The sequence below is a fragment of the Balaenoptera borealis genome (genome assembly GCF_965194805.1).
Source record: "Balaenoptera borealis genome assembly, chromosome: 16".
Lineage (NCBI taxonomy): Eukaryota > Metazoa > Chordata > Mammalia > Artiodactyla > Balaenopteridae > Balaenoptera > Balaenoptera borealis.
The window spans coordinates 39,245,194-39,317,282 of record NC_138872.1 but is presented as its reverse complement, the minus strand read 5'-3'; the positions used below and the strand labels follow the sequence as shown (position 1 = coordinate 39,317,282).

At 41.0% G+C, this 72,089-nt stretch overlaps 1 protein-coding gene across 3 annotated transcripts; it reads right to left on the bottom strand.

Annotated features, from left to right (window-relative positions):
* Nucleotides 1–22,654: 22,654 nt before the first annotated feature.
* Nucleotides 22,655–62,028, bottom strand: BTBD3 (BTB domain containing 3). 3 transcript variants are annotated; one of them, XM_082359742.1, is made up of 5 exons: nucleotides 61,869–62,028; nucleotides 30,935–31,214; nucleotides 30,362–30,452; nucleotides 29,672–29,790; nucleotides 22,655–26,651 (listed from the first exon to the last, which is right to left on the bottom strand). In XM_082359742.1, exons 2-5 carry the CDS (start codon nucleotides 31,075–31,077, stop codon nucleotides 25,619–25,621), a joined length of 1,386 nt encoding a protein of 461 aa, XP_082215868.1. In that variant the 5' UTR covers nucleotides 31,078–31,214; nucleotides 61,869–62,028; the 3' UTR covers nucleotides 22,655–25,618. The 3 variants fall into 3 exon arrangements, with proteins under 3 accessions (XP_082215868.1, XP_082215867.1, XP_082215866.1); XM_082359741.1 differs by having other exon boundaries at nucleotides 30,935–31,866; nucleotides 61,869–61,979; XM_082359740.1 differs by lacking the exon at nucleotides 61,869–62,028 and adding an exon at nucleotides 45,920–46,005.
* Nucleotides 62,029–72,089: the final 10,061 nt, after the last annotated feature.

The window sequence follows — 72,089 nt, the reverse complement described above, 5'->3', positions numbered from 1 at the left end:
TTAGTTTGTCAAAGTCCATCAGGCTGGTTTCTGCCTTCACGGATCTTATACACTTGCTTAAACATAAGCACAGGCTACTAATGTTTGTTTGCCTTCTATGTGGCAGCCTGTGGATAAGTTACTTTACAGAAATTAGAACATGTGGTCATCATACTCATTCTACAAGATAGGTGCCATAGTCCCTAATTTATAAATGAGGGACTCGAGGCTTAACAGAGTCTGGGAAACAGAACTTTGATGTCAGTTGTGTTTTCCCCAATACATTATACTGCTTCCTGGATGGGAAGTAAGATGAAACACAAGAACGGTCAGGTGAGTTACTGAGGGTTAAATGAGAAAGTAGTGTTGAAATGCTGGCGATGTTCAGAGATCACTGACTGTTTCGATATTCACACTTTCCCCAGCTTACCCTACCCACTGATTCAGCTACTTCTGTCTTTGCTCTGGCTGTGCCCCATCCTGGACTTCTCTGATGGTGATACTTTGGGGGCCAGAAAGGTCCAGAAAGGTTCTGTAGCCACCAAAGTGGCAAAAAAGCATCGTGTGTAAGGACTCAGTAAATCAGTTAACTGTTGCACCCCTGTTGGACTGTGTGACTGCTCTCGGCGTTGTTTTTTAAACTCCCTTTTTCCCTCTATGAAATTTTCTTGGTACAGCCTGGCTGGATGAGACTACATTTGAAATAAATGAAACCACGGAAAGTATAGAGCGATCTTATAAATTATTCTTATTCACTCATTCAACAAATCATAACTCAATAGCTCCTCTATTGCTGGTGCTATGCCCAACTTTTCTCTGTATCTTAATTAATTTCAGGCACATTCTACTCAGGAATATTCTCAGCATCCTAACTTGGCTATAAAATCGGAGGCTTTGCATTGCCTTAGTTATAAATACCAGGAGGAACAAACCACATGCAGTTAACAGCATGCAGAATCTTCAGATCTGACACCCTTCCCCGTGATTGGATTGGAGTCTTATGGAAATGGACAACCCATAGACTTCAAGGCTTCTCGTTTTAGTTAAAAGAGATACAAATTGCTTCCCCAGTGCCTCTTCTCGGCGGAGCTGCCCAGGATAAAATGCTGAGGTTGCATGAATCCATCTCCAAGCAGAAACCTGAGGCAGATGTCATTATTTTTTCAGGTTGTTTTAATGGGCTTGCTTTGAAAAAACAGTGGTGTGTTTGTCCTGGGGTCCTTGGTATTTTACATTGGCTTCAGTAATGACTCTTTATGATGGCAGAGCAAGACCAGTTGAGAACCAGATGTTACTTAGACATTGATCAAGGGTTCCCTTTCACATAGGTACTTAGCTTTCTCTGCTGATATGAGCCTTTGCTATTTGCTCAGCTCAGAACACTCTCTGTTTCCTCCATTCAAGAGTTAACACACAATTACTGGCACCTGTCATGTGCCAGCTCTGAGTGGGGTCTGGGGATAAGGTGGTATGTGGATGGCAGTCACTGCCCTTGCCTTTGAGGCTGTGTTCTGCTAAAGATGCTTCTCCATCCTTCATGTCCCTCTTGAGGACTGCCCTGGAGGGCAGTCCTAGTCTTCTCTACCTCTGTGTCTCTAGTGCCTGGCTTTTGGGGTAAGGGCAACTGCTCAGCCCATATCATTGAATGAATAACTGAATGTTCCATGGGATAGTTTGCCTGGATATTATAAAAGGAACAGTCTATTTTATATTTCATAGAAAAAGCCTCAGTTTTGCTGCCCAGGGCCTAGAGAGGAAGAATAAAAAGATTGAAATACTCTCCCAGAAGCTCTTATTTCTCTTCTGCAGGGAAAAGATGTTCCTCTGTGCATTCATTCAACAAATATTTATTGACTGCCTGCCAGGGCCCAATGGTGTTCTAGGTCTAAGACGGACATGCCCCTGCACTATCAGAGCTAAGCTACATGTGAGGAGGGGTGACAGGCATCAGTAAATAAACCAATAAATAAACAATGTAATTTGTGACAGTGATAAGTAGTACTACAAAAAAAAAAAAAAAACCCAGGACATCCCAGGTACTATTATGTCATAACAAACCATTCCAAAAGCTAATGGCATTAAACAGACCATTTAATTATGCTCAGAGATTGGGTAGTTTGGAAATTTGGCAGGGCACAGTGGAGATACAGTCTCTGTCATGATATCTAGGGCTTCATCTGGGAAGCTTCTAAGACTGGGGTGCTGGACCACTGCAGGCTGAAGGTGTCTCATGTGCATATCTGGTGGCTGATGCTGGTTGTCACCTGGGACTTGGGTTCTGAGCACCCACTGGAGCACCTGCTCTGTGGCTTTGGCTTCGGCCAGCATGGTGGCCTCAGGGTAGCCAGCCTTCATCCATGTAGGCTCAGGGCTCCAAAAGCAAGTGTCCCAGCAGGCAAGGCAGAAACTCTATTGCCTTTATTTAACAAGTTGACTTCAGAAATTATGTGAGTTATGCAGGGTCATTTCTGCTGCATTCTATTAGTTTGAACAGAGTCTTCAAGGTTGGCCCAGATTCAAGGGGTAGGAACTTAAGTCCCATCTCAGGATGAGAGGAGTGTCAAAGAATTTGTAGGCTTGGTCTAAAACTGCCACACAGGTAATGTGAGAGTGACCAGGAAGTCAGAGAAGGCCATGCTCAGAAGGTCACTTTTGAGCTCAGATGCAAGTGACAAGAAAGCCATCCATGGGAATTCCCTCATGGTGCAGTGGTTAGGACTCTGCGAGTTCATTGCTGGGGACCCAGGTTCAATCCCTGGTTGGAGAACTAAGATCCTGCAAGCTGCTCAGTGTGGCAATAAATAAATAAATAAATAAATAAATAAATAAATAAATGAATGAATGAATAAATGAAAATTAATTTAAAAAAAGAAAGCCATCCATATAACAATATGGAGGAAATGCTTTCCAGACACAGGAAACGCTGCCTACAAGAAGCAAGCATTTGTTCAGTCCCTTGAGTAGGGCACCTACCCAGCACATCCAATCACATCTAGGTGATTAAGCCTGTCTAAGGTTGAGGCTCAGTATACAGAAACCCACTTTCCCACAGATATAAGCCACATTCTCCAATATCAGCTTTATTTAAAAAATCCACCTCCATCTGCCATTTTTAAAATCTTACTTCTCAGCTAGTTCAGAACTTGGGTGGAGGAGGGATAATCCTTATTGGTATCCCCCTGAAAACTTACAGCAAGTGGAGAATTGGTCCAGGAACCTGGAGGAACATCAAGGGATGTAGTTGGTGGGTCACAGTAGCACATGGAGAAGCTTAGGATGGGGGCTGGTGGACACAGCAAATGACAGATGCCTGTGTTGGCCCTGGGGCTTGGTTGTATCATTCTGCAGTTGGGGCCTCAGTGCTATGATCCAGGCAGGTAACCTTAAGCCTCAGGTGCCAATTTCACAGGGCCTTCACCCGGATGGAGGCTTTGTCCATCGGTGAGTAGATTTATTCGTGGAAGCAAGGCTGTGAGCAAAAGTGAGTGCCTCAGCGAAGATGCTGACCGATTGCTCCAAGGCACAACCTTACCGTATGCCAGGTAGACAGCAAGCATCAGCCAAAGTCCGGGCCTGAGAAGCAAATACTACCCTGGCCTCAGCAAGAAGCAGCCTCATTAAAGGCAAGGTCTGCATGGGGTGGTCTCAGGTGAATGCTAAAGATTATATACATTTGTTCTTAGAAAACATCCATACATCCAAGGGACACTTGGGGAAGATACTTAAATGCCTAAAGTCCAGTAACAACCCATGGACACTGTATCAGTTTTCTATTGCTTTATAACCAACCTGAAAAACCTATGGATTAAAATAGATATTTGTTCTTTTTCATGGGTTTCTGGGTGGTTCTGTTGACCTGGGCTGGGCTGGGCTAAAATCTCAGCAAGGCTTGTTTGTGTATCCACTTTCCACTAACTGGTCAGCTGGGGGTTAGTTGCTAAAGAATGGCTTTGGCTGGGATGACTTGCCATTGCTCCATGTGTATCTTAGATGCCTCTGCAGGGTAGCTGGGCTTGTTCTCTCAGCAGCAGTGGGTGTTGCAGAGAGGCGTGGAAACGTCCATGTGCTGTTCAAGTTCCTGCTGTGTCCCATTTGCTACTGTCCTACCAGCAAAAGCAGATCACATGGCCAAGTTCAGAGCCAGTGTGGGCACTCAGAATAACCCAGCCATCGCCACTGACCTGCCTCTAAGGCACTAGGACCTGTTAGCTGTGGGGCTTTGTTGAGTTAGGAGGCGGGAGTGGGAGTGGTTACAGCGAAGAACTTGAGACAACTGAGGAGAGACTGAGAATCGTCATCAGCAGCCTCTCACTCCATCCCCCAACAGACTCTCTTCTAAATCAGCGTTGACCCCATATTTAAAGAATACTGCGTTGAAGGAAAGACACTGTGAGCGCACCCCAGTGCCCACGTGTCTTGGTCCAGAGCTGCTTCTCCTCTCTGCCCCTGGCCAAGACCATCATGAAATCCCCAGTGACACAAAACACAGGTCTGGGGAGGACATACCCTGGATCCTGTGCCAGTTCTGACCTAACCAACTTAGTGTCTTCAAGTTCATTTTTAAAAGGAGACAGGGAAAGCACAGCACTGGGCACAGAGTCAATCACAGCCTTTACCCTTATGGTTATTATCTGGGAGGACAAGGTAAGTGGAAGAGTGGAAGGAATGAAAAGAGAGTGGGGCAAAGAGATCCATTAGCAGTGACAGGAATTAGTGGAGCTGATTTATTGATAGTAGGAAAGGGCTTGATGAATATTTAAGCAAACAGTTTACTGGGGTGAAGAAACACCTCTCTCAGGAAGGAGAGGAATTGCATGCATTTAGTGGATACTAGCCATGAAAGAAAGAGCTGACTGGTAGATGTGAGATGAAAGCTGCCCCTCCCCTTTTCCAGACCTCTCTGGTCATGTCCCCTGGGAGAGGCTTGAGGACAAGAGACCTCAGGGCTTGGGTCCTTAGGCTTGGGGCAACTAAGGGGTAATGATATCCCAGGTCCATTTTTTTCCTTAATAGGGAAAAGCTTACGCTGGAAGACTGAACAGCCAAGGCAAGTAGATACATAGCTTCTGACATTGGACAGGACTGTGCCAACCCAACTAACAAATGACACAAGGGACTTGAGTGCAGGGATGCCATACATAGGTGTGTATAGTGTGCTTGAGGGAGCCACTCACATCACGGACTATGTAAACATTGCTCTCTGATGTTGTGCAGTATACAAACTGCACAGCTGTACATGGCTGCCCTGCTTACGTGGAAACTTGTAAATTATTAAGCTAATGTGGAAATTCTCTGAGTTCCTTCGGTATTAGTCCTTTGAAACACTGACAACCTTCTCTAGATGAGGCCTAATACAAACTTGATGCAAAATTTGGAATGGTTTTTCTATCAAACAATTTTTCCTCCTGAGAATTCAGGCAGATCTGAGATTATATATGATTTCCCAGGCTCTTTTAGAGTGTTTCCATTCCATGGTTGACTTCCCATCACAGTGGAGTGAAAATGACACCCTGTGTATTCCCAGCTGTATCACTGCTACCGCTGATGTGAATGTTGTATTCTAAATGTCTTGCCTCTTGAGTTCAAGTCAATCAAAAGTGCTTCTTCCTATTCTTCACTTGAACTGCTGAAGTCTGTAAGTAAATGAAGGTGAGGGATGATTCAATCAACAAGGGAACTGTCCCAGGGAGTCCTGATATGACTCACCTAAGGCTTCACAGCCCTTCAGCAACACAACTGGGTTTAGAAGCTTTATGCCTGGCCTTCCTCCCAGGGTTCTTTCCATTGGAACTTGAAACTATTAATACATTATTTAGGCAATGATGGCTACACTAAGCTTTATATATCCATTTGTTGTTTAAATGGATGGTAAATAGAGTTGACACTGCGGAAAAATATGTCCCAAGGTCCTTTGTGAATCTACAAATGTTCAAATACTATTAAAGCTATAATTCTCAAACTAGGTGAGGGAGGTGTGAGACCAATGCCCCCTAGACATTTTTGTTGGAATCATGAAGAATTGTGTATAGTTTAAGAAAAGAATAGTCAACATATCAATAGTGTTTTTAATATAAGTCATAGAATGCAAAGGTCAACAAAATCTTGACGGGTGGGAATAGAGAGAAAATAAACTGAGAGCACCTTTCAAAGGACATAATTAAAAAAAAAAAAAAACAGCTTGAGTAACCGTCTACTGAAACATGCAATTTTTTCTGTATGAGACAGTAAATTGTAACTGAAAATTTTAAGTGACCCGTGCAGACTCTTGAATATTCCATAAATATAGGATTCAAGTCACAGATGTGAACTTCTGTCGAGTAAGATATTTCACTCTTTAATTTATAGGAGACTTTGACTTTCCAGCTAAGAACAGTTTCCCACATATCTTTCTTTGCATTCTCTTCATTTCCATACATGCACCAGCAGTTGAATTTCTTGGGAGAAGGGAAATTTTAAGGGAGAAGCTATTATTTGGTTGAGTTGCAGTATCACTTAGGTGTCTTTTTGTTTCAAAGAGAAAACTCCAATCACACAGGCTGGAATGATATCAGAATTTACTGGCGTAAGTATCTGTAAAGTCCAGGGGGAGAGTTGGCTTGATTCAGATATCCACACCATCATGAGGGCTATGGCACTTTCCTTCTGCAACTCTAGTGGTTCTGTCCTTGTCTTCAGGCTGGCTTCTCTCTTGACAGCAAGAAGGCTTCAAGCAGCTCTGAGGGCTTCCATCTACTTCCTTGTTGACAACCAGAAGTGAGACAGAGAGAGGTAGACAGTCAATCCTGATCTTGACATTTCACTCTGACTCCAGTAGACTGATTGTAAAAAGGGCCCCGATTCTCCATCTCTCCCTGAAACCATGCCCTTTGCAATGGGAGTTTGTAGGTCCTCCCATGATGGGAGTCTGTTTCTCCACCCCTAGAATTTGGGCCACCCTCATGACTTGCTCTAGACAACACAATACGGTAGAAGTAACAAGGGGCTAGTTCGGAGCATGAGCGTCATGAGAATCAAACATTTTCACTCCCACGTGGAATCCTGTCTCCACCATAAGAACAAGCTGTGGTTACCCTGATGGGCAATGAGAGACCACATGGAGCAGAGATAAGCCATCTCCGTTGAGACCAACCTCAACCAAGCTACAGCCAACCAACTCCCACACATATGAGAGTCCGGCCAGGAGCAGCAGAACCACTTCCGGATCCACAGCTGACCACAGACACATAGGTAAGCCCGGCTGAGGTCAGAAGAACCACACGGTTGACTTGCAGAGTTATAACAAACACTCATCGCTTAAAGCAACTGAGTTTGGGGGCAGTTCATTACATAGCAGTAGCTAAATGATACACAGATCCTCTAAGTTTGCCTTGATTGCATTGTTTTAAGTCACTTGGTCGCCCCAACACCAATCACTGTGGTTGAATCTAATCCAATCAAGGCCCTCCTTGAGCTGTGATGGGGAAGTAGAAGTGGAAACCAGAAAGAACATCACAGATTATTAGGAAGGGGATAGGAGACAGCTGGGGAGTGGGGATGGCTAGGCTGTGACAACAACCTAGCTACCACCATGGCTTCAAAAGAGCTCCCAGGTGGGTGAGGATGGAACGAGATGAGGATGATGAGGTGGCCCCCCCGGGTTGAGTGACTCTTACCCAAAAGCCAGCCTCGCAGCATATTCAGATTAAATGTCCTGCCTCAACAAAATTACAAGTTACTAACAGCCCTGAAATTTCTGGTTGCTTGAAAATTCTTGAAATGAACATGTCAAATCCACCAATGTCAGCGTTTTAAGTACTAATGGTTTCTCACATGCCATATAAAAAATTATTAAGAGGACAAATTCCATGTCTTTTAAGCTCAGAAAGCCTTCAAAGAAGAGAGCTGATCGCACTAAGTAGGGCACATTTTCCCACGAGTGTCCAACGCAGACTTTCAAGGCCCATAACTCACACATCATTTTCTTCAGGAGCTTTGTGCAGTCAGGGATTCCTCCCTCAATACGTATCAGTTTTATGTCATGAAACCGCCTTGTAACAACTCATTTTGGAGTTAAGTTAAAACACCATCAGATTTTGCTGAAATTTGCTTTTTAAATTTTCTGTTCTAGGCTTTTTTGAAATGCAACTGGAAAAAGGTTAAAATCATGCTTAACATTAAAAAAAAAAAAAGGAAAAGAAAGCATATGCAATATAAGCATGCTAACCTGACAGGTATAAATGTTGCAAAAGAATCACCCAGGACAAAATCAGCAATGGCAGTCGGACTTTAAAGGGCAAAGAGCCACCACTAAGGGAAGAGGAATACTATTTCTTTCCAGCTGGGGGAAGAGATAATCATGGGGTTTCTGCACGTCCACATCCCATGCACTGCATTTTCTCTTTTGAATCTCCCTTCTGCTTTTGGAAGAAAAAGAGCTAAGGCATGTGTGTACCGGGAGAAGTGAGCTGCAGTCCTAAGAAAACAATTTAAAGGCATTTTAAAAAGAGTATTTGTAAGCAGTTAGGCTTTTATTACTAGACAGCATACCATAGCTCAGGGAAAGCCTCTGGCAACCAATGAAAGAAGGTAATTCCGAGGAATTTTGGTGTGAAAACTGGCCAAATAGATTGGAGTGGATTTAACATTAAAATTCTGTGGACACTTAAGGACTCATTAAAACTTAAGGAAAATTGGATTAGATTAAACAGCTGTGGAAAACAGGGACGTGTGAATAAGGGGTTTGTCATCTTGAAAATGTTCCTATAACTTGACATATTTAAAGCGACCTTAGTAGATTGTTGTGGTACATTAACCATATCAATAGCCCCAATTCATCACAGTTGCCTATATCCAGGCCCTTAAGTGTTACCCTCCTGAGATTCTGTGCTTAGACATGTGATGCTCTTTGGCCAGTGGGGCAGTAGCAAACCTGACACACATAGAGGCTTTGAAAAGTGCTTGTGTGTTTTCTCTCTCTCTCGGATCCCTGTCACCCTCATGTTTACAAGCCCAAGCTCGCCTGCTGGAGTCACATGAAGCCCACAAAGTCATCTCAGGTTTGAACCCATGAGAATATTGCATCCAGAGAATCTGTGAGAAGATACAGTCTTAAAATCTTTAAAGGATCTTTTGTCTGACCTTGCCTCTGCTACTAAAACCTGTATTAGTTATTGCTTGGGACATAACAAATTACCCTATAGTGTAGGTAATTAAAAAACAATAAACATTTATTATCCCATGCAGTTGCTGTGGGTCAGAAATCTGGGTGCAGCTTAAAGGGGTGGGTATGGTTTGGGGTCTCTAATAAGGTTGAAGTCAAGATGGGTGCAGGCAGCTGAAAGCTTGACTAGGGCTGGAGAACCTGCTTCTGAGACGGCTAACTGGCAAGACACGTGTCAGGACACCTCAATTCTGCACCACTTGGATCTCTCCATAGAACAGCTTGAGCGTCCTCACAACATGGCCACTGGCCTCCCAAGAGTGAATGATCCAAAAAAGCAGCTCAGAAGTTATGGTGTCTTGTATGACCTAGCTGTTAAAATCACATGCCATTATTTGTGCAATATTCTATTGGTTTCATAGATCAGCCCATTCAATGTGTGTGGAATCTCACAGTGATTTGAATACAAGGACATCTGGGAGGCTGATTGACACATGTGATTTTGCAGATTTAGATCTACAAGTCAGTGCTCAAAGAACTGTGTGTCCTTCCAGATCAGGCTCCTGTATTACTTGAATGTTCTCTCACCTTACCAGCTTGCAGGCCCCAGGGAATGAGGCTTCAACAGTTTGTCCTAAAGTCTGTAGGCTCACTGGCTACCACAGCCAAATGGCAAGATCTCAGTCCATACATTTTCTTATATTTCTCTAGTGGTCACCAGTGTTGGCAGTGGGTAGTCTTATTTGTTTCATGTTTAATTCTTTCTAACCTCTGCTTCTGCAACTGCAGTTGCCTCTCATACCCTACTGGTCCACGTGGCTGTTTCTGCATGGATGTGTCTTGGGCACCTGTTCTCTCTGATGCTACTGCTGCTGCTGCCCCTGCTACCCGAATCTCCATCCCCAGATGCTCTGATATTGAAGAGGTTTTCAGTGGGTCATGTTCTCAGAGCCACTCCCTGAGTTCTGGTGCTCACCTCTCTGGCTGAATGGAAGGAACCCTATTTCACTTCATGTGAGTGCATGCATGCGTGCGTGTGTGCGTCTGTAGGTGTGCAGAAGTGCATGGTCCCTTAGTGAAATGTATTTCCCCATTTTAGTCTACACCTCCCTCCTTACTATGATGCAGAGGAACCCCCACCAGTTGTAGCTTTCACACTAAACCTAACATTTCTTCTCCCCTCTCCCAGCTGAAACACTGAGAATGACCAATAACTTTCCTTACTAATGGAAATTTTCTTTTCCCCTCTTGACCCCAATGCCACTTCCTGCAATCTGCCTTCAACTGTTTCATCCTTCAAGTCTATCTGCTGTGTCTCTACATGTCTGAACCTTGATTGTAATTCATAAATTCTTATTCCCTTTCTAGTGCAAATAGATATATCTATTTGATAGATAAATCTTAATAATATCGAAAGTCTTTGTTGTAATATCTTATAAAATTGTTTAAAGCAACTGAATTTTGGGATGATTTGTTACACAGCAATAGCTAACTGATACACAGATCTTCATAGAGTGAATTTACATTCTGATTTTTTATTTTATTGCCTGTCCTAGCATTAGATTATTTCATGTGTACGGAACTTTTAGTTTATAGACTTATTTTAAATGAGAACTCCTCCCCCAAGACACACACCTTCCTTTTATGTGTATCCCTCCCTGTCTGATGTTTTACAGTTGCCTCCACCTGGACCTCTACTCCCACAATTCAGAACTAGATATGAGATGGTGATGCAGAGTCAGTGGGGGCTCAGCTCCTGGTCTCAAGGCTGTGTCTGTGCCATCCACCTACCCATTCCTACACTTGCCAGCAGGACAAAGCAAGGCAAAGCTCTTCCCCACGGATCCCCTTAACCCTTGCAAATCAACCAAGGGGACATGCCTACCTAGAACCCTTGCTTCAATCTCTGTATCATGTAGTATCTGGTTTTCTGGAATTCTCTGTCTTCATGGCCTCAAGTTCACTTCCTCATGAGGACAGCCCAGGCCAGGAGTTGTGCACCTCTAGGCCCCAGGGTTGGCCAAAGGGTAGTTTTTGGTGTTGGACTGGGATGGACAGAGTTAAGTGTGTGGGCTAAGGAGATGACACATGAACAAGGAGACTCCTTGTGCTACAAGATAAACACAGGGTTCTAGGAGAAAAGGTGTGGGCTGTGGGCAGGAGCCCAGGAGCTGGGGACCACCTCTCCTCCACCACCACATTCCCTGGTGCAGAACTCTGAGGGGTTAAGGATTCAAAATTTGAACCTGGCCTTGCAGATTGCTACAAAGTCGTTATCTGTCAAGGTAGAATGCTAGAACATATTTTATTTAGCCGTTACTAGATTTATAACTGTTAATATTTAGACACATAATATGCAGGTAGCCATTTGTACAATTGCCCTGGGCCGTATAACTCTTTGGGTTGGGCATGGCTAAATGGAGGGTCTGAGGTGGAGGGGCTGGTGGTGCTACTTCCAGAAGCCAGAATATCTCAGACTCAACTCCAGTCCACATAAACTCTCGTTGCACTTGTAATTAAAATTTGTTAAAATTAGATTATGTTGCCACCAGGGGAACTGTAAGAATGCCCTAATGAAATCATGATCTAAACGTCCAGGCTTCTCCCAGATATGATTAACAAAGATCAAGAATGTAGAATGCTTTTCCCATTTAATTAAGTATTTTATGAAGTAGGAGTCTTCACTTAAGCAACTAAGCATAAATGTCAATCCCTGCATTTAAGTGGATGCATAATTTTTTTAAAATTCAAAAGTCCCTGCATTTAGGAAAAACTTTGTCTGAGTTATATGATGCCAGAGGTGGGCTGATCACAGAGAACCCTTTGTCCACGTGTAACTAAAAAAGCCAGGTTTACTTTCAAACATGCTTTCAGCTGTAAGTTATTGGAGTGGGTCTTGCCAGCCTTGCTAATTAAATTTAGGGGTAAAATGGTCTGTGCCTAGGTATTACCATGCCACGTATGAGCCCTTTGATCCAATTCCTACCACAATTTAACTTAATTTTTATTATGCAAATTTTCAAACATACACAAATACAGATTGTACAATGAAATACATGTGTCCCAGTTCAAAGATTATCAACATTCTCTTCAATTTTCTGTTTGGTGGTAATTCTACAGTTCCACAGTTTTCAAACTGAATCCTCTTGTTGACTGAAGGCAATGGGTTTCTTCTTGGTTTGGGATTGTTTTGACTTTATTTCTTTATTTTTCTTTATTTATTGTGCCACCTGTGTGATTCATCTTTCTTTGTGCCATCAGAAGGATGAGGACTGGGGCCAGCACATAAATAAATGATTTCATCCCAGTTAGGGGTTTTCACAGAACTCTTGTTTGGACACTCTTCCCCCCCCATTATTGTGCAAATGTCTCCATTGTTAACCAGAAAGGAAAATGCTTCTGGGAAGAAATTGGAAAGATGACATCAATTTAACACTCCCTTTGGGGGTTAGCTCAAAATGACAGGGCAGCAGGAAGCAGTAGAAAAAGCTTCCCGCACAGGAGAAACTAAATGATCCTGAGAGCTGCTCCCAATCAGGCGTGGTACTGACTAGGTCCTGATAATGACCTATGAAAGACTGCTTTCTGGTGGCACTTGGTAATTCGTTTTTCTAACCAGGGCGTCTTAGTGGGAGTTTGGGAAGACTGCATAGTTACTATGTAAATGGCAGGCATGTGGCAAAGCCCGAGAACCAGCTCCTTTTATTTATTTAGGCTGTAAGAAGCCACGTGTCCTGTCTTTCCTTGTCCACGGGCCGGTCGGGGATCAGGGGTCTGGCTCCAGTGGCCTCTGTCCCCACCTGCCCTCATCACTATGACAGGGAGTCTGCGGCCTCTTCCACGGCTCTCCCCTCCCTGTTCTCCCACCCACGGTGAAGTGCTCTTGTACTGTGAGGCGAACGCTGTTCTGCAAGAGAAAACTCCCTCACCTCCACATCTGTGCTGATGAAGGTGGGGATGGGGGTGGGGCGGGAATGGGCTGGATTGCCCAGGTTCAAGGGTGAGAGCTGGGAGCCAGTGAGCACACACCTGTGCTGATGAAGGTGGGGATGGGGGTGGGATGACGACACCACTGAGGAAAGAAGGACAGCAAAGGGAGGGAGGTGTGCAAGCCGAGAGGGCCTCTGGCCCCACCGTGGGAGGCCGACTTCACCCGGCCTGAGGGGTGGGCCGTCTCAGAGCAGGAAGGAAAACTCGACGCCGTCCTCTGATGCTGCCACGAGCCGGACTTGGTTCTTTCTGGTGAAGGACACAGAGTCCACACATCTTTTCAGCTGCTCCAAGGCCTGAGGGCAACGCTTCACAAAAAAAGGAGCCAAGGATGGCGTGGTTTCCCGCCTCAACCTCTGAATGGCTGCTGGGTCTGGCCTGCACTCTGGGCCCTGTTTGGAGGTCCAGAAACTGAAGAGCCCTTGAGAAACAGCCCTGAGAAGGCCATTCATGGGACTCTAGCGAAAGGCTTGGCAAGCCGACAAAGGCTCCTTACAGAGAGTAGGAGGTGGGCCAGGGAGGTCTAAGGCAGCCGTGTCCCCAACCCCCTCGGCTTGTCCACTACTCAGTGTCACTCCCTCCACCCAAGGAAGTTCACTGCTTTCCTTTACCCTCCTTCCAAAGACTTTGCCTCTCAGAGGAAACGGTAGGTCAGTCTCTGTCTCCTCGCCCCACGGCCCTTTTCCTTCCCTGACTTATTTTGCCTGCACCATCCTGATTCTAGTCACATCCGTGCTCATTTCCGAAGCTGTCATGAGTTGGAGGCCAAGGTGACCTGTGTATGTGGAAGATTTGGTTTTCTCAATCTAATAACTGTTTACCTGGAAAGGTGGAAGTTTCTCTGCAGTTACAGGGAAGAGCTTAGTTCATTTCTTTCCTGACTTCTGAACTCGGTCTGAATAAATGAAACACTAGAGAACGGCAGTAAAACCCACCACAAACATCCAAAATCCACCCCAAATAAGAGTTTTCTTGCACATTTGGTCAGTCAGGACATGGGAATCTTACTGGAAATGGCTGCAGTCTTCGCTCTGCTTGATTAAGCTTTCTCGGGAGCTGTCTGTATAGGGACGCGCCTTTCTCCTGAGTGGAGTGGAAGGGGGCAGGGAAGGGGGATGAGAACCTTAAACATTGTGTAGCTGGGAAGAGGTTTGGCCTGGGAGATGCTCAAATTCAGCCCAGGTTTCTGATTGGGTGGATGACAGCCAATCTCTGGGAAGCCACCGGGTCCCGAGGCTCCCATTCACACTGGATGTTATCTCCAACCCCACTGTACCTACAGTCATGGGACTTTTCTAAGGGGAAGCCTGATTTTTCTAAGGCATGAGCTGCTTCTCTCTTGATTTCTGATAAACCCATGCGGCAGATAAATCTGACATTTGAGGAAGGAATGCAGTTCTTCCCCAAATTTAGCAACTCTTTCAGCAATAGAGGCTCTGGCTGGTTACTAATAGTAACCAAGTACAGTTCGTCCGTGGGGAATGCAGGATCTGGGATACTTCACCAGTTAAAACTTTCTGTACTGCGGGAGGGGAACAGAGAGAAAGCAGGGGCTCTGACAAGGGAGGGGTTCCTCAGAGAAGAAAGGGACGGAAGCAGAATCAAGGGCATTGCCACATTTCCCCAAAGACCGGGGAGTAAAGAGCTGACTGACAAATGCACGTGTGAGGTGACAAAGCAGTGTTACAAAGGCCACACGGGACACTTGTTCGGTGATACGGTCACAAAAGACAGAGCCGATTAAGCAAGTGCTCGCCAAACAAACCGTAGGAGTTCAGGTGATGTGCCCAGGCCACCAGCGGGTGGGCTCTCCCTAAAGTTTTCCACCTGCTGAGCGTCTCCTGGGTGGGTTCCAGGTCAGGGATTCCTGAGGAGATGAGAAAATGAGAAGCTCCTAGTAGAGAAGCTGTGTGAGATTTCCTGCTCACCTGAGACCCCATCCTTTCTCCCTGCTCCAGCCAACCCTCTATATCTATCCCCCAAGGGTTGGCTGCGCTGTTATATCCACATCCAACTCCCTCTTCCCTTCCTGACCCTCTGAGGGCCAACACTCCCCATCCTCCTGTACCTGGAAGAAGCTCTTGGACCATCTTAGGTCTTCTGGGGTGTTGCTGCTAATGATGATGAAGACACACAGAGGGAAAGGCTCCTTACCATCCACCTCCACAACCTTTACTTGTTTTACTAGGGCCTGGCTTCTGAGTACAACCGTACAGCAGTGCTAAGGGGGATGTAAACAGAGCGGAAGTGATGCTGTAAGTGACAAGACAATCTTGCACTGAGGTGTGTACTAACTCCAGGTGAAGGCTCCAGTTTGAGGAGCGGGAGATGATAGGGGGGCAAGATGTGGTCTGAGGAGAAGCTACAGCTGTGCGTGGAGGATACGGGACAAGAAACACCTTCTTGTTAGCAGAACCAACTAGTTACCTGGGGAGGAGACCTGCTAAGTGAATGTTTGGGCAGTTTATGCTGTGAGTACGAGAAAGGGATTCCTTCTCCTCTCCCCTATAAAACAGTCATGTTCACTACTGCTTTTTGCTCAAGTGGATTCTCCGTGGGCAACTTCAGCAGGAATTGAGTCTGGGGTCCAAGTTCGAAGGAGCACAGTGTGTTCACGTGGGCCCCTCCAACATTCAGGTGAAATGCTGTGGCCGCCTGATGGCATAAATGACCCAATCAGCCACCCCCTCCTTATCCACAGCCTTCACCACATGACTTTGCTGCCCTTTTCAGTAAAGAGGTAGAGTCTAATTCCCCACCCCTTGCATCTGGGTGGCCTTCTGACTTGTTCTGGCCGACAGAACACAGCATAAGTGATGACGTGCAAGTTCGGAGACCAAGCCTCAAGAGGCCTTGCACGTTTCCTCCTGATGCAGGTGACTTTCCTGTGCCTCGGCCGTCGCCACGAGACCACGCCTGGGCTAGCCTTCTGGAGGATGAGTGGCAATCGGAGAAAAGCCACCCCAGCCAACCCTCACACGTGAGGCCAAGTCAGCAGAGCTGCCAAGACAGCCCGCAGCTGTTCCGAACATGGGAGCATAAATGTATTGCAGTGCTACACTGAGCTTGTGTGTGTCTGCTATGCATTATTTGTATTTGTATTATTTGCATTATATGTATTATTTGTATTTTGCATTTGTACTTTAACAAATGTAGTTTACGTATGTCATTCTGGGGGTCAGGTTGGAGGTAAGAAGAAGAGAACAGGGAGTGGGGGCTACAGAACAGGCGGGGCAGGGGCTCTACCAGGACCAGGGGGCGGGAATATCAGCCTGGGTTTGGAGGCTGGGAGAGGAGGTCCCGCAGGCCGAGTGGCCAGCACGTACTTGAAGCAAGCGGAATGTTAGAGAGACAGGGCTCAGAACTGGAGTCCCCAACATGGGCAGGCACTGAGACCAGTTAATGGTGATCAGAACTGAAGCAGGTGGCAATGGTCCAGTGGGCCAGCGTTGGGACCAGACACTGATGAAAGGGCTGGGGCTATGAACTCAGGGGTGCAGGTGGAGGGCTGGGGGGTACAGAGAGATTGACAAAGAGTGAGCTCAACAAACAGAGCTCAGGGTCAAGAAGTCAGGGAGTCAGAGGCTGGGCCTTCCGAAACCCCTAGTTTATTTCATCCACTAACGCAGACTGGGGTTGTTTGGGGTGAGCTTCAGGGTTCATGGGTTCGGAACATAAGCATCAGACTGATTTCAGGGTGTGCGTGTGGTGCCAGAGCCCCCAGCAGGGAACAGGGTGCTGAAGCTAAATGTCCATGTGGGTGTATTTTTTTCAGCACATTTTCTACACCAGGGGTTCTCAACCTTTCATGGGCATCAGAGTCCCTCATACCTGCTCTCAGCTTCACATAAACGCGACTGGCCCCTGAATGAGAATCTCTGGGGGGTAAGGCTCCTGAGGGCTTATTTTGCAAAGCAGAGAACCCAGAACAAGGGACCAGAAACTAACTTCCAGGAAACCAAGGCCCAGCACTGGCTCAGGACTAGGTAAGCCTACAGATGGAGGACATCGTGGGGAAGGCAGGTGGAGAGCCACCCACAGTGGGGGACACGGACTCGGAGATGCCGGGGCTTCTGACACACCTGTGTTTACCTGAATAAAAACAATTCGCCCTTCAAATATTCCCTGTAATATTCACATCACTCATAATGAAGGTCAAACCTGCTTTCAACACACAGCAAATAATGTCAAAGCTAAAACTGATTTTAATCCCCAAATACTTGGAGAAGGGGTTATATCCAAAATTGTCTAAGACTGTAAGCCAAGAAAAAAGAGCTTATTTTGACTCCAGCAGAACTAGCAAAGGCGACATTCTTTCACCTGCAAAATGACTCCTCCTGGAAGATGTCTTCAAAACATCTTTCGAAAACCCGCTGTGTACTCTTTTACAGAGTAATTTTCTGAATCCTAATTTCCTAGCTTTGAAGGCATCTGACATGCTAGAATCCACCTACCTCAGTTGTCTCTCATTAACATGACAGAATTTAAATACTTACTAGACATACAGCTAAAATATGAGAATTCTTCAACAATATAGCTCTTTGTAACTTTATATACTCCCTATTGGCCATAGTTTATTTAAAAGAACAGCAACAAAATGACTCTTTTTAATTGTCTGCATTGACAACTTTTTAAAAGTGTGTGTAAACTAAAACTGGTTCGCATAAAGGCACATATGAGGGAAATGCATGGGTTTAATTTGTGGCCTTTTATATTTTGTTTCACTTAACACTTTTATGATACTTCCTGTTTGCCAGGTACTGTCACAAGTGCTTTAGAAATATTAATCATCATAATAACCTTATTAGGAAGCACTATTATTACTGCCGTCTTTCTTGAGGAAACTGAGGCTTAAGTAAAGGAAGAGAGGTTAAGTAACTTGCCTGAATTCACATGCAGCTAGAGCTTCAAATCCAGGCAGTCTGCCTGCAGTCTAAGTTATAAGCCAGCACCCTAAGTTGACTCTCTTTGTTTTTCCTTCTTCCTAAAAGAATCTTAGAATCAAGGGTGGGTACCTATAAACCATCTACAGAGGATGGTAGAGTAAAAACTGTTTTCTTTCCCTTTCCATAAGGTTAAATATAAAGCAAGAGGCTTCATTCCAACTTCACAAGCCCCCTTTTGACTGGATGTCACAGCCACGGCAGCCTGGTTGTCTCTCCTCAATGTTTCTAGAATCTTCATCCTTCTCTTCATTTCCCGGCCCCCTTTGATCTTTGCTTGCATTACTCACAGCCCTACCCTCTCCTCCTGCCTCCAGTCTAATCCAGTCTACCCTTCCCTAAGTTCAGAAAGACGTTTTTAAAACACGAAACTGCTGTCTCATCTCAAACCTCTTCAATGTCACTGCTTTTTCCCGTGGATAAAAGCCAAATAATTCAGCCCAATATGTGAAGTGCTCCACGTTCCTGCCCGGTTCATCATCCAGCTCCAAGGCTGGCACACAGCAGACGGCCTCGTTCTCCCACGGGTACCCTTTACTTGAGCCATATCCAGCTGTTCCCAATCCTATCCCCCTGCTGTTTCTCTCCTGGAATTCCCTTCATCCCTATCCCTTCCCTCTAATTTGTGTCATCAGTCTACACTAGATAATTCTGCACTAGATAATTCTAATGCATCCTTCAAAACCCAGCTCAAGCATCACTTTTTCTTCCACCCAAGGCTGATTGGTCCACCCAAGGCTTTCCATTGGTCCCATAGTAGCCAAGCCATTTCTCTACTGCCCCTTAACCCTACAGGTTTATTTCTGTACCAGCCCCTCCCTGACACATCACTCACTTAGATGGGTGCTACTCAAAGTATGATCTGCGGACAACAGTGTCGGTCAGCATCATGTGGACGCTCATTGAGAGGCAATTTCTCAGGCCCCACCCAAGACCAACCCAATCAGAAGGCAGAGGTCAGCAATGCACAATCCTCTGTGCTAACAGCACAGCAGCACTGCACTGGACCAGAAGCTTCTGAAAGCACTCACCTTGTCTCCTAGCACCTCTTACTGCCTGGGATGAAACAAAGAATCCACGAATGATCAATCAATGAATGAACGTTGAATTAATCCTCTGAATGATTCATTAAACCTGATGTGTCTTTCCTGGGGAGCTACATTATCCAAGAAACAGTAAATACTAAAAACTCTTTAGTCCACTTATGCCTCCAAATATTCTTAGAATTGAAATTTTTCTTGAACTTTGAATTGGATAAGGCTCAGGTGTTCTGAGGGTTTGTTTCAGCACTATTGGAAGAGATGCTGAAATAACTTTTAAGTTTAGGGCTGGTTAAGGCATGCACAAAAGTGAAAATTCCATAAGATGCACAGAATGTCTCTCAAAAAGTACATTTTTATGTATTCTACTATATAGCAGAAGGTAGTACCCTCCATTTCAAGCTTTGAAAGATTGTTTGAAGCTTCCTTAAATAGTCATTATCTTCCCTTTGATTATATTTTGAACATAATAGTTTAGGAATGAAAATGCAAATTGTACAGCCACAGTAAAGACTGCTATATATCATAATATTTCACAGACTTTTCCAGTTTCTCACAACAGTCTTTATGCTGTATGCTATTGCAGCACTTATTAAAATTAACAAGGCCTACAATGAGGTAACACCTCACACCAGTCAGAATCGCCATCATCCAAAAGTCTAAAAGTAACAAATGCTGGAGAGAGTGTAGAGAAAAGGGGACTCTCCTACACTTCTGGTGGGAATGTAAATAGATGCAGCCACTATGGAAAACAGTATGGAGGTTCCTCAAAAAACTAAAAATAAGAGTTGCCATATGATCCAGCAATCCCACTCCTGGGCATATACCTGGACAAAACTTTAATTGGAAAAGATACATGCACCCCTATGTTCATAGCAGCACTATTTACAATAGCAAAGACATGGAAGCAACCTAAATGTCCATCAACAGATGAGTGGATAAAGATGTGGTATATATACAATGGAATAGTACTCAGCCATAAGAAAGGATGAAATAATGCCATTTGCAGCAATGTGGATGGACCTAGAGATTACCATATTAAATCAAGTAAGTCTGAAACAGAATACCATATGGTATCACTTATATGTGGAATCTAAAATATGACATAAATGAACTTATCCAAGAAACAGAAACAGACTCACAGACAGAGACAGACTTGTGGTTGCCAAGGGGGAGGGGGTGGGGGAGTGATGGATTGGGAGTTTGAGATTAGCAGATGCAAACTATATGGATATACAACATAGTATATATAGTATATATATATATATACTATATGGATACTATATGGATAAACAACAAGGTCCTACTGTATAGCACAGGGAACTATATCCAATATTTTATAATAAACCATAATGGAAAAGAATATGAAAGAGAATATATATATGTATAACTGAGTCACTTTGCTGTACAGCAGAAACTAACGCAACATTGTAAATCAATTATAATTCAATAAAATAAATTTTTAAAAAATTAAATTAAATTAACAAGGCCACTAGGATGACTTATTTTTAAAATTTTCCAGGTACAATTTCATTCCTCTAAAACAAATTGATGTAAAAGAGATAGTCTATTAAATATAAACTGTTCACCTAACTCATAAAAACAAAAAATACACCTTAATTTTGAAATAATTTTCTGTACTGCTGTTGCATTAAGTGAAAAATTCATCCTTAAATTCTAAAGCACAGCCTCTCTTCACAGCACTTAGCTTCGTTACTACCAAGAACAGCTTAAAGAGGAATCAGTAGGAGCAAACTAACATTTCAGTGGTAGTAGTCTAATGGGCAACTTTAATTATGTCCTGTACACAGACAAAGTACATATTTGACAAAGTAAAGGGTGGGTGTTTTGTTTAACTATGTATCTTGAAGTGAGGAACTTGTTAGAAGATCAAGTATAAAATAGTAGCATCTGCTGGCAAAACTGCTGTCCAATGGACATTTAAGTAAACAGGCAAATAGAAAACTACCATTATAAGGACATTTAAGATCTGCATAAATAGGAATTGCACCTTCCCCACCACCCTCACTCAAAAAAGGCTCAGAAGAAGAAACAGAGGGCAGATGCCCAGTTGGGAAAAGGTACCCAGTGATTCTTCAGTGACTGATCTACAGATGCTAGTGTCTTACACTGCTTGGTGTGTGACAAGGTGAACCACTGTCTTCCTCTCTTCCTCAAAAGTATTTTCTTCTCACCTACCTGACCCTATCTTGGTTGAGAAACTTTTCTCACCAGTGCTTAGGTTGGTTATGGAAATAAACTAAGAGGTTCTATTGTTGAAATTTTCCCCTGGTTTTAGTTTTGTTAGATGATCTATTCTAAAAAGTGGAGGATAACATGAAGTTTTGAGCAAAGGAAGTAGTTGGTCAATAAATGTAAATGGCTCAGAAAAAAATGCTGAAATCTATTAATTATTGATAGAAATCAAAAGCGTAGTCATCTACTGCAGCATCTCAAAGGCACGTGCAGCCCTCTCTAACAAACACTTAAGGTACCCCCGGTTTTCAGGGCCACTTGCTTGTTTCGGCCTCTAAGTTTCATGCTATTTAGTTCCTCAGGAATGCTTTTCTCCTTCCTGTTTTTTTCCCAAGTTTAAGTCCATGGCTTTTGTAGGCAAGCCGAAGAGTCAACTGGGAAGAAAGTGTAATTTCAATGACATTTTGATCCTGAGTGCCAACAGAAGAGGAGGATCATTTCCAATTGTCTTGGGATATTGAAAACAAACACATGTGGATTAAGTTTAAAGAGCACCAGAAGAGATAATGACTAAGACTTTCCTGGATTAAAGATCTTTGCAATCCAGGTTGTATCTGTAATTACGCTGATGAGAATGGGTATTTCCAGTTCTCTTACTCTTTGGAATAATTCCAAAAATCCTTTGAGTAGGTATGCTATAGAAACTGAACTATGAGTAGATGAAGTAGTTAAGCAAATACACAGGGTTTCATAATAAACTCTAGTATAAAAGTAACAGAAAGCTGTGGTAAAAAAAAAAAAAAATGTACGTGTGTGTATAATTATATATGAGTATGTGTGTGTATATATGTACTTGATATAGGGAAATATAATGGAAAACTAGTTGAGGACATAAAAATTATATTCACAATTGTATTATGACATTTATCTTTTTTATTCCTAGATGTAAGCAATTATAACAAAGCAGGAATAAGCAGCAGCACTGGTCACATCTAAAGCTAGATGTGATCTGGTGTCAACAGCCCAGAGTACAGGGAGATCTACAAGACATTTGAGCAACTCTACCCAGAATGCCAGCCAACCACAAACTCCATTCCTGGAATATAAATGTATCCATTCACTCCCTCTCATCAACTTAACAGTCAGGCTTTCCACAATGCAACTGATTAACATATTCATTGTTCTTGTATGCTTTTGCCTCACATTTTTACTTCTTTAGGGATCAAGGATATGTGAATAACTTAGCAAACAAATGCTCCTGAAAAAACCATCTTTGTAAAATATAAGTGGCACCAAAAGTGCCAGAATGAGTTTTTTTTTTTTTTTTACTATTTCAAGGGACCTACAAAAATGCTAAGGAAAACAAATCTATGAACCAGTTTTATTTTATTTTCATTTAACATGATTATATACATTCATGTGTCTAACAAGATCTGCACTGTTACATTAAAAATACAGTACAATAACATTCAACATGAGGTACTTCATATTTATATATTTTTCCTTCATAAATAATGCTGTAAGCTACTGAATTCAAGCACACTGATGCACAAGTGGCTAGTGTCTTGAATTAGCGAGCTTATTTAAACACCTTAAAAAAAAAGACAGTTCAGTGCAACAGTTATGTAGAAATTAGACCATTTACTTAAATACTATATTAAGATATGCTTAAAGAATGTTACATTAGAACTGCTAGCCTAGTTCCCCTTATCCCCAGGATATAAACAATGACAACGACTGCCAGATACATTGGGAAAAGCATCTATAGGGCATTGTTTAATAAAGTTGCGTTTATACACTACAGTTGCCCGCCTTGTCAGAACAATGGTTTCTAGTTTTAAAAGCTACAAAATTTGAGATTACCAAAGAAAATAAAGCAAGCACATTAGCCTTAATTCCATGTCATTGAAAATGCAGAAGGGAGAATAGGATTTAAAAGATAAAGTTTTCTTGTTTTAAATACAACTTTCAAATTTAACCCACAGATCTTGGCACCAGCCAATCAGATGATGGATGGGTTTTGTTTTTTTTTTCTTTTTCAGGTGACAGTAATTAATATAAAATTAAGTTCTTCCACACCTAGTGTACAGGATCTCACGTGGCTCTCACCCAGCGGTTCCCCAGCCTCTGGAGGGCAGCTACTAACAGGAGCACTGACCATGGGTGTTACTGAATGAACAATCTTCACTCTAAGGTTATCACATCCACCGCCAACAATCTGATATGATGAAATTAGTGCTAAATAAAGTTTCTTCTCCTCTGGCTTAAAAATGAGTGCCTTCCAATTGGGTATATAGTCTACCAATTTGCAAAGTAACTATGAGTTACCGAAATGTTTAACCATAATTTATAAATAATACCCTTTGTAGAAGCATTTTTTAAATTGAAAACATACCTTTATTTCATAGTTTGCCAAAACTACTGTCATCTTGCTAATAAGAAATAATTGTTAGATAATTTTGGAAAGTTGTCCTGGGAATACTCATCTATAATCACCATGATAGCTTTTGATCATCTGCGCTAACACACATAGGTAATGGTAAAGGTGATTAAAACGTTTCCCGTAATCCAGTGTTCTCCTCCATCAGGGAAGCTGGCCGAAGCAACAAGCCCACGTCTACAGGGGGACAAGTGGCCCAGAAGCACAGGCAGTCACTCACTGGGGCCCAGCTGGGGCCAGCAGGGGGACCATTTCTGTCCCAGCCCTCACTGGCCAGGCAGGGAGGAGACAATTCCTGAGCTGGCACGCACCTGAACGTGCACGGGCACCCACGCACACACCCACCCCAGGACTAACCCCTGCTCCAGAGCCAGCTTCGGGCTCACAGAGCAGGAGAAGGAGGCGGCCAGCGACCACACTCTGGGTGGCGGGGAAGCCATCTCAGGATCACGCTGGGCAGAAAAGCTGCCCAGAAACACATGGATACTTCAACTGGGAGTGAACACAGTGGACACCACCAGGGTCACGGGCACTAAGCCAGCACAAGCCTTCGCTGAAGGAGAATGTTTTGATGAGCTTTTCCCTCCTTTGTTTACATTATCCGTGGACAAATAAAGAGAGCTGGATGTGATGCTGAGGCAGTGACTATTAGGTATCATCAAGTGTATCGCTCTAGACCATTTTCTAAAAACCCTGCAGGCATATATTGGCACTTTAAGATGGCCAGAGGCCAGATTCTAGCAGTCCAGGAACAGGACAGAATTATAATTAACTAAGAAGATACAATGTGGTCAAAGTAGATCCGGTGAAGTACATTTCAGATTAAAAAAAAAAAAAATCAATTAATAAAATATCTTATTACATTAACGTGGTGCTACAAAACTAATTGTTATTCTATTCATCTAAAGAATTGTTTGGTCCTCTTTTTCATGGGAAAAAGGGAATAGGAATGCTATACAGTACAACTTTTGAAAACCCGCAAATGGCAGGGATCAGAATCTAAGCAGGGAAAAGGGTCTGACTTTTTCAAACTCTGTATTATGTCATCAATTAAAGTATTTGTCGTATGGGACTTTTTTAGGCTTCCTTTTAAAACTGTTTTAGTTTAAATTAATAGGCCTGCAACTTTTTCCTAATGACAATAAAATTTTATAATTTAGTTACTTCTAAAAGAAGTCTCTGTACTGCAATATTCTGTCTTCTGAACTAAAAGAATATAAATCTGTTTGTAGCAAAAGTCATGACCTAAAACTTCAAATTTCTTACTTGCTTACTTTACATTGACACTTTGCAGTTTAAAATTTAACAATCTTATGAATTTAGGATTTAAGAAAAAGCAATGCCCAAAAGTAAAATATTTAAAAGGAAATAAAATAAGAAGGTAAAGGTGACTACTGTCTACTTTCTAAATTATTAATTATGAAGCAAAACGTCTTTCAAAATTGTACACTGAGGTTTATCTGATTTTCGGGAAGTGAGGGGTTCTGTTTAAAAATAATTCTTGTTATTGTTATTTTAGACTATTTATTCCTATTTAAAATAAAGCCCAAAAGGGAATTTGAGGTGATCTGAAAATCTTCCTAAGAGGGACAAAACTGGGAGGTCACTGGGGCAGTTGGAAAAGAACTCAAAAATCTCCCCAGATGTATAGATCCAACTCTAAGAACCACAAGCCTTGATGAGAACTTGGCTCTTTTAGGCATAGAGTTAAAAGCTGAATGCCGCATTTTTGTCTGTACATAATTAAAAGGTTGAAAGAAATTAGAACCTGCCTACAGCTCCGTTCATTACAAATTACCTGCGCTGATCGCATATCTGCAGCTGAGCTAAGCATCAAGCAAGGAGGAGTGTGGTGTGCACCTCAGAGCCCACACTGCTCCGGGAAGCGTGCTCAAGCGTAGAATATAAGTTCGGGGATCTGCCCCCCCTGCACCCCGGTGCCGTTGGTGCTGTCCGACGAGCACTGGAACTGGACGGTGACTTTGCCACACTGAACTTCCGTCATGCCTTCCTGTCCAAAGTAGCTGAGCTCATTGCCGTCCAGGATCACACTGGCCGTGTAGAAGGTGTCCGGCTCAATCTGCACCGGGTACTCAAACCACACGGGGAAGGTGTTGCTGGAGCCGTCTGAGAAGTACTTGCTCAAGTTCTGCCCCAGGACGACGCCCTGCCGCTTGAGTTCAATCTTGGCGCTGTACTCGGCCGAGCCGCAGCTGGAGCCGTACAGCCCGAAGCCCGCGATGAACACCCTCTTGTCGACGGCGAACTGGATGCTGTCGCAGCGGCCCCGGTAGCGCCACTGGTTGCTCCGGTAGGCGCACGACTGGAAACGGTGGCAGCGCTGCGGGACGAGGCCCTTGCGGGCTTTACTCACGAACTGCAGCTCGGGCTTCTTGGCCGCGGTGTACCAAAGGAAGATGTCGTTGGTCTCGTTCAGAGTTAAGACTCCAGACTGTGCAGCACCGTTTGCAAAATCGTCCAGGGCCATGGTCGGGATGCGGATCAAGTAAAGCGCCTTCCCGAGGACCTTGCGCTTGTTTTCAATGCTCAAAGCCAGATCTTGTCGCTGGCATTCCACTTCAGCCCAATTGAGAGCTGCCTCGAAAACCACAATTTCTTTGGCATTCAGAGTTTCCCTGCGGAGGATACTTTCTAGTGTCTGGAAGTCAATATCACAGAACCCCTCAGACTTGAGAGCGAGCTCGGCCTGGGCGTCGATCACCTCCCAGCACCGCTGGGTCAGGTCTGGCTCCTCAAACAGGCAGCTCTGGGACAGGAGGACACAGGCGTTCTTGGCGCTCAGGCTGGTCTCCAGGAAATTGACACAGGCCCGGGCAAGGTGAGGGACGATGTACTTTTTGGCAGCATAAAGAGTGGCCAAGACTGTGTCAGCAGCCAAGTCAATTTCATCACAATAGATGTATCTGTAAGAAAGAGTGCTGCATGTAAATGGAATTTTCACAAAAATGAGCGTGTCCAGTGAGAAAAGATGTAACTACTTTCAAGTTAGTTCCAAGAAAATCATCTTATGGGACAGTTATTACAAACATGATTAGACATTAAAGCAACATCTGAAATACATTCATAAGTTATTAATATTTCAACTTAGTAGCAACTTTGTATTATTAAAGACATTAACTTCATGTAACCATTCTAGCCTGTATTTTAAAGCTACAAAACATAGAAGATACTAGAACTGTTTGAGAAAGGACTGAAATCAAAAATAGTGAATATGAGGAAAAAATATAGCAAAATTCTATTATATATACTATACTATATTTAGTTAAAAATAACCCCCATATGTTTTAGGAGAAATATATGTATGTAGACTTACTTAAAAATGTTTCTGCAAATTCAGATGGAAACAAGTATCTTTAATATCAACACTATAATGTTAGCAATGATTGCATCTTGACGCTATTATATAAGAATGACTTGAATTTTCCTTAAACACAAAACAAAACCTGATCTTAAGATATTTTTCAAGTAGTTCCAAGTTCAGTAGAGTTTTAAATATGGGCTCCAATGCTATCTTCCAGTTAACTTTACATAGAATCCAACGCAGGCTTTGTATCTGGCTTTTTTTTTTTAAACTCTAAATTCTTTCTTCTCCCCCACACATTCCTTCCACCTTCAGAATTAAAGAATACATTATTTCCAGATATACTTAATTAAAAAACAAAGTAAGAAAGTCTAAGTATGCACTATTTGTGTGCTTCTGTGAAGTGTCCCCATTTCAGGAGATAAGATACTTCTTATTGTTTTGGGGGACAGTGGCAGTCTCCCAAGATGGTATGTAAAGATAGAAATCATCTGCTTCTTTTAGATGCTGTGGCTAAGAGATAGTAAGAACTACACATGAGTAAAAAATACATACTAATAACATAATTAAAAAATTTTTCTAGCTAAGGTGTTTAGCTACTTGCCGTGACATTTTCCTTAGTGAAACACATATAACAGGAAATAAGCAATAGCTTCTGTAAGAAAGTACAAAAATATAAGAATGGCAATGAGAAAAATGACCAATCATGAATGGAACCTGAATTTTTTTCTCCCAGGAAGCCCTTACTCTTTTCTGATAGACTAAGCCAGCCACTGGCAAGATGGCAAGACTGCTCGACTAAATACCTGCAGCACCAGGACCGTGGGGAGGATTCTGCAGCACGGTCAGCACTTTGTAGCTCTTACCCTGGAACTGGCAAGTGAGCAGTTTTCCCTTTTTCTTGACAGCCCCCTTTCCAGGAGTACTGGCTACTCACCCACAATGCAGGGGTGAGGAAAACCTGGCCTCCGCTATCCCAGGCAACCACGCTGTGCTGATCAAGCACAGCACGACAGTAAATGGCACCTGCTACATTTCTGATTCTTACCACTTTATGTGGACTGCTCATATAATTTTAAAAAGCTGTATCAAGATATATTCTAGGCAACACATTTATAAGAAAAGATGCCTGTCAAATGATGAATCAAATGGCTTAGGTGAAATGGAATTTTGTGACTCGCACTCGGGTTTCCTAATTATGTACATATACATGCGGCAACACAACAGTCTACTTGACTACAGTGATGCCAAAACGCCGAACTAGTGTCAGCATTCTCCTCTGCAACAGAAATAATGTCAAATATACAAAGCTAACTTCACTGGGGAAAAAAACAACACATAAAAATTGCTACAGGTAAAATTGAGTTCTGTATGTATATCTCTAAAACATTACCAAGGTCACAAAGTATCTATTCGTTAAAAGTAGTGGATTAGTTTATGTTTTGGTACTTCACGTGCTCACTTGCCTTTAATTTCCCTATCCCCCACTATTAAAGTTCTAGAGAGCAGCAAATGGATTTCAAAACTATACTACACATAAAGAATTAAACACTTTAAAGTTCTGGAACTAACTATAATACTTATATTTCAGTAGGCAGAAGATAATATATATCAACATTTTAAATGTTTGTGGGATTATTGTCCAACTTGTTGACCCAATGAATAATTTTTTTCAACAAACATTGTAATTTATTCCAGTGACTCAAAATCCCCACAGCAGCAGGTAACCTTGAACTCTGATACACTTTGGTGTGCTAGAATGAGAATCAAGAAAAATCACCTAAATATTACTTAGAATAATCACTGGACCCTAACCACACAGTAGACTATGACACTGTTCAGCACCAACACAGGTCACAGAAGTAGATTCTGTTTATCTGGTTAACATTTACTGGATTCTGAAAAAGACCCATGAGAGAGAAAACTATTTTTTAAATAAATTTATATCTTATAACCTTACATTTCTTTATGACCAATTAAAGTTTTTCTGAACAAATCCATATAAATCTATAGAAAATCATTCATCTTTCAAAAATTTCTCCTGTACTACAAAATGCAAATGTCTCTTATCCTTGAGAAATAGTATCTGACTTCATGTGAGAGCATGTGTATGTATGTGTGCATCAAGATCAGACAATTTCAACAGATAGTAAGTTTTATATTTGCTGATAGGAGACAATAACTCCTAGAAAACTTAAAAACCTCCTAACTGGTGGTATTTAAATAATGTATATAATTTCTGGAATTGTGAAGCAAAAATATAATTTATGTCTTTTTAAAGACTTCTTCACACACAATACTTTCAGAGAGAACATGCTCTATTAGATAACACACCAGAAAGTTTTTCTTTAATTATAAGTCATTAAAAATGAAATCACTATAGGTGCCACTTGTCCCCAAATTCCATGCCAAGGTGTGATTGTAAACGTCTGCTTCATTCCACATGCTCCCCATGGAAAGATGCACAGGAGTTTTCATCAAAAACATATACAAGGTAAGCAGCACCCACTTTCTTCATCAGTCTCTCTTTTCTATTACCTGGAAGTTATAATTAACTGTGAAGCCATAAGAGCACAAAAACAGCATAAACAAACTCTTTCCAAACATACGCAAGATGCTTACTTCAGCATAGCGAGAAAAGCAGCAGGGTCGACATCTGGTATACGGATCTCATCTTTGTCCTCGGCAAGTTCTCCGTAAAACATTGCATGGAAAACAGAGCTCCCAACAGCTAAAACATACTGTGGAGAGAGGGAAATCTTATTTCATGCACTAAATTGAAAACATTTTCAGCAAATCAATCCAGAAAAACAACTCTAAGCAATCAGTTTTAGTGGACACAGAGCACCTAACACCTGCTCTACTGACAAAGCCAAGGAAGGTACAGTGGATCCGGCCATGAAAGCAAAAGACAGAAGTTCACGCAAACCAGTCTCTATGCTGCTAATTATCAAGGCTTTAACAGACTGATGCCCAAGTTCCTTCATTATAAAATAAATAAAATAAAAGCTTATCTAACTGATTTCTAGGAGAAGGGGAAACATATGACTTTCCTAACCTATCACAACAACTTCCCATGACTGTAGAGTTAAGAGGGCATGTTTTTGTGTGAGACATAAAGCAGGGTAGAAGGAAACAAAGAAAAAAATTAAGCGTGGCCAAGGCCCTCTGGAGACGCTGCGCCTTCTCTGTGATCGGGTGAAACACGCACTGCCTGCCATTGGCAAGCTGCCCACCCCAAGTTCCAGGCTCACGGAGAGGGTCCCTCTTTGTAAATCTCAGTACTAAACGAGTAATGCATCTGTTGCTTACTTTGTGTCCTGGCAACCGCTGAGTCCCACCTGGTGGCCCAACCACAAAATGTACATCTGCCATCAAATCATTATTGAACATCACTGCATTTCTGTAAACAGAGGCAATTCATTAATTCACAGCGTTTTAACACCCCCTCCCCAACATTCAAAACCCACAAAAGGTTCACAAGCTAAACAACAGTTTAATAACTTCAGGGTAAAGCTACAAATAAAGGTTCCAACTATACAACTGCGTTTGTAATCACTGCAAACACATGGAAGTAACTGAAGTTTAAAAAAAAAGTTATCCAAACTTTTCTTTAGACTTAAGGACAAATAAAAGGTTTCTATCTTCTATAACCCACAGACACAACCCTGTCACCTAAATGTTACAGCTTACAAAAACATTTTTATCTAAGAGGAAAACAGCTGTACTATTCTGGAAAAGATACAAGGCAGTTTTCCATTACCAATAAAGCTTCTGGGAAAAGAGGAAACACAGATTTATGTTAAAATACATTACACGTTGTGCAAAAGCAGAAACTTCAACACAGGAAAACTTTTAAAGTAAATATGCTGGCCCGGCACTTACCTCTCTCTAATGGTGGGATAAAGACCCTGCCAATTCGGGGCAGGAATAAGGTTGTTGTTACTGAGATTCTGCTGGTGGTACTGCTGGACAGTGGTGCTGCTGGAGTTGGCTGGTTTTTTTCGGGGGAATATATCAGCAGCCATCTTCTTCTTCTTTTTAGTCTTCAAGGTAATTATTTCATAACAAACTGGAGGCAACTTGCTGCTGCTGCTACTGCTGCTGCTGCTACTGCTGGGATTTGTTTTCTTCGAGCTTTTCTTGGATCTGTTCTTTACCGTCTCTGGAAGCATCAAGAAGAAGGTGAGACATTTCATGTTCTTTTCCTTGTCATCTACCATGAGTACAGTAGGTCTCTCTTTATAGCCAGATATTCCAAATCGGTGTGAGCATCAAGGAAAAGAGGCTAGCACGAGCTAAGATGAGAACAGAAACCAGCAAGCTGATATTTTGCTTCTTTTCTCAGCCGGGCAAGGTGACCTTTTTACTATGTTGAATTAGAAACTGGCTTTAAGTTTTATCCAGTACTGGGTCTGTTAAATACATCCCCATCATGATTCCTGTTCCTCTTACTTGCTCATAAAAATAACCCAGTTTCCTAGATCACCTGAAAATGCTACACTGAGCAAAGGTGACAGGCAGAGAGCCGTAGCACTTGTTTTCTGAATTAGGTTAGCAAGATGTGCTGGAGCCGCGTGAGTCTGTTCGGCCGGCTGAAGTTGTGTGGTGAATGGATCGGAGGAGAGTAGGTATTACAGCCCTGCAGATGGAGTCAGACAGCCAGTGCTCGGAGCCAATAGCTGAAGTCACCAGTCATGATTGGACCAAGCAAAACAGTGACACCTATTGTAGTGTGCATAGTTCTGATATTAAAGGAACAGCAGTTGCATTCTCTTGGCTACTATATTATTGTACATTTAAATAAGATAAACAACCTATGAAATATATTTGAAAACAGGAAGAGAAGAGTTTATGTCCACAGATTTTTCTTCAGTAGATGTGCATTTTTATTCCCCCAGTTAAACAAGCAGGGACTGATATCTACTCTGTTTCTAGTAAAATCTTGATCCCGGCAGCATTTAGTTGCTAGTACTTCAAACAAAATCTTCCATTCTACCAGCTAAAAGGGATTATTAATAGCAAATCCATATTAAACACATTTATTACAGCTTAATGGGAAGGAATGAAATTTTTCTTTTTCCTTTTTTAGTCTCTTTGAATGCAAGTTATAGTCTAGTACAAATAAGAGATGAGGTCATGTGTTCATTTTACCCCCCAGTGTTTTCTAGCTCCTATAATGATCTTTGACAGGAGTCCCAGATCACAAAATACTGTTAATTAGACTAAAATGATACCAGTAGGTTTAGCTGCACTGAAACATAAGACACATTCTGGATGTAAAAATAAGATTCAAATGAGACAAATCTGGTAATCAGTGTTTAAAGGCTGTAATTCACTAAAAATATGTGAAATGGGGCCCTGTTTAGGACTTCAAAAAAATCCAACCTAAATGTTATGGTTACATTTAGCCTCATCACAGTTTTAAAGAATGTAATTCACAAATTCTAACACAAAACCAATAATAAGGCTACCCAAAATGATACATGTTCCAATGCTGCACAGTTAAGATGCAAACAGGTTCTCTCAGCTTTGAATCAGAACAGTACTAAGCACTACACGGTTTTCACAGATGTGAATCCTCCAACGTTTCTAGCTTTGCTGAGTAAGGAAAAACCAAAACACCTGCTGCAGGTTCCACACATGTGCATGCATTTCTAGGGGGGCCTAATGACGAGAATGAAGCACTATCACTCCTACTGGTTTGAAGGGCGGCAGCCACGTGCTGCCCCCACCTGACGCACCTTCATGACCACCGCCCTGCTTGCTGCACCACATCCATCTGAATAATGAGTTCCTGAGAGTGAGGGCCCAACAAATGGGAGCTTTGGTTGCTGCTATAACCGACAATCTACTAAAGATAACACAACTGAAATCAGACATTAAATCCCTGGGACCCGGAATCACTAAACTGAACCAAGGAATATCCTCTTTATTGTCATCATTATTATTCTTAAACCTGTTTACAAAGCCACTGCAGGACAGACTGTGTGCAAAGAGAACCATGGTCTTTAGCACAGGTTGTTCACCCCCATTTCATACAAACCCTGAAGTGCCACTTATTTACTACAAGTACCATATTCCCAGTCATAGGGCTAACACACACACACACACACACACACACACACACACACACACACACATACTTCCAACTGCCTGCAAACACACTTCACCACACAACGTGTGTGTGTGTGTGTGTGTGTGTGTGTGTGTGAGAAACAGAGAGAGAGAAAGAAACACATGGAGAAAGGCACGAAGAAGAAACAAGTGAGTTCCTATTAGAGCTAACTTTTCAGAATATGATTAAAACCAAAGGATTTCTGTCCTGCTCAAGTGCTACTGAACTTCCTGACCATCAGCATCCTAGAAAAGCCCCCAGGACAGGGAGCTCCTTTTGACTGGGATTAATTCCCTGTGTACTTCTAACAAACCTAGTAGCTGGCTCCTTCAGTTCAGAAGTAATCAATTAGAATGGAAGGGAAATGAAGCGTTTTGAGACAGACTTACCAGCAGCTGGAAAGACAAAAGACACAAAAAGCACGAAAGACAAACACAAGAGCTTAGAAGTTTTGTGGTTTTTATTCATTTTGCATATAGTTCAACACCCTTCACCAGAAAAGCCTCCAAAAAACACTGCTCTTTTACCGCTAGAATAAAGGAAAAAGTGCACGTAATAGTTTAAGAAAGAAAATTATATAATATTTTCGAAAATGTTCTTTATAAAATTAAGTTTCAGTTATTTAGAAAATTAAGTTTTGTGGAGAAGCTTGGAAATATGAATTAAACTGGAATCACCTAGAACAGTGCTGCAAAGAGGGGCCTTGTCCTTATTCACGGATGTGGGGACCGATGAGCACGGCTGTCTTAAAGACATGTTTTTAACTACAAAAAATAATCCAGTTTTTTAAAAACCAAGAAAGATATTTTAATTTTTGTAGCCAATTTGGAAAGGCATGAAAATGTTAATAAAATCAAGACAATGAAAAGCTTGCTGAGAGCCACCTTTTCTTACCACGATAATAAGGCAGTTAATATAAGGTCCCTGCTACTGCAGGTGTGGTCGAAGGGGCAGCAACAGCACCTCCTGGGAGCCTGTTAGAAACCCATGACCTCAGCCAGACTCTGCATCAGAATCTGTATTTTAACAAAACTCTCCAAGTAATCTATATGACATTCAAGTTTGAGAAAACCTCATACACATGACTAAGGGAATGTTACAAGGTCTTCCCAATGTTCCGGTATCAACATCTGGAGCCACGTTTCACATTCATTTCAAGTGAATGGACAAATAATTCAAAATAATTTAATTTTGAACCTTCATGTCTTGTTCTGAAATCCTGATTAGCCCCTAAGTGTCAAATTCTATGATTCAGATGTGTAGACAGCCAACTGAGAGGTCCCCAAATATTTTTCAATTCTCAGGAAAAGAAGCTCAAGCCCAAATTATTTTAAAGGGCAGTGACAGAGACAATTAGTGGGAAAAATAAAGGATTAAAAAATGCCAAGTGTGAAACAGATGAACCACCTAATATTTTAAAATAATCTACTTCAAATTCTATTTCAAAAAATTAGCACTGTGGTACAGCACAATTTGCAATCAAATAGTCTGGTTCAGTCCTGGCTCAGCCACTAAAAATTAAAGAGCTGTGTGTGTGTTGGGAGGGGGAGGGAGGGAGAGTGTCGGGACAAATCATTTAGCCTTTAGAGCGCCTACACAATGAAGAGGTTCATCCAGAATTGATGAGTGTTTCTCAAACTTTACCCTCAATCCACAGCAAGAAATCCATTTTGTATTCAGACCCGGTACTAACACACATAAACACATATATCTATATACAAATGGAAAGAAGGTCACAAAACAAAACTTATGCTTAGCATGTTATGAAACACTCCGATATTTTCTGTTTTATTCTTTTCTTTTTAATGTTGGTTTTGATACAGTCCATTGATTTCATGACCACAGTTTAAGTAACACTGGTCTAGATTATTTCCAAGGACTTTTAAGGCTTAACATCCCAGGGTGCTTTCCTATCAGGAATTTGGACTAGGGGCCACCAGACAAGGAAGAAGGCAAGGCTGCATCAACTTAATGGAGCCCATGAAACAAACCCCTCAAATCACATGCAAAATTGGGAGTTTGCATTTATTTTTCTGGAAAGAGAAGCCATATCTGTCTTTCAGAGTAACTCATGATGCAGAACATAATAAAATGTTATGGAAATCGCAGATTAATTTGAATCGTCAAAATATTCATCGTATCACTTTATTTTCTGCTTTCATTTCTATAGTCTATCTCATTAAACACAAATTATGGCTTCTTTCCCCCCCTTGAAATTGAATATAAATAGTTAAAATCCCATCTATTGAATCCGTAACCCATAAACATCACCCACTGGGTTGAAGAATAAAGAATACCAGCCTGGTATCTACTGTCAAATTTCACCTCTAAAATTTCTTTCTGACTAGCATACCACTTGTTCCTACACGTCCTGAATTTTAAAGCTGTTATGAGACATGGTTAATTTGCCCTCATAAAGTAAATAAATAGGTGAAGTCAAGAAGCCCATCAATCTTTTATGAAAGTATTCTCAAAATACAAACATGCTGATCACGCAGTGTATTAGGTGTCGGGCATGCAATGGTGAGCAAGATTAGGAACCAAGCTGAAAAGGTTAGCTAATAGCAGTGGATTTCAGATAATTTTATAACTGCCGGAAAGTTCAATCACCTTTATCTCTTCCCATTCAATTCCCGATAATAATAAAATTATGCACAGAATTAAGCTCACTTAGATCATCCTCTTCACCACTGGAAGGTTTGCCAGACATCCGGTCTTTATTTGGTATTACAGAATCTTGTTTATTCAGTTTGGGGACTTGAGTAAGGTTTGGAACTAAAAGGGACTATAGAAATCATTTAATGCAACTCTGTCCCACAGATAAGGTAACTAGGGGTCCAGAAGATTACGGGATTTGTGAAAAGTCCACAGTTAGGTTGTGGGGCAATGTCTAGACTGGAGCGCAGATTTCCTGACTGCTTGCTTAATTGTGTCTGTTCCACTCGCTCTAATTTTCACCCACAGTAATCACCCCACAATCTTATGTAATGCTTTATCTTCATATTTCTAATCTACTTTAAAAGAAAAACACATGTCCGAATTTACAGTTATGAAAACCGTGAACATATATATACTCTGTACCCTGCAGGAAGCAACTGCTGAAAGAATGAGAGAGGGACACTTTCTGGGAAGAAATGGAGAGGAACTGTAACAGGAAGGAACACAGGAGCGCAGCAGCCATGAGGAAGCCGCTCAGAAACAGAAGAGTCTCTCCAGTGAAAGGAAAATTAGAAAACCAGCCATTCACGGTTAACACCAACAAATGCGATGTCAACTACTAACAACGCTGGCAACTCTTGTTTAACTTGCTCTAACCCTGCACTCCTTGTCTGGACTTGTATTTGGTTTACTACAAGACACCTAAACAGCTACAGTGTGGACACCTCCAGAACCTAACAGAGGAGAGTAATATAACCTGATAAATTATGATGGAACAGTGTTTTGGTTTTGCTTATCTTTCTCTTCAGTACTGAGCAAAAGTTATGTTTGTGATTTGGGAGGTATAAAATATAAGTGACAAAATGGTGGCAATCCCTAAAGATAGCAACAGTTGCTGGAAAACAGACTATATGCATGTTAAATTTGGAAATAAATACAGTCAAGCATTGGGCGGCACCGTATAGTGAAAAACAAAAAGAGCCAATAACTAGCGAACTTAGGGTTACTTACTTAGAATCTGTAAACCTCATTCTACTCATCTGCCAAATGGGGTGATTCTACCTAGCTCATCCCTTTCAGGTTTCTCCTGAAGGCAAGATGACATGTTTGTGAAAGCACTTTGATAAAAGTTGAAAACACTCTGCAAAGGTAAACTTCCACTATTAGTAACAATTGTACCCAAAGCAGGAAATATTTGTGATACAACTTTCCAAAACACAAAAACCCAAAGATTCATCTGGCTCCCTGCCCTCCTAATCTTCCTGGCTTACAGCTACTGACATTTCATCCATCTGCAGGCTTGCTCCAGCCCCACCAAGCATGCCCCGGTTTGCTGTGGCTCTTGTTCGGATTTTGCAGGTGAGGTTCAATAACCAAGATCTCTGTCGTGCATTGTGATCAGGTCCCACACAACGTCCAATTGTGCACCTGGAACCCACACTCCAGGCTGGGTGTCCACTGGACTTCAAGACCACCTGTTGGTGGATACCCAGCTGTACCCACCTCCTGAGAGAGCCCAAAGCGGCAAGCAGTCCAGAGCCACCCAGCAATGTCTACACTAGCAACTCAATTTGGCCTCTCAACAATGACCCAATTTGAATTCTAGCACCAAGGGTGATGATAACTAAGACAAACACTTGGGCAAGGCATGCCTCTGTGTGGCTGGAGGGATGAGGCTCATGGGCTGTTTCACTAAGTATTTCCTATTCACCACACAAAGTTCCAGTTAACCTTAAAATTGTACATTAAATTTGGAAAAAATGCCCAAAGGTAGAATGTGACAATTCTTTGAAGGCAGGAACAACGATTCTTTTAAAATTTCATGTAGCAGTTAACATGATATTTGATGATTATAGCTATGTCTATGGGTACCTCGTTTGGACTATTAAACAAATCATCTAAATGCCAAATCATTCTCTATCATATGTTAAATGAGGTGATCTTGAAAGGAACATATAAAATATATCATATGAGATACTCTAATGATAGGTATTTAAAAAAATATTATAAAGTCTTTCGTAAAGTTTAAGATACTTTAGTAAACAAGATAATCAATTGCTAATTTTTATATACTCTGAGTGATCTCATGTTAAGTTTCCTTGTGTGTAAAAGTTGTTGACTACACAATATCTCTCTTATCGTTTCCAATTCTAGATTTCTAGAACTAAAGAATCTGTATAATGTTTGGCAGAAATAATGACTTATTTAATATAATTTTCTTTATATTTTAATATTATGATTATAACCAAAACCCAACTAAAACTCTATGTATGTATATATAGACATGTGCCACATTTTATTGGTTATAAGATTCCTTTTTCTCCCCCACTGCAACATTTTAACATCTCTGAAATTGGGCTGAATCTTATAATTGATGGCATTTTATGAGCATAACTTTAGGTTCCTCCCCTTTCTTGTTGGTACATAAAATAAAGGCATACCTTACAACTGATGGCACCTTACAATCAGTGAAATAAGGTAAAATATATATAACTCAACAGAAAAAAAGGGCTCTCTTCTTTAGGTTGGTTAATTACTCCCCTAACCAGGCAAGATGCCGGCTCAGAATTCTGGCTGAACTACATCAGAATAATTGAGCTTTCATTAACTAGTCATTTGATAAAGTATATAATCACAATTCTCAATTGAGACTGCTACTATGACAACCGATGATATGGTAAAAAGTCTACACGGAAATTCCAAAATGTGAATTTCCATTGCCAGGACTGGTAAGAGTTTCAGAATTAATACAATGCATTTCTACTAAATTCTCATGGCACACAACTATACATGTACATAAAACTCATTAATAGAAGCCTATTAACTCTCTGGGTAATATTTGCTAAAGATATTTTATCAATCAATCAATCAAAGATTAACCTACAACAATGTGATACACAGGTTAAACCTGGAGCTAAATGACTCGTTTGAAATTATTAGTAATTTTCAAACAAATAGAATCAATATTAAAATATTAGTTTTAAGAGGGAGAAATATTATTATATTACAATGATCCCATTATATGTATGACTTTCTCCTAGGTACTTGAAAACAATTTATCCAAAGAAAAGTAAAATCAGGCCTCAGGAGGTCTCTTCTGAGAAGGCCCGAAGGGGGGCTGTTCTGACCCAACAGGGGACATTAAACCTATTGGAAATTCTGGAAAGTACGACTCTGCCTGACCACAGCTGCGTTTTTTTTCCAGGTCGGCTGTTGGCTTTAGTTGACAGAGGAGGAAAATATGTTTTAGTCAAATAAAAAATATTTTTCATAGATATTTTTTACTTTGCCTAGTATATTTTTTTCTGATATTACGAAGATAATAACCAAAATCATCTCTACACTCAGATCATTAAAATTCAAAGGCCCTCTTCACTTATGTACTTAACCAAAGAATGCCTGGCTTTATTTGACAAAATCACACTTTTCCAATGAGCACATGGAACAGGAAGAAAAAATCCTGACAACCTTCAAACCAACCTTCAAACCATTCTATATCAGTCCTGTTTATTAACAGGGTAGATGTAACAAACCAATTTCCCCAACATTCACAACTTAGTGAAAAAGCTCTGCAAGATAAAACAAGATTCCCAAACACAAGTCACTTCACTGTGCCTTTGCCCTCAGTCACGCTGGGGCACTTAGAAATGAGCACTGCTCTCCTCTCCCTCAACATAGTACAGCCCCCCAAAACACCTGAAGGAACGATATAAATTATCTTAGATTAAAAATTTTTATCACTGTAAAATCAGTAGGATAGTTTTGTTAAAGGCGAGAAAAAACCAAAAACCAAAAAACTTTCATTTCCTATTTTTGCAAAGTCACATAGAAAAGACAAGTTACCAATTTTGTGTTTTGACTATCACCATACACGTATCCACAAGAGCCTCAGTTAATTACTATTTAATGAAATGCCTTCCTTCATTTTTACAATGTATGTGACTAGAATGAAATATAGTTATTTTAAGCAAACAATACAAGATCTAAAAATAAGAGATCTGCTATACTGAGAGAAATTGTGCTACAGGAAAACACAAACACATCTGAAATTACCAGGCATCGTCAAACCCAATTTTTAATATATCCTTTCTAGAGTAGAGACCACCAAATGAAAATGAAAAAAGCACATACATTTCTAAACTGAGTCACAAAAATGTGTTCTAACAAAAAAATCCAAGTAGAATTAGAAGCCTGTGATGGAGGGTTATTATAGAAACCAGCTTCTGGCAAAAACTCAAAGTAAAATCTGTTCTAAGTCCAAATAAAAAAAATATGTTTTACGCTACTTTCTTTTAATTAGCTTTAAAGTCTACAATTCCCCATGACTGTTGTGAAGGACACAATATAAAGGCACACTGTACTGTAAGTGTTGGCAAAACCCTTAACTATATCAACACCAAGTAACATTCAGAGACGACCACCATTTGCTGCAGGAAATAATTATTTGGCACCAATAAAGTACCCCTTGTTGCTTCTATCTCTCATGCTGTTCTAATCAGAATAAAAGTTGAGGGGTTTCTATACATAGTTTCATTGCATGTGTCAGAACTAAGAAAATAAGGTACTTTAAACAAAAATTCAATTCTAATAATATATTTAGCAAGCTTGTTTTTGTTTTTAATTAAGAGCTACTATAGAAGTAGGTCAGTACAACTGCCCAGAGGTATAGTATAAAATTTAGTTGCTCATAAAATAATGCTCAAGTTTCATTTAGAAAGTCAAGACTACTCGTGAAAATATGTTCTCAAATTTGGGTTTCCCCAATCTCTGCATCACACAACAATAGGTAGACAGTATTTACATGTGTACCTAAGTATAATGAGCAGATTAAAAGCATTCGAGTCAAAAATATATCTTCGAAAAGTGGCCACTCAACTATTAGTTCTCCAAATTTTTTAAGTAACACTCAGAGAAGCAATGATTTTACCACAGCCAAGAACTGCATAGACTCATACAAGATCCACAGTATTGATGATGACTGGAACCAAACCAAGGAAGAGTTGACAGTCTCTGAAAAGGGTGATCAAAATTTACAGGAGTCAGGGCTCTGCATAAGCATTTTACTAGCCAGTTGTAGGGATGCCATGATCCACTGAGACTTCAGTACAGTAGACCTGGTTGATGCCAGTATTTGTTTAATGTAATACTCTCTCATAAAATTTAAAATATGGCATAAAAAGGAAATGAAAAGGGGTATTTATTAAGTGGCATGTGGCCAAGTTTTTAAAATTAATTAATTAGTTAATTAATTCATTTATTTTTGGCTGCGTCAGGTCTTCATTGCTGCACGCGGGCTTTCTCTAGTTGCGACGAGCGGGGGCTACTCTTCGCTGCGGTGCGTGGGCTTCTCATTATGGTGGCTTCTCTTGTTGCGGAGCACGGGCTCTAGGAGTGCGGGTTTCAGTAGCTGTGGCTCGCGCTCTAGAGCGCAGGCTCAGTAGTTGTGGCACACGGGCTTAGTTGCTCCGAGGCATGTGGGATCTTCCCAGGCCAGGGCTCGAACCCGTGTCTCCTGCATTGGCAGGCGGATTCTTAACCACTGCGCCACCAGGCAAGTCCCAGCATGTGGCCAAGTCTTAACCAACTACTCTGTGCTGCTCTTCCTAAAGAGGTTACCATGTGAAAGGAGGATGGTCTCACCTGTTGCTTCAGCATGCTAGGAGTGCAGACCAAGCATCTATCCAGAAAAAAAAAGAAGAAATTCTGTCTCACCTTTCTCAGTGAGAGGAAGCCACACAGTTTGCAGTGCATTCTGGATCTCCATGACCTGACTCCAAGCCCTGTGACTTGTCCTCCTCATTCACTCACTTTGCAAACAAGACTGTTCCTGAACTGGAATGAGCCCACTGCTTCCTGCCATCCTCCCTGCCCTCTCTTCCTTAGAGCTCACCTGTCGGAAGCCTACCCATCCTTCACAATGCAGTCCACAGACACCTCAACAAGGAAGGTTCCCAGCCTCTCCACGCCGCACTTTCTCACATTTCATCCTGCCTTAAGTGGTTTGACTAGGTGAGTTCTCCGAGGGCCTCATCTCCATGCCTCCCAACAAGAGCTAAAAGCACCACACTCACACCTGGCTTACAATCATTCTGTAACAGGAACGATCAAGTCCAGCACTTATATAAGTCCATCTAGAACCTTAGATTGCATTGTGGAGTGCAAATGGTCCTGGGCTGACATGGTCTGAAACCGAGGGCTGTCAAGTTTCCAGCCGTCCGAGATGCAGGTTTACACGAGGTACAGTGGTAAAGAACTGAGACATCTGTGAACTGTGTCCTGAGGCTTCCTGAACATGTCTAAGCACAAATGTGGTTTTATAACATTGCATCCATCTAGCATCTAGTCCAACTGAAAATACTGAAGCACGACTTAAAGCAAGTCCCCATATGTGCTCAGAGCAAGGCTTTGCTTCATTAGAGTCTAAAATTTAATGTACTACAGATATTCACATAGTCAGAGAGAAGTATGGGCTAATGAGGAGCAAGACTCAGGTACCCAGGACAAAGCTGCCTTTATCAACTGGTCTCAATTCATGGCCTGGTGTATTTATTTATAGCACCAGTAGAGAATTTTCTGATTTAATGAACTAGAAAGGATAATAAATTCTCAGCAATTCACTTGAAAGGAGGAAAGCAGTCATATGAATAATCTTAAAAAATGGATAATTAAGAAGACTTTTAAATGTGGCTTTGAAACGTGTTTCGTCTGTACTTAACACTGAATGCAAGAATTTCTACTACATTAGACACACCCAATCTTCAAACAAAGTAATAAAACACGCCTGTGTGTTCAGGACTGAGCGTATGAATAGTCTAGAAACTCACCCCTACCCGGCAAACAAACCACACTGCTAGAGATGGGCAATGTCACATTTCAGATTACTGCAGAGCACAAGCACAAGCAGAAAAATGCACTTCTTAACACGGGTGTGTCTCGGTGAAACACTTTACTAAGAAGAACTGGAGTGTTAAGTAATCACATGTTTTATTTTTCTTCCCCCAAAATAAAGAATTCTCAACTTCGGTCTATATATCATCTTACATTACTGGAGTAAGCACAAATGGAAATGGTCATATCAATAGTGGAGGAGCTGAATACCCTAGCCATGGCTGCAAAGTCTCTTGCTGCGTTGGTGTGTTTATGAAAGGAAACTTACCAGCAGCAATGATTTTTAAAATCATTAGTAGGGTTGATAATGTAAACAAATTGTTAAAAGGTAATGGCTTGAATTGTGTGTTGGCAAAAAATACAGCTTGAATTTCTAAATAACGAGTTCAACTGGTTATAAAAGCACATTTTTTGGAAGGTGGGATGAAGTACACACTGTTTTGCGCCTGTTGGTTAAAGCGTGTGTGTCTTAATGTGTTAAGTATTTTAAGCAGTTCTGAATTGCACTGGTTCAGAAGGTACTTGAAGTAGATGCGGTGGCTGAGGCCCTCTGAAACCACTCTGTGCCATCTGGCAGTGGTGACACATCACCAAAAGCCATCATGGGAGAGCCATCGGCTCCAAACAGAAAAGGGAGCCTTAAACAGATAAGGACTGGTCCACAGTCAGGCTCTGGGACTCTTGCCTTTTCACAATTGAAGCTGCTGGTTCCTAAGCCTGGACAGTCACTCCAGTGGACCCTAAGCAGCCAAAGTGAACAGCACTGAAGGACCTGTCAAGTGGCCTTGCCTTCCCTATGCCTCCCCACCCACACCTGGGGGCGGGGGGGGGGGGGTGGGCAGGGGGATTTAGGAACAGTGATGAAACAGCTTGTGTGAATGCAGATTAGCTACTGTGCATTCCTTTGCCATGATCCATGTATTATTTCATTGGGGAATCTCTATGAGATGCAGTAGTAAAAACTGTTGATTTTCTTAAATCTCAGCCCTTGAGTACACATTTTCTTAATATTCTATGTGATGAAATGGGAAGTATGCTTAAAGCACTTCTGGTAAAACTGAAATAGAACGGTTGCCTTGAGAAAAAAATACTTGTGCAACTGTTTGTGTGAGAGCTGAACCAGCCTATTTTTTCATGGAACACCACTGCACTTGAGAAAATATGCTAAGTATGCTTATTCACACTTAGGTATTTAGCAGACATTTTCTCAAAAATGAATGAAATGAGCCTGTCACTTCAAGGAAAACTGACTATTTATTGCCAATAAAAAAGCAAAAGTTAGAATTTTGGAAATCTTGATTATGCCACCATGAGCTTGATAGCTTCCCAAGACTGGTAAAGACTTCTTAAAGACTGTTTCTGATTAACACGGGTGACATCAGGTAAATGTAATTTTTTATATTGTATAATGAAACATGTCAACATTTTAAAGATTTGCATAACTCAGTGAACCAATGTTTTCTGATAACAATGTTATTACATTACAGAATCATGCAAATTGGTAAAAGGTCCATTCAAAGTACATGACAGATCAATGGATTTTAGTATAACAGGAATACAAAAAGTTCACTGACAGTTTTAGATTCCACATAGCAATCAACCTTTTTTGTTGCCAAGTTTTGTTGAGGTTATCATAGAATATCCACTATTATCTGAAAAGACTATTAAAATACTCCTTCCTTTTCCAGCTATATATCTGTATGAGGCCAGATTTTCTTCATAAGCTTCAATCAAAACATTTATTTTTTAAACAAATTAGTAAATACTAAATTTTTTTCTTTGTTTTCACTTCTATTCCAGTAAATATTAATAGAGATAACCCCTATAAACAAAAGCTCTTTGGGTTTCTTGAAATATTCAAGAGTATAAGAGTCCTGAGGTCAAAAAGTATAAGAAACACTGATGCCTCACCTGGCATCATAAGGAGTTGGGATTTTATTTTAAGTGTGATTGTGGTAAGCTACTAAAGGTTTTCAAAGAAGATCCTTTAAAAAAAAAAAAAAAAAAAAACTAAGTGATCAGGGCCAGGTTTTTAAACATACCTGCTTTTTGGTTCTACTCTACTAGAAAATAATAATTAATTCTCGGAGCATAATTCTCAACCATTTTTTTGCACATTAGGTAGACAGAATGGAGGACATGAGAAAATGACAATCTCTGACACAAAAAATTAACAGCAGTTGGGGCTTCCCTGGTGACACAAGTGGTTACAAATCCGCCGGCCAATGCAGGGCCATGTGGGTTTGAGCCCTGGTCCAGGAAGATCCTACATGCCGTGGAGCAACTTAGCCCGTGTGCCACAACTACTGAGCCTGCGCGCCACAACTACTGAGCCTGCGCGCCACAACTACTGAGCCCGCGTGCCACAACTATTGAAGCCCGCATGCCTAGAGCCCATGCTCCGCAACGAGAAGCCACTGCAATGAAAAGCCTGCACGCCGCAACGAAGAGTAGCCCCCGCTCTCTGCAACCAGAGAAAGCCCGTGCACAGCAACAAAGACCCAACGCAACCAAAAATAAACAAATTAATTAATTAATTTAAAAAAAAACTTAAAAAAAAATTAACAGCAGTCAAGGAGCTAATACAGCAGTGACTTTTCATTTAAAAATTGCTTTAAAAAAATTATTTATTTATTTTTGGCTGTGTTGGGTCTTTGTTGTTGCGTGCGGGCTTTCTCTAGTTGCGGCAAGTGGGGCCTCCTCTTCATTGCAGTGTGCAGGCTTCTCATTGAGGTAGCTTCTCTTGTTGTGGAGCATGGGCTCTAGGCGCACGGGCTTCAGTAGTTGTGGCACGTGGGCTCAGCAGTTGTGGTTCACAGGTTCTAGAGCACAGGCTCAGTAGTTGTGGCACAAGGGCTTAGTTGCTCCGCAGCATGTGGGATCTTCCCAGACCAGGGCTTGAACCTGTGTCCCCTGCATTGGCATGTGGATTCTTAACCACTGCACCACCAGGGACGCCCTAAAAATTGCCTTTTCTTAAAAAGCTGGTGTTCAAACACTTCCTCAGCTTCATTCTTGAAACGATTTTAGAGGCTGTGCACGTTAGTAGGATTGTGATCCTCCTAGTTACCTTACATTCAGTAATTATACATTATTATATAAAGACTGTAAAATCAAACTACTGGTTGATCTGACCTCAAGCATCTGATTTTCCTATAACCCAACCCAAACACCATTAGGTATTGACATCCCTAACAAACACCCACCTGGTTGAGCACAACACTGGCTGGTGATGATTTTGAGAATGTGTCGGGAGCTGTATGCTGGCCCAGAGTTCAGGATTGATTTTGGCATTTTGAGGAGTCTTTCACGGCAGTGACAGGAGAAAGCAGATAATAAAGTAATCCAGAATTTCAGGTAAGCATGGGCTGATCCCATAAGTCCCAAAGAAATACTTGTTGAATACTGTTAAATTAACTAGAAAATCTATTAATTCCTGTAAAGATATTCTACAGCATTTACTGAAATATGTGCTGAAATCCTTCAGGGGACGTATGGGGAGTCGGCAGAGAGACTGGTAGGGAGGGGGGGTGACTGCCCTTCCCTTTCCAGCAGCCAGGCCAGCTTCTAGCTCCTACTCACCTCATCTCGTGAGGCTATAGGAGGGGTGAGGGAAGAAACCAGGAACAGGGAGGGAGCACTCTGGGATGCACCCCTGCCTGGGTGGGTGTCTTACATGGGGGTGGGGGGAAGCGCTATGCAAAAGAGGAAGCAACAGCTAGAACAGCGGGTTTGGCATCTGAACCTGCACCTGGAGTGGGAGGTGCTTCTGGGTCCCTTCTCACATTTTTAATGTGGACAGTAAGATTATTTTAAGAAGAGAGGCCTGCTGAACCCTAGTTAAGAATTTTAGCATTTTCTAGACCTCCTAGGAATGTAGGTGATTCCCCAATAAGCCCCCCAAAACACATCTAAGTGTAGTTTGACTATTACACTTGACTTTCCACTACACGTCCCATGAACAAAGGTATGAAAATAGGTGGCGGTCTAGATGTGAGCCCTGTCTTTCAAGAGTCCTACAGTGCAATGCCTGAAGGTCAAACTCAGTCCCTCACTACACAGTACACGTGTTTGCTGGTGCTGGGTAGGCAAGATCACCACTTCCGAAAAACTGGATAATACACGGTGGAAATTAAATAAAAAAAATCTTCACAATGAAAACAAATACTTACACAAGTCCTCAGCCCGGCTGTAGAACTAAAAAAAACAAGGTGTGTTTTCCAACTGGGCTATCCATTAACAACCTAAACTAAGGGATATTTTGCAATTCAGCAGCAGAAAGGCAGGTCAATGCTTTCCATTCAGTCTTGGCCAACACTACTGACTGTTTCGAGTTCACAATAAAATAAATTGTAGCAGTGGTAAGTCTTAAAGAATGAATCGTCACACTAACAAAGGACAAATACAGAGAGGGCAGAAAGCAGAAACAAGAAGAACTACAATCCTGCAGCCTGTGGAACACAAATCACATTCACAGAAAGATAGACAAGATGAAAAGGCAGAGAGCTATGTACCAGATGAAGGAACAAGATAAAACCCCAGAAAAACAACTAAACGAAGTAGAGATAGGCAACCTTCCAGAAAAAGAATTCAGAATAATGATATTGAAGATGATCCAGAACCTTGGAAAAAGAATGGAGGCAAAGAATGAGAAGATGCAAGAAATGTTTAACAAAGGCCTAGAAGAATTAAAGAACAAACAAACAGAGAGGAACAATACAATAACTAATGAAAAATACACTAGAAGGAATCAATAGCAGAATAACTGACACAGAAGAACAAAGAAGTGACCTGGAAGACAGAATGGTGGAATTCACTGCTGTGGAACAGAATAAAGAAAAAAGAATGAAAAAAAATGAAGACAGCCTAAGAGACCTCTGGGACAACATTAAATGCAACAACATTCGCATTATAGGAGTCCCAAAAGGAGAAGAGAGAGAGCAAGAACCCGGGAAAATATCTGAAGAGATTATACTCGAAAACTTCCCTAACACGGGAAAGGAAATAGCCACCCAGTCCAGGAACCGCAGAGAGTCCCATACAGGATAAACCCAAGGAGAAACATGCCGAGGCACATAGTAATCAAAATGGCAAAAATTAAAGACAAAGAAAAATTATTGAAAGCAGCAAGGGAAAAACGACAAATAACATACAAGGGAACTCCCACAAGGTTAACAGCTGATTTCTCAGCAGAAACTCTACAAGCCAGAAGGGAGTGGCAGGATATATTTAAAGGGATGAAAGGGAAGAACCTACAACCAAGATTACTCTACCCGGCATATATCTCATTCAGATTTGATGGAGAAATCAAAAGCTTTACAGGCAAGCAAAAGCTAAGAGAATTCAGCACCACCAAACCAGCTCCACAACAAATGCTAAAGGAACTTCTCTAAGTGGGAAACACAAGAGAAGAAAAGGACCTACAAAAACAAACACAAAACAATTAAGAAAATGGTAAAGGAACATACATATCGATAATTACCTTAAACGTGAATGGATTAAATGCTCCAACCAAAAGACACAGGCTTGCTGAATGGATACAAAAACAAGACTCTTATACATGCTGTCTACAAGAGACCCACTTCAGACCTAGGAATACATACAGACTAAAAGTTAGGGGATGGAAAAAGATATTCCATGCAAATGGAAATCAAAAGAAAGCTGAAGTAGAAATACTCATATCAGATAAAATAGACTTTAAAATAAAGAATGTTACAAGAGACAAAGAAGGACACTACATAAGGATCAAGGGATCAATCCAAGAAGAAGATATAACAATTATAAATATATATGCACCCAACATAAGAGCACCTCAATACATAAGGCAACTGCTAACAGCTAAAAAAGAGGAAATTGACAGTAACACAATAATAATGGGGGACTTTAACACCTCACTTACACCAATGGACAGATCATCCAAACAGAAAATTAATAAGGAAACACAAGCTTTAAATGATACAACAGACCAGATAGATTTGATATTTATATGACATTCCATCCAAAAACAGCAGATTACACTTTCTTCTCAAGTGCGCACGGAACATTCTCCAGGATAGATCACATCTTGGGTCACAAATCAAGCCTCAGTAAATTTAAGAAAATTGAAATCATATCAAGCATCTTTTCTGACCACAATACTATGAGATTAAAAATGAATTAAAGGGAAAAGAATGTAAAAAACAAACACATGGAGGCTAAACAATATGTTACTAAATAACCAAGAGATCGCTGAAGAAATCAAAGAGGCAATCAAAAAATACCTAGAGGCAAATGACAATGAAAACACGACGATCCAAAACCTATGGGACGCAGCAAAAGCAGTTCTAAGAGGGAAGTTTATAGCAATACAATCTTACCTCAAGAAACAACAAACATCTCAAATAAACAATCTAACCTTACACCTAAAGGAACTAGAGAAAGAAGAACAAACAAAACCCTAAGTTAGCAGAAGGAAAGAAACCATAAAGATCAGAGCAGAAATAAAAACAAAGAAAACAATAGCAAAGATCAATAAAACTAAAAGCTGGTTCTTTCAGAAGATAAAATTGATAAACCATTAGTCAAACTCATCAAGAAAAGGAGGGAGAGGACTCAAATCAATAAAATTAGAAATGAAAAAGGAAAAGTTACAACAGACACTGCAGAAATACAAAGCATCCTAAGAAGACTACTACAAGCAACTCTATGCCAATAAAATGGAAAACCTGGAAGAAATAGACAAATTCTTAGAAAGGTATAACCTTCCAAGACCGCAGCAGGAAGAAACAGAAAACATAAACAGACCAATCACAAGTAATGAAATTGAAACTGTGATTAAAAATCATCCAACAAACAAAAGTCCAGGACCAGATGGCTTCACAGATGAATTCTATCAAACAGTTAGAGAGGAGCTAACACCCATCCTTCTCAAACTCTTCCAAAAAGTTGCAGAGGAAGGAACACTCCCAAACTCATTCTATGAGGCCACCATTACCCTGATAACAAAACCAAAGATACTACAAAAAAAGAAAATTACAGACCAATATCACTCGTGAATATAGATGCAAAAATCCTCAACAAAATACTAGCAAACAGAATCCAACAACACATCAAAAGGATGATACACCATGACCAAGTGGGATTTATCCCAGGGATGCAAGGATTCTTCAATATACGCAAATCAATCAATGTGATACACCATAGTAACAAATTGAAGAAAAACCACATGAGCATCTCAATAGATGCAGAAAAAGCTTTTGACAAAATTCAACACCCATTTATGATAAAAACGCTCCAGAAAATGGGCAAAGAGGGAACCTACCTCAACATAATAAAGGTCATATATGACAAACCCACAGCAAACATCATTCTCAATGGTGAAAAACTGAAAGCATTTTCTCTAAGATCAGGAACAAGACAAGGATGTCCACTCTCAACACTATTATTCAACACAGTTTTGGAAGTCTTAGCCATGATTATCAGAGAAAAAAAAGAAAGAAAAGGAATACAAATTGGAAAAGAAGAAATAAAACTGTCACTATTTACAGATGAATGATACTATACATAGAGAATTCTAAAGATGCCACCAGAAAACTACTAGAGCTAATCAATGAATTTAGTAAAGTTGCAGGATACAAAATTAATGCACAGAAATCTCTTGCATTCCTATACACTAATGATGAAAAATCTGAAAGAGAAATTAAGGAAACAATCCCATTCACAATTGCAACAAAAAGAATAAAATACCCAGGAATAAACCTACCTAGGGAGACAAAAGACCTGTATGCAGAAAACGATAAGACACCGATGAAAGAAATTAAAGATGATACCAACAGATGGAGAGATATACCATGTTCTTGGATTGGAAGAATCAATATTGTGAAAATGACTATACTACCCAAAGAATCTACAGATTCAATGCAATTCCTTCAAATTACCAATGGCATTTTTTACAGAACTAGAAAAAAAAATCTTAAAATTTGAATGGAGACACAAAGGACCCCGAAAAGCAAAAGCGGTATTCAGGGAAAAAAACGGAGCTGGAGGAATCAGACTCCCTGACTTCAGACTGTACTACAAAGCTACAGTAATCAAGACAATATGGTACTGGCACAAAAACAGAAATATAGATCAATGGAACAGGATAGAAAGCCCAGAGATAAACCCAGGCACCTATTGTCAACTAATCTATGACAAAGGAGGCAAGGATATACAATGGAGATAAGACAGTCTCTTCAATAAGTGGTGCTAGGAAAACTGGACAGCTACATGTAAAAGAAGGAAATTAGAACACTCCCTAACACCATACACAAAAATAAACTCAAAATGGATTAGAGACCTAAATGTAAGACCGGACACTATAAAACTCTTCGAGGAAAACATAGGAAGAACACTCTTTGACATAAATCACAGCAAGATCTTTTTTGATCCACCTCCTAGAGTAATGGAAATAAAAACAAAAATAAACAAATGGGACCTAATGAAACTTCAAAGCTTTTGCACAGCAAAGGAAATTACAAACAAGACGAAAAGACAACCCTCAGAATGGGAGAAAATATTTGCAAACGAATCAACGGACAAAGGATTAATCTCCAAAATATTTAAACAGCTCATGCAGCTCAATATTACAAAAACAAACAACCCAATCCAAAAATGGGCAGAAGACCTAAATAGACATCTCTCCAAAGAAGACATACAGACGGTCAAGAAGCAGGTGAAAAGCTGCTCAATATCACTAACTGTTAGAAAAATGCAAATCAAAACTACAATGAGGTATCACCTCACACCTGTTAGAATGGGCATCAGAAAATATACAAACAACAAATGCTGGAGAGGGTGTGGAGAAAAGGGAACCCTCTTGCACTGTTGGTGGGAATGTAAATTGATACAGCCACTATGGAGAACAGTATGGAAGTTCCTTAAAAAACTAAAAATAGAACTACCATACGACCCAGCAATCCCACTACTGGGCATATACCCAGAGAAAAGCATAATTCAAAACGACACATGCACCCCAATGTTCATTGCAGCACTATTTACGATAGCCAGGACACGGAAGCAACCTAAATGCCCATCGACAGACGAATGGATAAAGAAGATGTGGTACATATATACAATGGACTATTACTCAGCCTTAAAAAGGAATGAAATTGGGTCATTTGTAGAGATGTAGATGGATCTAGAGACTGTCAAAAAGAGTGAAGTAAGTCAGAAAGAGAAAAACAAATATCGTATATTAACGCATATATGTGGAACCTAGAAAAATGGTACAGATGAACCGGTTTGCAGGGCAGAAATTGAGACACAGATGTAGAGAACAAACGTATGGGCACCAATGGGGGAAAGTGGCGGGGGAGTAGGGTGGTGGTGTGATGAATTGGGAGATTGGGATTGACATATCTACACTAATATGTATAAAATGGATAACTAATGGGAACCTGCTGTATAAAAAAATAAAACAAAACAAAAACAAAGCACAAATACAATGATCCCATTTTCAAAGAGAAGCCAAATTCATCAGGTGATACATTCAGAATGTGGTGCTTGTGAAATTTTATTTATAATATGTATGGCAACTGAGGCTAAAATGTTTACGCTCTCTGAATATGGGGACCTCCCCTGCTCATATACTATTAGAGAAAAATTAAGTAGATTTTTAAAAAACTAAGTAAGTAGATCGTTTTTGAGGAAAAAAATTAGAAATTGAAGAAAATGTTCACATTTTTGTGTTCAGGTTACTGGCACTGGGTTTACACATTTCTAGAGATACATCGTCGTTTTGGTTTATTGTCTATTCTTTGGCTGCCTACACAATCTCTAAAATAATCATCTTTTTCTGGCACATGACTCACCTTATTTGCACAGTAATTGCCACAGTAAAAAGCATACAAATATTTCTTGCTCTATCAAAAGAGGAGAGGGAGCCTGATGTTTCTGAGATATTCTCAGATTTAAAGGACATAAAAGGAGACTCTAGAAACTCTGTAAGCAAAACCATGGCTCTGATGGTCGCTGCAGGGATGGCCACAACGCATGCTTGTCCGGGGAACTGAAGCTAAAGGTCTGAGAGCTTTTGACTTTGTGGATTTAATATTATGTCCAACTATGTGCTTCTCTGTGCCTCTGAAGGATTTCAAAATCATCTTATAAAAGAACTTATTTCAGCTAGAACCTCAGAGGAAAAAGGACTTAAAGGAGACTGAGAGATGGGGAGATGTCCTGAACAACAAGAAAGCACAAAAGGGGCTTCCTTGGTGGTGCAGTGGTTGAGAATCTGCCTGCCAATGCAGGGGACACGGGTTCGAGCCCTGGTATGGGAAGATCCCACATGCCGTGGAGCAACTAGGCCCGTGAGCCACAACTACTGAGCCTGCGCGTCTGGAGCCTGTGCTCCGCAACAAGAGAGGCCACGATAGTGAGAGGCCCGCACACCGCGATGCAGAGTGGCCCCCACTTGCCGCAACTAGAGAAAGCCCTAGCACAGAAATGAAGACCCAACATAGCAATCAATCAATCAATAAATAAAAATAAATTAATTAAAAAAAAAAAAAGAAAACACAAAAGGAGAAAACAAGTGGTTGCATTCCACTTTAACAGATGGGTTAAAGAATAAACAAAGGAAGAGCACATCACTGATATTTACCAGGGAGCTCAGGCTCCCTGTATTTTGAAATGTTCCCAAGGTGAAGCCACTGCCCACCGTTGCTTAAAAAACTGAAATCCAAAGAGAGCAGGTTCTAGCATTCAATTCACATCATTCAGATGTGAATCGAGTCAGTTGGCTAAGGCTTTCTAACAGTTAAGTGACCTGTTCCTACACACTGGCACAGTTTAGCACTTTACAGACAGTATCCTATTTAAACCTCATAACCACTCTCTGTATTATTATATCCATACATGTTCTTCAACTTCCCTGTTGCTGATGGGATGCTAAATCACCAATGCTGGATCCACAGACGCCAAAGGACTACACTGCTTTACGAGAAATTCATTGGAAAAAAAATGGAGAAGGCAGACTATGTTCATTTATTCAAAAAACATTTACTGACCATCTTCTATGTACCACACACTTGGGACACATTAATGAACAGACATAAAATACCTGGCCACATGGAACTTACTGTCTAGCAGGGACGGGAAAAGAGAATTCACCAAAAATAAACAATAAATAAATAAGTCATACGGTAATTTAGAAGGTAGGAGATGCTATGGTGAAGAGAAAACGTAAAGCATTCCAAGAGGGATACCAGGCACAGTTTGCAACTGTAAACAGCGTAGACGTCACTGACAAAGTGGTGGCTTAGTGAAGACCTGAAGGCAGTGAGGGAGCTGGCCATGAATGCATCTGGGGAGAAAATACTACAGGCAGAAGGAAAACCCAGCACAAAGACCTAAAAGTGGGAATGTGCCTGGAGGGTTCCAGGATCAGCAAGGAGGTAAGGATGGCTGGAATGGAGAGCATTCCATTCCAGGGAGAGGAGTGGGGAGGAGGTCAGAGGTCTTGGTAACCAGAAGGTGTCGGGCTTTGTGAATCATTATGAGGAATCTTGACTTTTACTCAGAGTGACATGGAGAGCCAGAGGAGGGTTTTAAGCATATGCAACCTATGCTTTAAAAAGATCACTCCGGTTGTTATGTCGATAACATATTAAAGGAAGGTAGGGAAGAAGAAAGGAGAGGTCACTGCATACCATCCAGGCAACAGGTGCTGGAGACTTGGGAGGAAGGTGCTTGCAGTAGACTTGAGAAAAGGGGTTGAACTCCTGGATTTATTTGGAAGACAGGATTCTGGATACATCTGGAAGATAGAGCAGCAGGATCTGCTAACAGCCTGGATGTAAAGTGGGAGAGAAAGAGAAGAGTCAGGATGATTCCAAGGTTTCTGGCTTGAATAACCCGAAAAATGGAGCTGCCCCAACACCAAAATAGAGCAGGCTACAGGGAGAGCAGGTTTGCAGAGGAAGATCAGAAATTCCATTTTAGTCCTTAAAATGGAAGTATCTTTTATGTATTCAACTGAAGAAGTCAAAAAAGTAGTTGGATATATGCATCAGGAGTTTAAGAGAGCCACTTCAACTGGAAATATACATCGGGAGTCTTAAGGAGCTACATGGTACTTTATTAAAATCTTACAATTGTTTGTGACAAGAGTCCCACAAGAACTGAGCCCTGAAGTATTCCAAATTAACAGGCTGATGTGAAAACAAACAAACAAAAACCACACACATTTAAAAAAAAATTAATGAAATTCAGTGGTACAGAAGGAAAAGCAGGAGACTGTGGTGTCCTCAAAATCGAAGAAAGTCAAATCTAAAGAGAGAATGACCAATTATATCAAGTGCTGCCCAGAGTAAAGATGAGAACTGATTGTTGGATTCTGCAATTTACAATATTTTCTTTTGAAAAAGCCCTGGAGACTGTATCCCACACAGCCCCCACCACAGAAGACATGAATATGCACTGAATGTGATGTTATCTTTTAATTTCGTCACGAACTGAATTCATTTTTCTAAAGAATTATTCAAAAGGAAGGATTTACTCCAGTTTAATATTTGGGACTCAAGTCAGTAGATCTGTTAAGATATACCAGTGATAAACCGTAGCTGCTAACATTAATCTGCTAATTCCTATTAGCAGATTACTGCTAATTGAATTCCATTCAATTCCTATCCCTTAAAAAATAATAATAAAAATACCTCTAAATAAATTGGAAATAAAAGGATAGATTTCCTCTGTCCTGATGAGGAATTATGATAAAACAAAAACCAATATTGTACTACTGTTTTTCCTATTAAAGAACAAAAGTTTGCACATTACTGCCATTACTATTTGATAATGTTCCAGATGTATTTTGTAATGTTCCAGAATGCTAACAGTAGTGTAGCCTGCCGTAAAACCAAAATAAAAGGTATAATTATTAGAAAGAAGTAGACACAAGTGTCATTACGTAAGTAGGAAACCCAAGAAAATAAACTGCAAAGCTCTTAGAATAAGAGCCAGCTATAAAATAAAATTACAAAAATCAACAACCATCTTATACCAGCAATAGCAATTTGAAGAACCCATCACAACAGCAACAAAACCATAAATACCTAAGAAGAACCCTAACAATAAATATTAGGACTTATATAAATAGTAAACAAACAAACAAAACACCTCTGCTAAGAGACAGAAGGTCTGCATAACTTTTCACATCCCTTCAGAGAAACACTGACTACTTTACATGTACATGACAGTCCTTGCCAAGGAACCAAAACAACTGGATATATCTCAGTTCTAAGGATTCATCTGCAGAGCATTCCAGGTTAAGATGGCACGTTTAACAAAACATTCAAGCACATCCTCTCTCTAAACTCCACAAAAATGGCAGTAAAGAGTTCTTTCCAGAAGACAAAGATGCAAGGACTTAAACAACGGTAGTGGATATTACAACAAAATCATGAAAGCGGAAAGCAGATGGACAAGTACCAACCCAGCAGCCCTAAGAGTGAAATGCTCCACCACCAGTGAGGAAAGCTGAGAAGCACTCCAGTTTGCTTCAAAACTGGAGAAAGGGTAGCAGGCTAAAATAAGGTTAGCAGCCTTACTTCCCGGATGCCCTTCCCACCTCCTGGCTGTGGAGCTCTGGCCCACAGTCCCTGAGCCCAGCAAGACTGGAGACTGATTCTTGGGGGAGTAGATAAAACAGGTAAGTATTTGGACTGTGAGAGCACCAGAACCTTCCCCAAAGTGAAGAGATGCTAAGACTCCAGCCAGATGTCTCCTGAACACTGGCAGGAGTGTTCCTTTCTTTCCTCATCGCAGGGTGCTGCCTGATGACCACCCTCTGACCAGTCCAACAGGAAAAGACCTTATATGCGGTCCCAGTGAAAAACTCAAAAGAAACCAGTTACAGTCAAAAGACTGCCACTGAGGAGCCTAAGGGGATGGGTGGAGGGCGGTGAGAGATAGGGGACCACTTATTTTACAATAAGTATTTTAGTATTCTTAGATTTAAATTATGTGCATGTATTAGTATATAGATAGTAATATAATTTTTATTTGAAAGGATAGATGACTATAATTATGATTTCTAAAAGAACACTGTGACTTCCTCTAGCAGATACTTCTATATATTCTAAATGTACATTTAAAAAGATATAACACTGATTAAGATAAGAGATCAATGATAGATGAGTAAGACCTAAAACAGAATCAGACCCAAAAGCTAGTCAAGATCTTAAAATATAATAAAGGGAAGACCACAACCCAATGAGGAAAGGATGGACTGTTTAACAGATGGTGCTGGTAGACTAGATGGGCTGGCTCAGGAGGAGGAGGTGCTGTAAAACAATTCACATCCATGTGCTAATATAGAACTAAGTGTACAAATCTAATATATTTCCAAAATTTTTGTTTCATTTACCTCACCTCTGTTTATATTTTCAAACGTAAATATTTACAAGGAAAAGTCATAATGGACAAGATGAAGAGAGCTGACTACATAAAAGTAAAAATATCCTGTTGTTTGGAAAACACCATAAAGTAAATTAAAAGACAAATAATGAGCTGAGAAAAAAAAAAAAAATTACAAATATGATAAAGGCACAATGCTCTTTATATTAAGAGCATATTTATATTATACGCTCTTTATATTAAGAGCATATGTTATATAATATATATAGGATACTTAATTATACATATATTATCTCTTTATATTAAAAGATACTTTAAATCATTTTTTTAAATCATCATTTAACAATAAAATGGACAAAGTACCTGGACAACTCTCAGAGGCAAAATGAACAAATAAAAAGCAAGTTACTAATTTCACTAGTTACCAAAAAAATATGAATTAAAACAAGACCACATTTTTATAGAAGATTAGGAAAGATTAAACACTGGAGTGCTGACACTATGGAAAGACTGTTCAGCGTGTAAGGGAATCGACATGTTCTGGCATAAGCAATTTGGCAACAGGCCTCAAGAGTCATAAAAGAGTTCACCTCTGCCCCAGGAATTCTGCTATAAATCTAGCCTGAGCAAGTCAGAGACAGTGAGACTTTCAGACAAGGGCATTTACCCCAGCTCTGCCTGTATGTCTGCTATTACTTTCTGAGCCTACATCCTTTGCCAGACTCTGCTGAAGACCTTCCTCTATTTGGTTCATTCCATCGCTCCAAAACTCTATGTTGCCGGCACAATTATTACCCCCATTCTATGGATAAAGGAAGCACAATCAAATAATTAGGTAATTAAGGTCACTTAGATCGGAAGTGGCCAAGCGAGGCTTTGCAACCAGAATTTAATATGATACTTCCAAACACTGAAAATGGAAATATGTCAAAAAAGAGAAAACTTAGAAACAATAAATGCTGGAGAGGGCGTGCAGGAAAGGGAACTCTCTTGCACTGTTGGTGGGAATGTAAATTGATACAGCCACTATGGAGAACAGTATGGAGGTTCCTTAAAAAACTACAAATAGAACTACCATACGATCCAGCAATCCCACTACTGGGCATATACCCTGAGAAAACCATAGTTCAAAAAGAGTCATGTACCAAAATGTTCATTGCAGCTCTATTTACAATAGCCAGGACATGGAAGCAACCTAGATGTCCATCGACAGATGAATGGATAAAGAAGATGTGGCACATATATACAATGGAATATTACTCAGCCATAAAAAGAAATGAAATGGAGGTATTTGTAATGAGGTGGATGGAGTTAGAGTCTGTCATACAGAGTGAAGTAAGTCAGAAAGAGAAAAACAAATACAGTATGCTAACACATATATACGGAATCTAAGGAAAAAAAAAAAAAAGGCCATGAAGAACCTAGTGGCAAGACGGGAATAAAGACACAGACCTACTAGAGAATGGACTTGAGGATATGGGGAGGGGGTGGGGTGAGATGTGACAGGGTGAGAGAGTGTCATGGACATATATACACTACCAAATGTAAAATAGATAGCTAGTGGGAAGCAGCCGCATAGCACAGGGAGATCAGCTCGGTGCTTTGTGACCACCTAGAGGGGTGGGATGGGGAGGGTGGGAGGGAGGGAGATGCAAGAGGGAAGAGATATGGGAACATATTGTATATGTATAACTGATTAACTTTGTTATAAAGCAGAAGCTAACATACCATTGTAAGGCAATTATACTTCAATAAAGATGTTTAAAAAAAAAAAAAAAAGAGAAAACTAGCTAAATAAACTTTGGCATACCCATCATTAAAAATCTTATTTTCAAAGAAGATTTAAGGGCATAGGAAATGTGATATATTAAGCGAAAGGGCAGTATTTAAAACTACGAATGAAATTAAAGTGCCAATTTTGCTTAAAAGTATATATACGCAGACAAATAAAATGGGACAAATGGAAGCATATCATCCCATGAACAGCTGATTATTTCTGGACGTACCTGTGATTTTTATTTTTTTAACTTTTTTTGGTAATTCCCAAAATGTCTACAACAAGGACAATGGCTTTTCATTTTAAAATGTTTAAAAACCATAGAAAGAATAGAAATTCTCAACTGTAGATGCTTAGAAGGCCTCAGTTTTTAAACATGGAATGAAAAGATTAGGTGAGCAGTTACTGCCTTAGCTGCACAGCATTACTGTTGAACTGCAAGGTCCATCAAATGAGAGGATTTTCCACTATTATTGTCTTCTCAGAGTGAAATGGGGAAAATTAGCCTTACGGAATCTGCTTGATAACCAGAAAGTTAACTAGCACATAACACAAGAGTAGAGAAAACCTCTGCAATCCCCAATAGATGCTGGGAGTCACTATACTACCATAAGCATTTTGAATTGACTGATCGAATTCTGATTATTATTTACACACTAAAGTTTGAAAGGTTTCATAAAAACAAAAAGCCTGAAGACACGTAAATATGTCTGTACTATTTTGTGTGGAACAGTTTTAAGAGTTCCTTTCAAGGTAAACTGGAATTAGTTGGCTGCGGAATATCTGTTTTGAACATAAAAGAATGAACATTTTAAAAACTTATCTTTGTTTGGATGTGTGTGTGTTGGGGAAGGGAAGGAGTGGGTGAATCTGTAGACAAACTGTGCCTTTCCTTTGTTATTTTAAAGTATAACGTTACAAGTGGTTTAACTTTTTGCAAAGAATCATGGCAAAGCACTTTCTAGGAACGAAACAATTTACAAACAGACAATGACATTTTTGGGCCACAAATTAGCAAAGGTTTTTGCATGGATATAGGATTATATTTCACTTTTAAAATTTCTTAAATATGTCTTCGGAGTTTAGAAAAATGATGCATATACTTCGTAGATTTGTGTGCCCCAAAGAAAAACTATTTTTTAAAAAAAGTTGCTTCCACCTCTTTTGGAACTTTGTTACACAAGTTCTTAGTGCAAAGACTGGTAAAGGTAGAACAGCACAGCTGCTAGCATTATCACTCCATACAACAGCATTAATAAATAATTACTGAAATTACTTAGAAAGAAAAAGTGGAATTGCGTGAACTCACCCTTACCTGAGCTGAAGCCAAGTACTGAAAAGGGTCATTCAAAATCTTTAGAAAAGGAAGAGTCCTATTCAGAAAACCAAAGGTAGACCCGCCCACTTCCCCTGGATGACCCGTTGCTATGGTAACCTGCAGTCACCCCTTAGAGTCGGTACATGCTGGGGGAGGGGATCCTCCCAGAGGCTGGGGGATGGTTAAGAGGGGAAACGGGGGAGGGAGGCTGAGAGAGGGTTAAAAGAAGACGAAACCCCTTGGGTGCGGCAGGGGTCAGGAAGGTGGGCTTACTACTAGGAAATTCAACACGCCCAAAAGAAATTCAAAACACCAGTTAGAACAATGTCTGGACGCTGGAGTCGTATTATATAGTTCAGCTAAAGTTTGAACCATTAGAGACGCTTCCCTCCCTCCCTCCCCGGCGGGAACAAACCACTCTTTGTGAGTTCCTGTCTATGGAAAACGAAGCCAGAGTTTCGTCTCATCAGTTACAAACTGAATGCTACTTCGCAAAACTAAAATCTTGACTTTCTTAAATTAAACCTATGCTTCCCAAACTCTGCTGCACTATTGGAATCACCGAGGGAACTTTATAAACTACACACCGTGTTTTAATTGGTCTGGGGTGCAATTTTGAGCAGAGTCTTAAAACTCTCCAGTGATCCTTTTGTGCAGCCAGTTTTGGGAACTACAGTACTCCAAGATGTGGCGAGGTGGCGGAGAGTATTTAAACCAAAGGGTAAGAAAAAAAGAGAGAGAAAGAAAGAAAGGAAAAAAGAAAGCACAGTTATCTCCCTTTGTCTTTTTACGGCTAATAATAGAAATTAGCTGGCTTTCTCCAAGCACACACAGGACAACAGGTTTCTTGATAAATAGGAGTCCCCGGTATGCCCTAACAATACTTTCTTTGAGGTTAAAAAAAAAAAAAAAAAACGGGCAATATAAGCCCTTTCTTCCCAAGAGAGCAAATATCCTTCTTACTGAAACACCAAACTTACATATCTATTTTAAGAGCGAATTGGCAGTGAATACAGCTCAGAACTTGGAGGACGAGCTCCAGGACCAGAAGGAAACTGAACCCGCAGAAGCCCACCAGCATTCGCTGGCGTCCTGCGACCACCAGGGCTGGACGAAGGCTGGGGTGTCGGTCCCCGGAGCCCCCAGCACGGGCCCCGCCCCCGGACCCCGCAGGCTGCGCCCCAGTAAAGTTGCTCCGGGGAACTTTGCTCCCGTTTCCAACCCGCGCCTCCCCGGGCGAGGGGCGCGGCCCCGCCACCTGCTCGACGCCGAGGCTGCTCGGCCGCGCCCCCTCCCTGGACCTCGGCCACCTCCGGGGGTCGCGCACTCAGCGAGCGCTCGTACTGCCGGCAGGAGCCCCGGGGGGTTCGCCTCGCCCCTCCCCGGCGTCCTCAGCTGCAGCTGGCCCTGCCCTCGGGCCCGGACGCCAGGACCTCCGCGCGGGGCCAGCACCGTCCCGCCTGGAGCTCCTCCGGAAGCCCGCCCGCGCGGCCAGCGCCTCTCGAGCCGGGACAGGCTATCCGGGCGCCCCCACAGCCCCTGTCCCGACGCCGGCCGGCAGCCCCGTCCCTGCCCAGCCAAGCTCTGCCCCTCCGGCCCGCTGCCGGGAGCGCGCCCCTGGACCGGCGGTCCGACGCTGCGCACGCGCGGAGGCGCCCGCCCGCTCGCTCACGGCCCCCTCACTCACCGCTCGCTGTCCTTGTCGCCTCAGGCAGCGCCCGCCGTCCGCTCTGCTTACTGCTCGCTGCCCCGGCCCGGTGCCCGCTCCTCAGGCCCCGGCCCGGGCACTCGGGGAACCAGCGCCCGGCGGGCTCGGCGGGTACCCGCACGCAGGGCACGCTCCGCGGGGCCGCGCACGCGCGCACCCGAGCGACGGGAGGGGCGGGGCCGAGCGGGCTGAGCGCCCGGAGGCGCCCCTGGATACCGGGCATGCGTAGTGCCTGTCCCTTCCTAGGGTCCGGTGGAGGGGTGGGCTGTGACCCTGGACCTGTGAAACGTAGGGCAGTGGAAGAGGGCCAAAAGTCACCCTTCGCTGAGAAGCAAGTTCGCCCTTGTCCCACAAGTTGCAGTTTTCTTCTCTGTATCATTCGTCAATTAAGGTGTTAAATATTTATTGAGCACCTACTTTGGCAGAGCCTTTGTGCAGAACACAGGGCATCCTCAGGTAATGGTGAACCGATTGCATTTGGCTTTGGGATTCCTTTTCGGGCACTGATTCCAGCCCTCTCTTTGAACAGATGAGAAAAGTGCATAAATAGAGATCATCCAGTACCTGAAACTGCAAACCTTAACTACGCTCTTAAGCAATTTGGGGAAGGAGAGTTGCCTCTGGCTGGGGTGATGAGAAAACTTTTGAGAAGCCTGGAAGGGTAAGAGATGGAGTCAGAAGATAAGCTCACCTGGGAGAAAGGTCAATGCAAAGGCAGAAACTGAAAAAAAAAAAAAAAATCAAGTAATATATGAGCTCATGAACCTTCTTGGGGACAAGTTTAATCTGAATGTGTTTTTCATAGTGAAGGGCAAAAACGGTGGCTGGAAGGGTACTTGAAGCTCGTCTGGAAAAGATTTTTGATGCTTCACTTCAAATTTTCAGCTTTTTTTAGTGGATAACTGATAAATACTAAAGGTGTGAGGGAGAAGGGTCTGGTGTTTCTGGCGGTCTGATTAGATGCAGAATTTTGGAATATAAGGTGAAGACTAGCAGTGAAATGCTGTAGAAGTAGAAGGGTCCTGAATTCAAGTGTTGGCATCAGAAACAGAATACATGGAAACGTTTTCAGAGATTGTGAGATTGTGAAGGACAGGATTCCCTAGTTTTTGTCACTGCCTGTTTGGGTGTAAAGAGTTGTTTCTCATGAGAGACACCTACTTCATTAGATTAGATCATCATCTTTGGTAGATATTTATTAGTGGATAAATTAGACCTTTAAAATGTACAGCTACAATCACTAAATGCTTCTTTTAACATGAGTTTTGTCCTGGGAGAATATATTTCTACTTAATTAAAAAAACATTAATTTGAGAGACAGTATATGTAGTGAAAAATATATGGACTTTGGAAAACAAAAACCCCTTTTATAAAGTCCAGATGCTCCGAAACAAACTGTCTGATGTCATGCAAGTTACTCAATATCTGTGAGCCTTACTGTGTTCATCTGTAATGTCAGGGAGGAAGAAATTTTCCTCTTCCCTTTAGGTTCTTCTGGCTGGTGTAAGAATTCAATTGAGACAGAGTAACAGAAGAAAATCAAACAACAGTTTAATAACATATGTACATGGCAGAGAGCCAGGAAAACTGAGTAACTCACCAAAATGACTGACACCCTTACCTTAAATATCATCTTCAGTTTAAAGGCAAAAGAAGATGTTGTGGGTCGTGGTTTGGGACTTGAAAGGGGAAGAAGGCAATTCATATAAATGTTTGGTAAATAACTGTTTGCTGGATCAGGCAGAGACAATGGGACACAGAGTGGACTTTGATCTCTAGGCCCTATTCCCCTACCATCCCTAGCCCATATTTTTTGCAGGTGTCTCTGGTGATAGCTCTATTCCTGGAATAGGCCCTATATCTAAAATTTTTAGGCAATTAGGGGGAAGGTCAAAGGTTCTTCCTGAGTCTTTTGGGCCTTGATTGTTTTCAGTTCGGAAAAAAAATCTGCATACCAAAGAGACATTTTGGGGTGGCAAGTTTTGTTCCCCTACAGTAGCATGGAATCATAATATTTACCTTGTATGATGGTTAATTTTATGTGTCAGTTTGGCCAGGCCACAGTACTCAGATATTTGGTCAAATATAGTCTAGATGTTTATGCGAAGGTATTTTTTTTTCAGGTGAGATTAATATTTAAGTCAGTGGACTTTGAGTGAAGCAGATTGCCTTCCATAATGTGCGTGGGCCTTATCCAATCATTTGAAGGCCCAAATAGAAAAAGACTGACCTCCCCTGAAAAAAAAAAAACAGGAATTCTGCCAACATACTGCCTCTGGACTTGAACTGCAACTCTTCCCTGGGCCTCCAGCCTGCTGGCTCACCCTGCAGATTATGGACGTCCCAGCCTCCACAATCATGTGAGTCAATTCTTTAATTACATCTCTCTCTCCCTCTCTCCCTCTCTCTCTCGCTCTCTCTCTCTCTCCCTCTCTCTCTCTCTCTCTCCCTCTCCCTCTCCCTCTCCCTCTCCCTCTCCCTCTCCCTCTCCCTCCCTCTCTCTCTCCCTCTCTCTCTCTCTCTCTCCCTCTCCCTCTCCCTCTCCCTCTCCCTCTCCCTCTCCCTCCCCCTCCCCCTCTCTCTCTCTCTCTCTCTCTCTCTCTCTCTCTCTCTCTCTCTCTCAAGAACCCTGACTAATATACCTTGCGAGGTTACGAACATTACATGAGTTAATTATCATCTGAATCTGAAAAATGGGTATTGTAATCTTTAACTTATAAGGTTATGACAAATCAAATAAAAATGGGTAAAGCACCCAGCACATGCTAGGGTCTGGATAAATGGCAACTGCTATTACTTGTGAATGAATACCAGAGGCAAAAACCAAAAGAGGAGAGCGTGTGGATATTGGCATGGTGAGATTTTCTCAGTTCACTGGGTAATACTATTAAATTTAAAAAATTGATATAGGAGGTAACAAAATTTTGGTCTCCCTAGCTATGATATACCAAAAAGGTGATACATATGAATATTTTAATTATTTTCAAATAAATGCCTAATGAGCCATTAACTAAAGATAGACTCTAGCTGTACTCTTAAAACACCAGACATGCAAAGCAGTGACATGATTTCACGTCTGAACATTTTATTTCAATTTAAGTGCCAATACAATTAACTACTTGCTGCTAGGAGGGAGCAACCTAAGGAGAGTTTACACTGGAAATAATTCTCAATCTCAGAGTAGATGCATGATTTGGCATTCAATCAGTGTGTTTATTGAATCCCTTTTGGGGCAATCCTGTAGCTATTGGGAGCATGCAAAAATGGATAAGATATTCCATTTAATCTACAGATATTGCCATTTGTTATGTACTAGGCAACATCCCTGCCCTCGGGGAATTGATCAAATAGGCTAAGAGTTCATAGCTCTAATGTAAGGCAGAATGTGGCAAGCGCCTTAGGAGGGGCATAAATGATTGAGCCAGGTGTACTTTGTTCAGGAAGTTGATTCTGGGGGCTTCCTCTCCTCATCCTGCCTCCACTGTGGCCCTCAGGTTGCACAGTTTGGTTTGGCACAAGCCAATGGGGTAGAGCAGCATCTTTTAAAAAAAGTTTGAGCAAAGCTGGTAAATATTAAATAAAATAACATTCCCATTCCCCTGACTCACTTGCTTCAGTTCAGAGTTTACAGGGTATAATAAAAGAGGGTGAGGCAGGAGGGGCCTTTACAAGCCATTCAGAGGTAAAAGCTCCTCTTTTCCTCGTTTCCTCTTTCTTTTTCCGTCATGGCTGTTGTTTTGTTTAAAGGAGAATTTAACTTTAGAGTTAAAAAAAAAATAACTTAGGTAAATTCCCCTGACCTCATGAAAATTTATGAGGAGAATACATAAAAATCTAACATGACAATAACAGACAGTGGGGATTGGAGTTCATAAAAGGACAAGGAATAATTGAGTTGGAAACCATGAACCAGGTGGACGGGGATGGCCATCATGTTTGTTCTGTAGCCAGGGCTGTCATGATGTGACCCCCTTTTTCCTTTTGGCTGAGAATGAAATATTCCACTGTGGATGAGAGTAAGCCAACTGCAGGACTGACAAAAGCAAGTGATTTAGGGAAAATACACAGCATTTTAGTAATTTTTAAATAATCAGGATGTTCTTTTATTATAAGAATTTGTGAATATATTCATTTCAGGAGCTTTGCCACAGTGAGTGGGAAATAAATTAATCTGGGATTAAAGGAAACTCTATACTAGAAAAGGAAGAGTTTTAATAAAATTGAAAGGAATGGCCTCCAGCCATGGATGTTAATTATCATCTGATGAATAATAATGATGATAATAGGAGATGTGAAATAAGTTAAAATACATCCTGGCCCAAACTTTTTAAAAAAATTACCAACTCTGGAATGGTGCCTTGCAGAATTAACCAATGTGCTCACATTAAATGGTTTAAAATTAGAACTAAAACATATCTCTGCACTACAGATTCATACACAGCATCCTCTCTCCATGATTTTTTAAAATTAATACTATTCAAAAGAATTCAACCTGGTGAGTATCACAAGTAGAATGTTGCCTACTCAGTAAAGAAAATGGCAATATAAGTATTTCTCACTATAAGAATATTTGATCATGAAAAATCAAAATATAATATAAAATGGCTAGCAGGCACCATATCTGTTATTTTTTCCAGTTCTACCTCCCTCTTCCCTTTAATATTTTATCCCACTGACAATATGTCATTGACACACAACTTTTCAATAAGATGACTTTTGCACATTTTAATTATACCTGTAGTTTTAAATCCTAAGTAAACTTTCCATCAATATGACATTTAAAATATTAAATTGAGTATAATCATAAAAATTAAGTGCATGTAAATTATTTCGCATAAGCAACTACAAAAACAGTGCGACAAACTCAGTACTGGGTTATAGAGGGTTGTTTCTTTAAAAATGAACCTCCTACACTACAGAAAATTATATCCAGTTTTCCAGAATGTAAACACATACTTCATTAAGCAAGGTTTTGTAAAGTCACATGAATATTAAAATTATTTATATACCTTATATTCTAGTTTAATGGGACAGTCTAGGTCAGTGCTGTCTAAGAAAGAAATGTTAGCCACAAATTTGAGCTACATATGAAATTTAAAATTTTCTAGTAACATCTTAAAAAGTAAAACCAGGTGAAATTAACTTCAATAATGTATTAATCCAGATATTCAAAATATTATCATTTCATCATGTAATAAATATAAAAAATTATTAATGAAATATTTTACATTTGCTTTCACACTACATCTTCAAAATCTGGTTCGTATTTTCCTCTTACAGCTCATCCTAATTCAGACTGCAATTTCAAATAATTAGTAGCCACATGTGACTAGTTGCTATCGAGCTGGACAACACAGATCTAGGACTAGGTTTTTGGTTCTCAAAAGTGGCTGCACATTGGAATCACCCGAGATAAGATGAAAAAATGTTGATGCCTGTGTCATGGTCCCATGATTCTAGTGTATTTGCTCTAGGGCGTCACCTGGGCATTGGGATTAAAAAAGAAATTCGGGTGATTCTAATATGCAACAAAGTTTGAGAATCACTAGTTTTATTTAAGGCATTATCAAAACTTAAATATTATGAAACCAGTGTCAATTGTTCTTTACTTGAAACCAATAGCATTTAAAAATCATGCTGAAACATACTAGCGGTGTAGCATATATAGCATATGTGGCACATGTGAATCACTAGTATTTCTTAATAAAATTAACACTTGCTAATAAAATTCCAAGCTTTGATTAATCAGGCCATGAGTTCTGATGTAACACGGACAATTCCAGGTAAAGATTTAACTTCAGTGCTTGGTGAGAACTGTTGAGTATTGGCACTTCTGTATTTGTTCTGTGGAATTTTTACTTTATGATTGTTTAGAAAATCTCCTAATAGAGAAATCACCTCTGACAATGGGATCACAAAACTTTTCTATGATGCCTACATTTATTTAATATGTTTAACTCTTGCACCCAACATCCTACTGCCAGTATAAGAGCTAACTCACATTCATGGCAAAAGTTGCCCACCTTGTTTTCTACTCCAGTCATTGTTGATTATCTGTACCTAACATAGCAGGTATATCTAATGCCTCTCAGTAATAAACCACGCTAGGAATTAGTGGCTTTAAGACAACAACCTTTATTACTTCCATCGAATCTCTGGGTCTGCTGTGCAGTTCTGCTTCTGGGCCAGGTGGGCTGCTTGGAAGCTAGTTGGTCTAGGATGGTCAACTGGAATAACTCAGCACTGCTCCTCGTGGTCTGTTAGTCTCCAGCAGGCTAGCCCAGGTGTGTTCTCAGAGCAGTGGTGGCCCTCCAGAAACTGTGTGAAAATACCCAAGCACATTTTAAGGCCTCTGATTACATCAAGTTGACGCTGTTTCATTAGCCAAAGTAAGCCACATTGGCAAGCCCAGAATGGATACAGGCATTAATTAATTTAATCTGCCATGCCTAGGTCTTATTTGGTTAGTCCTATCACGTTTGATTCCATACATTTCCAGTTGTTCTTACTCTGCAAGGTTTTTTTTTAAATCTCTTCGGTATTGCAGTGTTGACTATCTCTCCCTATTGTAAATGGGATCTCTCTCAAGTTTTATTAGTATCCTTCTGTCTTGTAGAACTTTTCTTTGAGGTTTAGTCATTTTTACACTTTTAAAACCTCTTTTTTAAGTTGATTATATGGGCAAATAACAAAAATGAATACAATCTTTGATTAACCCAACAATCAGTAAACAGATATGTTTAAAACACTGTGCAGTCTTGAGTTCTAAAAAGGTTTTTTTTTTTTTAATTTATTTATTTATTTAGTTTTGGGTGTGTTGGGTCTTCCTTTCTGTGCGAGGGCTTTCTCCAGTTCCAGCGAGCGGGGTCCGCTCTTCATTGCGGTGCGCGGGCCTCTCGCTGTCGCGGCCTCTCTTGTTGCGGAGCACAGGCTCCAGACGCGCAGGCTCAGTAGTTGTGGCTCACGGGCCTAGCTGCTCTGAGGCATGTGGGATCTTCCCAGACCAGGGCTCGAACCCGTGTCCCCTGCATTAGTAGGCAGACTCTCAACCACTGCGCCACCAGGGAAGCCCCTCTAAAAAGGTTTTAAATGCTATGTATTTCATCAGAATTCTAAACCTGATTTCAAAAAGATTGAGTAACAAGTTCTCATATGCAGACAGTGTTGATAAACACTTCCTACTTGTCTGTTATCCATTTAACGTTTGTAGTTCACACGTGTGTTTTTCACTGCATTTCCTCGTAATTGATGGCTCAATTCATCATGTAAAACCATTCCCGGTTGAATTTTGAGGAAAACATACTGAAGAGTTATATGGAGAGATTTTCTTAAACCCAGACATTAAACCCGGTTGAATTTTGAGGAAAACATACTAAAGAGTTATATAGAGAGATTTTCTTAAACCCAGACATTAAAGTAAGAGGCATTGTATTTTATCACTTGGTTATATGACTGAGCTATGCTTTTAAGAAATAAAAGCAAGTACATTTCCTTCTCTGGGTTTGCTTACTTGGCATCTGTGGAGGTTCAGAGTCCTATAGAAACCTTTTTTCTTTTTCCCTTTAAACAGGCATTGTAAATTGTTTGTTACTATATTATAACCTTATAAGAGTAAATTACAGTTCATAGAGCTGTGAATTACCATGCAACATTCTGTGCCCCCATGAGTAAATGACAAAAAACAGACGAATAAAACACTACCTACTTGTATTGTGCTGTTTGCCCTTCTAAAAAGGGTTATTACTGTGCAGCTCCCCATAAAGCTGGAGAAGGTATTCTTTCTGATCAAATAACTTGGACCCTGAGAAGCCCTGTGGAGTCTGATTCTCCCAAGGTTAGCTTTGTGGGTTTGGAATATTCCAGAATGTGACAGCAAAAAGTCATATCCCACCAGACCATTTAGCTTTGATTTTCCTCAGAACCAAACCTCCAAACAGGATTCAAGTGCAAGTAGTGTGTTTGGAGGTGATCCAAGGAAACACTGAGGGTGAAGCGGGCAAGTGAAACAATGAATGGGACGCAGCCAGCTTACCAGCTGGAGCTCGGTCCTGTGGGGGACTGGGTGGGACCGAGTGGGGAACACACACCAGGGATGTCCCAGTCGAGGCTGGAGGGAGCTGGGATCGTTATCCATCAATTCTCATCCAGTCCATCAAAGACTGAGGTTCTGCTCCCAGGGAAACTGATTTCCCTTCACTTCCATTCAACCTTTGCTTGTGAGCTGAAGGTGGTTCAGTGGCCAGAAAAAAGGCAAAGAATCTCAATTGCTGGCATCTGGAAGCCAGACGTTTTGCACCAGTAAGTGTGAGGAGATGTGAGCAGGGCAGCTCCACATGCACCAGGTAAACACAGACACGGAGAGGCGTCATCAAGTCCCTTCCCAGGCAGACCTGAATATTATCTTCATTCCCCTCAGTGATTGCCTCTTCTCCTCTGATTTCTAGTCCTCTCTGATCTTCTCAAAATGTGATGCTGTCAATGGAGGTATGCTCTAAAGATGTTCACAGCAGGCAGTGACCCACTGTGCCAGAGAACAACATGGGTTTGCCAAACCACCCGGTTACTTGCACACCTTAGCAGGGCACCTTACATCCAGACTGTTTCCAGAAAGTTTGGGAAAATTGTACAAAGGTGTCAATGTCTTGGAGAAGATCTGAAGACAAAGGCATTAGCAGATTTCCATCCAGAGCAGTTGTTCTCACCTGGAGGAAATTTTAACCCCCTCTCCCTTCCTGGAGATATTTGGCAATGGCTGGAGACCTTTTTGGTTGTCACAATGTGGGGGGAGGGGACTATTGGCATCAGGTGGTTAGAGGTCAGGGCTGCTGCTAAACATCTTATAATGCACAGGATAGCAGCTCCCACCCCACAAAGAATTAGCCATCCTAAAAGTTCAACTGTGGTACTGTTCAGGCACTCTGATCTAGAGAAAAAACATCAGTGGGAGAGGAAGAAGCTACAGGTCATTCATTCCAATTGCCTCTCCTAATCTTTTCTCCCAATTTTTGCTCTAACAAAGTTTCCATTGATTTCTAAAGGTGTTTCTAAGCATCTTGGGAGGCTCATTATGTTTGTGAAACTTTAGTAAATTGAATAAGGGAGTAGCAGTCTGACCTTTTAAAATGTTTCCAGTTGCTGAGCACTGGATTGAAATGCTAAATCCAAAGAAGTCTAATGCTGATTAGTAGTGATATGGCAAAAAGGGCAGTTTTCTTTTGACAAACCAAGTCACAAAGGACAGAAAGACACTAACACTCAGTGATTAATTTCTGGAAATGTTGCTGAACGAATCAAATTATGTATCATTTGATGCCATTAAATTTGAGTTCCTGCATTATATGTGGACCTTTTACTTTTCAAGCATTCTCAGTGTGTGAAATTGAATGTGCCATTTACAAGCTATCATGTAATTTTCTGTTTTCTGAAACAAAAGCAACAATCTGGGTACATTAATGACCATTATATAACTGACAAACCTGCTTTTCAAAATTTGATCCAAAACACTTACAATTACTATCATTTGCCAAAGGGAGCTATTCCTTAACAGTGAAAAGTCATTTAAAAATTAAAATCGAAACCTCCTCTACTTTTTTCCAACAGGAATATCTTCCATGTGTATACATTTTCACAGTTTATGAAGTTTTCTTTATACCCATTAACTCACTTGATTTTCAAATCAACCATATGAATAGAACAGATATCATTTTCCCCATCTTTAAAATGAGAAAGCTAAAATTCAGAGAGCATTATTTGCTGAAATAAAAATTTGGTTGTTGGAATTCCCTGGTGGTCCAGTGGTTAGGACTCCACACTTTCACTGCCGAGTGTGCAGGTTCAGTCCTGCACCACGCAAGCCGTGAGGCGTGGCCAAAAAAAAAAAAAATTTGGTTGTCTTACAAATAGCCGACACTATCAACACTACACAGTGTCAGCTATTTGTAAGACAACCAAATTTTTATTACATCATATCACATCATATTACTTCGACTTGATGTTTAATACCAAATTTTAAAATTTTTATCAAAGTATAACATACACATGGAAAACGGTGTATAAGTGTGCAACTCAATTAATTTTCACAACCTAAAAGCATCCATGTAACCAGCACTCTCACCAAGAAACAGGGCATGACCATCATCCAAAAGCCCACCTCATGCCCCTTTTGGACACCACTGCCCAATTCCCCAGGATAACACCATC

Excerpts from the sequence above, each read along its gene's own strand:
- BTBD3 (XM_082359741.1), bottom strand. The coding sequence starts at position 31,272 with ATGGTAGATGACAAGGAAAAGAACATGAAATGTCTCACCTTCTTCTTG. Across the intron at positions 29,791-30,361 it reads AGCGGTTGCCAGGACACAAA|TATGTTTTAGCTGTTGGGAG; the intron begins GTAAGCAACAGA and ends CTCTCTCCACAG. Across the intron at positions 26,652-29,671 it reads GCTTTTCTCGCTATGCTGAA|ATACATCTATTGTGATGAAA; the intron begins GTAAGCATCTTG and ends TCTTTCTTACAG.